The sequence below is a fragment of the Malurus melanocephalus genome, unplaced genomic scaffold (assembly GCF_030028575.1).
Source record: "Malurus melanocephalus ecotype Western Australia unplaced genomic scaffold, MMel_1.1 scaffold_99, whole genome shotgun sequence".
NCBI lineage: Eukaryota > Metazoa > Chordata > Aves > Passeriformes > Maluridae > Malurus > Malurus melanocephalus.
Window position 1 is genome coordinate 1848591 of NW_026623331.1, and position 72089 is coordinate 1920679.

The following is a 72089-nucleotide window of genomic DNA, read 5'->3' on the forward strand; positions in this document are numbered from 1 at the left end:
ACACTATTAAAAGGCTTACAGTAATATATAAAAAGGTTATCATTGATAATATATTGAAAGCAATTACATTGTATTTTAAGAATATGTAAAAAGTTATTACATTCTTATATTGATAATAAAAAGATTATAGAAAGTTTTCAATTAATAGGCCTCATAAGCACCTTGTCACTTTGATACAAACCACGTGTATCAGTAACACACCTTGTTCCTGCACAGGAAGGCGAGGAGGGTGCACCATTGCTCCTGCTTGCCGCCACCGCCGCCGATGACCGGGGCTCTCTCGTGGCCCAGGACGCTGACAAAGCGCGCTGCCTGCCTGGGCGTGTCCAGCAGCCGCCCCGCCCGAAGGGGCCTCACGTAGGAACACACCGGGCGGTTCACCCCGTTTTCATCCTGAACACRGAAAATGGGGTTATTTGCCAGTTTGTCCTAGGTTAGCTGAGTATTGTATTCCTATCATCTGCTTATGTTAGAAGAAAGTTAAACAACCCTTCTGTAACTATACATTAGTCGAGACTGCTCTAGTTTGTTTAGTGATGTTCCTCCCTTCAAGGACAATGAAAAAGAAAGAGACAAGACACACACTTTTTTTTTCCCCCTCAAGAGGCTCTCTATCGGGATCAGCAGTAAAAAAGAAGCTGCCTGCTCTCTCTGAGACTGCTCCTTTTCCTACCTTTCTTTAGACTTATTTTTCCTCGATTTTTTTTTTCTCTTCGTCATCTGAGAATTAGAAGATTCTCGTAACACGACAGAGAAAAAAATCCTTCAGTGAACTATCAGAAAAAAACTATGTCCAACCCCTCTGAGAGCCCCAGAGGAGAAGCTACTCCCAGGAAAAAAGAGAAAAGCTTTGAGATCTAACAGCTGATTCCACAAGTTTTTCTTTTTGTTTTTATAATTTTTAAATAAATAGGTTTTTTTCCCCCTTTCTTTTCACTTTCCTCTCTGTAAAAAAAAGTTGTCTCTAAGACCCGAGTAGAGAAAAGAAAGGAAGAGAATTTGCTGAAGCTTAAGAGTGTTTTGTTCCCATTAAATTCATTCAAACCACTACACAGTTGCACAAGTGTCACGCATTGTTAATCTTACCCTAGACTATCTTTTTTTCCTATGGGATATATCCTTCCTGGAACAAGCTACATTCAAAAGCAGTAAGACAAAAAAATACCCCCAGAATAAAGGCACAAGACCATTAAGGAAACTCATTTAAAGACATCACAGTTAGATTTTATTCTGTTTATGTCAGTAGACTAAATGTTCAAACACCTGGAACAGCACAGGCTGCAATTAATTTTCTTGAATGGGTGAAGAACTGYTMATGCTCTAYCCAATACCAAYTTCCACATTATCATCAAGCATAATAACAAGCCAGAACAAATCTCACATACCGAATTCCACCACAACCCAAAAAATAMCTTCCCCCAAAAGTATTACTCAGCAAATGATTTGAGAGTTAAAAAGCAAAAATTATTTGCTTCTGAATTTGAACACTCTTCCTCTTTTCATAACAGCAAACAATAAAAAAATTACTCAAAATGAAGTAACTARACCTATGTAAATGAAACATTAATACTAAGAATTTTTAAGCTCTTGGAAAAATGAAAAAATAAGATGTCTTYAAAAGGTCTGTTTTATCACATGCAGCAGGCAAATATTATGGTTATCAACTATTAAAATGATTCAAGTAGTACAGAGGTCTTCTGTTCCTCACTGGGCTAAATTGGTACTTTCATGCTCATATATTTCACAAAGGGATCAAAGCCTTTGAAATCTCTGCAMCTTCAGGAAATTATGGTCTCATATTTTTACTGTAATCACATACTGTCCCTCTTAAGGTTTTGTCATGCTTTTCCAGCAAGCTGATGGAAAAAAGCCGTATTTATTTGAAACTGACTGGAATCCTGTTGAAAACTATTTCACAGCTCAAGAGCAATAAAAAACCCCTCCAGGCAAGATTTATTTTTTAATATAGCCTCATATAGATGATGCCTGTTTCTTCATTACTCATCTGAAGCTGGATGGTAAATAAATTATCAAACTAATCTAATAAACTCATTTCTGTTCCCAGAAAGGTTTACTAAGATTTGATACGGCCAGTGAGAGACTCATGATAAGCTTTCTATAGGTACTGAACTAACAGGGTCTAGCTCCCATCCTTCTTAACTACAGCTTTGTTTCTCTTGATGCCTGGCCTTGAAACTCTTAAACCTTTGTACTGCATCTGTTTGGAAGGGAGTTTGTTTTCTTCACAGCAGCCTTCCACGTGCTGCATTTTAGATGTGTGACCAAAACAGTGCTGGGAACACACTGGTGTTTTAGCTGCTGCTGACCAGGGCTTGCACAGCWTCAMRGCCTTCTCTGTTTCTCATTCGGCCACACAGTTGTAGGCTCAGCATGGCAGTTGTAGGCTCAGGGTGGACAAGAAGCTGGGAGAGGACACAGCCAGGACAGCTGACCCCAACTGACCAAAGGGATATTCYATGCCATRTAGTGTCATGCTCAGCAATAAAACTGGTGGGGTGGGGAACGCACTTTTCCTAAACTTGCCCCCGCTTGGAGACTTATCTGGGCATCTGTCTGCTCTGGGAGGTGGTGAGTGACTGTCTTTGCATTCCWGTTTTCCCATTGTTCCTTTCTTTCTTTCCTTCATTTATTAAACCACCTTTATCTCAACCCATGAACTTTTCCTTGKTTTTGTCCTCTTTGATTCTTGTCCCCATTGCACTGGGGTGGAGTGAGAGAGTGACTGGATGGTGGCACAGCTGCTGGCTGGGATTTGGAAGTTCACATCATTCCTGCACACTCATGGCACAGACAGAAGGGAACTGCTGCCTCACCAAAGAGAAAGAGGAGGCACAGATTGCTTCAGGAGACTACTTTGAGATAAGAAGTTACTGTGCCGGGAAAATAGCTATTACACAAGATGAATTCTTAGCATGAAAAATGCAAGGATCATACCACTCTTTTTACACAGGAACAGTAGCTGAGAAGCAACACACAGAGTAATTTTTTAGACTCCAATAATTATGACTGTAGCTGTTGTGACATTAACCAGACAGACTGCACTGCACACCACACAGAGTTCAGCTATGGTGTGGATCTATTCTAATAGATCTAGGCAGTCAATTTTTTGTAAATGTTTTATCTGGTACAAAATTTATCTGAAATARTTTGTACAAATCACCTAAGTCTGCCATTTGTGAATGTTCAAGGAAAAGACTAAACAGGYTTTTTCACTTTGTACATCAGAGGTAGTCAGAGCAACCCTGCTGTCTRCATCATGCTATTAAACTCACTGAACTGAAGTTCAATCCTTACTAAAAAAATCTAATTTTTTGCATAACACACCCCATGTAGCCCTGACCTGAACATAACCACCATAAATCTACACAGATTCCACRTACACATAAAGTTCAAAATAAAATAAAATAAAAAGGTAACTTAAAAAAAGGACTAGTCTATTTGTAAAATTTACAAACCTGTGCAAAGATCTTTACCAGCCTTGCATTGTGGGTAGGCCTGATCTGCAGGTATTCTCTCCACCACTGTTTGGCATACACAAGAAATAAACGTTCTTTTTCTGCTGTTCTCTGACGTTCCAAAGAGAACTGTAGGTAGGAAAAACAAACCCAGTCTACACACACTAATCCCAAACACGAGAAAAAACCCCATGATCACTAAGTACATTAATAGCACATCCTGGCATATGTAAAATAAAGCTTARTATTTTCAGTGCATCATGCAAATCCATAGTCTTTTTAAATGGAAATTCAATTAAGAAAAAAATCAAGTTGTATTTCTTGTTTGTAGGTTCATATATCAAGCTTGACCAAAGTACTGTTCATTTTAAGTAATGCATTTCTATACAGAAGGATTGCTTGGATTTTAATGTGCAGAAGAGTATCTGCATGCACCTTCAGGTCAACATTTACTGGCTTTCCAAACAGAATAACTGATTTGAAATTACTATTTCACATGGAAAAGAGAGTAAGAAAAYATATATACTACTGGAAGAAAAACAGGTATATTGCATCTTTCTTTTTTCTTCAGGGGTTTTGACACAAGTAATTAGAAAAACCTATGAAAGTAATATTTTTGAGTAATGTTCAGCATAGACAAAGTAGTTTTAAAAAGGTAATTAAATTTAATAGAAAAAAAAAAGAAGTGTGAAACATTCAAAAACCCCACAGCCCTCAACAACTGCAATTCTATACTGACCTTCCCCACTACCACCGACAAAAGAGTAAGTTAGCCCTCCCAGAAATTACTTACTTGAGTACTAGTTATTTCTGAAGAAAGTGTCTTATTAAGCTGTGGATACATTTCCAGTCTGATGTTTAAAATACCAACRGAAACCTTTGACTCTGTACCTTTGAAACAAAATAAATTTTCATCAGTTCTTTCATATTCAATTTCCTTGGATTATTTCAKCCAGGCAGGGGCAAACAATTAAAATATGTAGGTTAGCCTTACATATAATCACAAAAAGTAACTAAACTTCTTTAAATAYAGGCAAAGTAAGAATCTTTATTTAAATTTCAAATTCAAATGAGGCTGTAAGAAAGCATACGGCAAATAAAGCACAGGTGTCTAGATCCAAGACAATCATGCAAGGCCCTATTTGCAGCCAGGGAATGTGGAATCCACAGGAGATGTATGGTATCCCAGAAATGTCTAGTAGGGGCATCTAAAACCAAGTCAGAGAATCACACACTATAAATGTGCCTATTCCTACTGATTACACAAATAGCTCGAACTGAAATAGTAGGAAATAAGTGAAGCTCATCTTCCCCAAGACACTGTTCATTATGAAGGATCCTGGCTGTCATACAAAGAGATTAATCAACTTAAAAAACTTCCCAAAACAACAAACAAATGAAACAACACCTCCCCAACTTAATATTGTTGCCTAATGCTGAAAATTTTGAGTTACATGAACAACAAAACAGATTAAGATGGAACTATAAGGAATAAAAGCAATGGAAGCCTTGCAAACCAGTTTATCCAAGGTGGCAGCCTGCCTTGATGTTCTTGATGTATTTTRTACAATGACAAGATTTTGAAGAGGAGAAAAAGTACTGGATTTACTGGATTGATACTTTACTACTTGAAAAAAAGCTAATGAGAATTAAATTTAACTTGCTCCATCACCTACCTGATATTAAACTCAACTTATTTGCTATGCATTCCCGAGTCATTATAGAAAAGAAAAATCAGAATGGCCTGGGTTGGATGGATCTTAAAGAGCATCTAGCTCCAATCCCCCTGCCATGAGCWGGGACACCATCCACCAAATTACGCTGCTCAGAGCTCCATCCAAGCTGCCCTTGAAAACTTCTTGGAATGTGGCATCCACAGCTTCTCTGGGCAACCTGTTCCAGYGCCTTACCATCCTCASAGGAAAGAATTTCTTCTAATATCTAATCTAAATCAACTCTCATTCAGCTTGAATCCATTCCCCTTTGTAATGTCTTAAGCTTTTGACAAAAGTCTTGTAGAAAGTCATGAGAGATCCAGTCTTTATTCACTGAACCATAGTATCCTAAAAACTTAGGTTGGAATTCCAGAGGACAGGACTGGGGACACGTGATAAACAGCAATAAATATATGTATAACTGCTAAGCACCTAAACAAAGCCATTCAGAAAACAAGCTTCCAGCTACTGGGATAAATGGGAGCAGAGCAGAGATKCCTTTCTCTAGCAGTTGTTAGTTCACTATGAAAGGCACACAAGTGGGATTTTACTCCTCAGTGCACTGATCAGATATACTCCTGGAGATTACCTACTGGATTTTTGTTTGGTTGGCCTGTTTCTGATAAAGTAACCAGATTTTGCAGATGATCAATAGTGAGAATTCCCAGACATGAGGACCATTATAACAGGGGATCTGGAATACTCATTTTTAGCAGCTTGGTAACAGAAAAATCTGACTATTAAGTCTTCTAGGCACTTTCTAKGGATATTTTACAGTTATTTCTGAATTGAACGAAAAATGAACTCGATCAAAAATACTGCTTTAAGCTTGTAAACAAGTATCCTATATTTTAAGCCACCATCAAATGTTTATTGTTTTTCCTTACCCACACCCAGGAGCTCCACAGCAACATTTGTTATGCCGTTCTCTGCAGCCAAGACAGACCTCCACTCCAAGAAATAGGAAGCCACTAGTGTGGTCTCACCAAATGTGTCTGTTTTGATCAGAACCATATGCACTGGGTCACATATGGATAACATAGTGGTTGCATCCACCATCTTACTTCCGTCACCTGCCATTATTAAACCAAAATAAGACAGCAAGAATATTATCATCCCAAGTTCTCCTCAGAATCTAAMAAAAAGTATGCAACAAAATGCAATGTATGCAATGAGTATAAAARAAAATCTTGAGTTCAGAAGCATAAGCAATTGTCCCATCTCTAAAAACAAATTCAGTTTAGGACAGAGCAATAGAAAGATTATTAATTTACAGAGAAAATAAAAAGATTCTTGTAGTTGAGTACTGCAACACAATTGGTTCAGATACACAAAAAAGTAAAATATAATTAACATTTAAGAATGGATAAAGTTGGTCAATTTCAAGTTAGTTTAGAGTGAAAAAGAAGGAAAAGAGGCAAGAGCAGAGAAAGATCTGCAAGTGGCATAACCCAATACAGTAATCTGTTTCCTTAGAAAAACATGGCAAAAAACAGGAAAGAAATCCACTAAATAATATCAAACATATTTCACAGTTAACTCTTATGTCAGAAAAAAATCCCAACACCATCAGCTTAAAACAATATTCCCTACCTAGGCTATCCTTGTGTACTTCAAGTAGAAAACCATCCTGAAAATCTGGTTCACAGGCACAGGGTACAGGTTTGGAACGGTAGCGCTGGTTTCGAAAATGTAAACACAGAGTGAAGGTAGAGCAGATTTGGCCAGGCAGAGGCTCTGGTTCCTGAAGATGTTCCAGAAAAGCTTTTCCACCCAAAACCTGAAGGTAAAGATACCTCCGTGTTGGGTCAATGTTAGCTGTAAAGCGTAGCAATAAAAATGAAGAGACTACAAACGGATCTTAAAAAGCTTAAATTGTTAAATATCAGCTAACTAACAGGAGACTAGAAAAAAAAAATAAATCTTTTTTGAAACAAGTGCTTAGGAGAAAATGGTTTTAAAATATATGGAAGCTATCTTATTGTAAAATAAATAAAATAATAAGTAATATTTAATGCAACACTGATTGCTGCTGCTAACATGAGTTTACTCCCTGTGGATAAGCAAACATCCACCTTTATGCCAGTTCATACTGGATTACTAATTCAGAGTGCAAAAATCACATACTTCAAATCTGTTTCAAAACTATGATCCAAACATTTAAACAAGAAACATACTTTTTTTCAAAACTGGTGGTTCCCTGTCAACAAAATGTGTTGATGGTTTTGGAGCCGAAGTCCTCTCCTTTTCGTTCACATCCTGGAATTACAATTAAGAGTTTTTAAGGAGTCAAGGGATGCAAAAGTGCTCTTACCACAGTCTTCTAAAAATCAAAGAATCCTCCATTTAATCTGAATGACATTCCTTAGGTATGCTGCCTTCTAAAACWGAACAAATAYTTTCAGTGCAGTATTATCACCAAACCAATTTCAGCATGGTACTGTAATTGATAATACTGTAATTAMAAATCAGTAATGCCTCACAAACYTTCAGAAGCAGCAYACTTTCACTTGGTCAAAACACCACATCAGTAAGAGGAATAAGCAAAAATATTTCCCCTCTTCAAAAGCTACTTACAGTTACAAATTTGAGTTCCTTCATTACATCATCAATGATTCCTCGCTGTCTTAGGGCTTTTATCAGATCTTCTGTGGATAACTGCTGATGCTCGGGTGCCAACTCTTCTCGTATAGTCTCAGCAAGAACTTCTCGTATCCTCCCATGGACATCCATCTGAAAGAAAATTCATTATATGTTACAAACATCAGCTSTTTGTATGGCAGCAGCTACAACTTAACAGTTAAGTCTGTAASGCTAAGGGTRTTTTCSTARGAACACAGAAATAACTRCACCAAAATACTGAGCCTTTCAGARCTAAACAAATGAGCCACTATCTCACAAAAGGAGCTCTCCCAATGAAAAAATTACAAGCATACCAAACGTAGGCATTTTCAGTGCTCTTTAACAGYAACCCATCTTGAACTTCCCTCCTAGCGAAAGGTCTGCAAAGCCATCAGTAACAAAACAGTCACTGTTCTAGTTTCCCAACTCTCTCAAACTTCAAGCTTAATATATAGCTTCTTATATTTTAAGGGAAAATATATGCTTTTATATACTTGCAGGTAAGGCACAAAAGTAGCAGATCTCCCTCGCAAGGTTGTCCTAAGCTCAAACGGAAGTCTAAGAATGCCTMCCCATCATCTGAGCTGTGAAAGCGGATGGATTTACAAAGCTGTCTCACACTGGAAGGATGTTAAGGACACAGCCACTGGGACCTGAAATAGAATCACTGAAAGGCCCGGGCTGGAAAGTACCTTAMAGATCATCTCATTCCAGGGCCCTGGCCATGGGCACCTTCCACTAGATCAGGTTGCTCAGAGCCCCACCCAGCCTGGCCTTGAACACTTSCAGGRATGGAAGACTTCACAACTYTTCTARGCAACCTATTCCAGYGCCTCACCACCCATCCCAGTGAAAACTTCTTCCTAATATCTAACCTAGACCTGCTCTCTTTCATCTTGAATCCATCCTCCCTTGTCCTGTCACWAAGTGCTCTGGTAAAAAGTCTCTCTCCACTTTTCTTGCAGGCTCCCTTCAGTTACAAGAAGGCTGCTATAAACTCCCCACTGAGCCTTCYCTTTTCCMGGCTGAACAATCCCAATTTTCTCAGCTTTTCCTCGCAGAAGAGGTGCTCCTTCCCTGTGATCATCTTGGTGGCCTCCTCTGGATCGATCCAAGATCCCCATTCAGGTGTGACAGGTGGGAACACTCACCACCGCACCAAGCCATATAGGAGTTACAGTCTCCGTACCTATTTCCCCGCCAGTTCAAGGTCCTCGCTCAAAAAGCAACAAGAAAACGACAAAACAGYGCCTGGACACCACCTGAAGCGACCCAAGTTGGCAAAACAAAGCCAGGCGGTGCAGACACCGCCTCAGCGAGCGCTGCCGCCACCCGCGGCGRGGTGACACCGGCGGGGACCCGGCAYAACCCGCCCCCCCAGGGCCCGGGGAAGTCTCTCCAGCGCCGGACCGCGGCGCCARTCCCACCTTGAGCAGCTGCTGGTGGATGATCTGCTTCAGCTCCGAGGCTTTCCCCGGCGGCAGCGACATGGCGGAGGCGGGAGSGAACGCGCCCCAACCGCCTCACAGCGAGCGCGGGCAGCGCCGCCACCGCCCCCTGGCGGGAGCACGCAGGTACGGCGTCCGCGCCCTGCTTCCTTCCTTCCTTCCCTCCTCCTTTTCTTCCTTCCTTCCTTCCTTCCTTTCTTCACTGCCTCCTTCCCTCCTCCTTTCCCGGCCGGCATGTTCATTCCGTGCGACCGCGGCGGGGGCTCCGCCGCCCCCGACTTTAAAGGCTTCACTCTGCTCATGGTGAGTCGCGCTTCTGTTTCCCCCTTCCCCCGCTCTCGGTGCTTTTGAGGGGTCGCTTTCCCGGATCCAGCGCTGAGGGCGGGACACGGGGGCTCTGGTGTCTCTCGCTGCCCTGCTCTGCTTGTCCCTGGGTAGGCGGAGGAGGTGAAGGGCAGGCGGTGTGTATGGAATCTGTGGCGTGTTCTGCCGAGGAAAAGAGGATTTGGAGGGCTCTGTCTGCAGCAGAGCTTAGCGCGGTCTCTTCCTCTTCCTTCGTTTCTGTCAGCTTCTCTCTCTCCTCAGAACCTCGGGTTTGTCTCTGTCAAGATGATCCGTGCCGAGCTGCAATCGCTGTATTTTATTTTAGAGCATTAGCTCTATGCTATTTCAGAGCTATAGCCGTATGTTATTTCTGTAAAAATTAATGCGCTTTAAGGGCTTTTACAAGATCTGCAGCACTCACGGGTTGCCTCTGCTATAAAAGTTTGGGATTTTTTTTTTTTTTTTCATTTAGATGCGATAAATTAATGTTTCCAATGTAAAACCCCCTCATTTCTGCTACATTGAGATCTCGGATTAGGATTGCATTAGGAAGTATTTTTCACACATGGTGTGACATCAGTGTCAGGTCATGCGCCCGAGGTGACGATGTCAGTGCGGGACGAGAGCTCCAGCTCAGGCTGCGATGGGGGGGCAAAACGCATCATTTCTGTCTTTGCTGGGTTAGCTGTAGGTGACCATCGCTCCCCAGGCAGGGCTGCCGAGCCCGGGATGACTGTGCAGGCTGCGGAGGAAGTCATTCCCGGTCAGCTGACGAGCAGCAGGAAGCGCATCACTGCCGTGCTCCTGGCGTGGGGCTAGCGGGGAGCTGGGTACCAGCCACCGGGCCGTGGGGACACTCACAGCGCTGCCGCGTCCTCCTGCAGCTTCTGTCAGCCTCAAATCCGCTGTCCTTCAGCAATGGGCAGCAGCAGCATTTCGTAGATTGGGTTATAAATTAGAGGAAAGCAACCGAACGTTTTATTGTTGTCTTCCTGTAATAGTTTCTTTGGAAGGACACAGACTCTTGACTTTCTCTTTCCGTGCCATCATATTAGGTCAGTATATTAGGTCAGTGTCTGCCCCKATTGGTGGTAACCCGCAGCAATTCTTAGGAAATTATTTGAAGGGTACCCTTATAATTTTCATCCTTAAAAAATTAAAAACAACCTACATACASCCTATGGGTCAGTCGGAGATTTTGAGGCTTGATATGTAATACCAGCGACGCCTTTGGGCATCATGCGAAGATTGCCAGTCTCACATCATTTGCTTGAGTGGCTTTTATCTACTCTCTATACAAAAACAACGGGGAGGAGTTAAGTTTCCAAACAGTTCTTTCAATTTAAAATGAGACAAGATTATTCACAGAAGTGGCCAAGATGTTTTTGTGGGACAGAAACAAAAATCTGTATTTTCTAATTCTTCTGTCAAGAAACAGTTACCTTTGCCAGAGGATGAACAGCCACTTTTAGAAATCACGTTTGACCAGAAATTAAGTACTTTAAGCTTTCGTTATTTGAAGAGCACCTTATGTCATCCATAAAGCACCCTGTAATTCGGTACATTCTGTCACTTCAGCCGGCAGTGTCCGTGGGAAATGTTGGTCAGCTGGCAATAGATCTGGTGATTTCCACACTTGACATGACTAAAGTTGGTTACTTCTACACCGATTGCCTGGTGCCAATGGTTGGAAATAACCCATATGCAACAGCAGAGGAAAACTCAACTGAGCTGAGTATAAATGCTGAAGGTGGGTATTGAATKCTGAARSTRTTTGCTAGGTTARRGTGCAAGAACATCACATTTACCTTTTTTTTTGTTGTTGTTACATTTTCCTGATGTGGTTAAATTAAGGTCAGTAATAACTGCAGAAGCCTACAGATAGGAATGTATTTACACTTCACAGAGGAAACTGTTCCTGTTGTTATTTTGGGAAACCAACTTGACATTTGGAACCAGTAAGAAATGTTGCATCTCAAGCATATTGCAGTGCAGCCAAAACTCTCTGCAGTGTTAATCCAAAGCAACATCAAGTGGGCACATGCTTAAAATAAATTACTGGAATACAAGGTGAACTTCTGATTTCGAAGGATATTTATCTGCTCTTCTTCCTTCTTATATACTTTTGCCTTTTCCCTATGTAATATTTCTCTCACTYCCCTACAAATTCTTAGTTTATTTTCCTGCATTGATCATTGCATTCCATTCTAATTTTTTACTCTCTTAAATCACAGAAATCTCAGTATAATCTGCCAATCTTTGCAAAGCTGCATCAATTGTCTGAATCATTACAGGAGGCAAATCTTGATATATTTTTCTTCATTCAATCTTTTGAATTTAGTAGAACTGAAATTACATCTGATGAAAATACAATGCACAGAAATACATGTTTTTAACACAGTGGATGTTGTCAGGCTTTCCCGGATGAATTGATAGCTGAAAGGTTTACTATTCTGAAGTTTGTAAATGGGACGTTCCTGATATTTTTAAGCCCAGATCACTTTCTCAGTTTTTTTCTTAACAAGACTTAATGATTTCTTCTTGTAGTGTACTCCTTACCTTCAAAGAAACTTGTAGTTCTGCAGATCCGATCACCTTTTATAAAGGTATGTATGTTCATTGATTGTTCTTACTTCACTTTTTGGTTTGAATAGTTCTGTTGGCAAATAGTTTAAGTGGCCYAGCAAAATTATTTTTCTACTTCATACTGTAACACCTTCTAGATTTGGTACAGTTTTACTGATTTCTGTATTCATCAAGGGTTCAGGTTTTGCTTTTGCTCTTCCAAGCTCCACAACAGCTGCCTGTGTTGGTAGATTTTAGTGTWAATATCTCCATAGGTATTAAGAAACTATTAGAAACGCAAAATGGTCTGGGGTTGTCTGTGTATTTTTTTCCTGTACATATATTGTTTTTCTGTGTTCTTTGTAATAGCTTTATTTTTTTTGTGTGTGTCATGCCAATTTAATTATTTCTGTAGTATTTTATATTCATTTAAACTGCATTCATTACATAAAAACAAAGAATTTAGTATTACTCATAAAYTGGGCAGTGGCTGTAACTRAAAATAAGCAGAATGCCATGCCAGRAAAAAAAAATRCSGTGCAGTATTTTAGCAGTTCAAAGTGTGGAAAAATACTGTGTGATCCTGCCATTGCATCTTGCTCTAAAGCTTTTCCACTTGGTTTTAATAGCACACAAAACAGGTGGTATTGTTGTTGATGTAGTCCTAATGATAATTCTTACAATTCTATGTGTAGCTTTGATTAAGTAAACAACTGGGGCAGTTCTCTGCCTTTCTAAAAATATGTCTGGGGGTGAAGACTAAGTGGATATGAAGAATAATTTACATTACTGCTAAACTTTATATATAACACCTCGAATTGTTAAGGACACATTAAATTTTTCACTTTTTTTCTGTGTCTTTTCATAAAGAACAAGTACAGGCCATTCTGTGAAACCCTGCTTTCTTGGGTGAAAAGCAGCAAATGTGCCAGGGTTGTCCTTCTGTCCAGCAGCCACGCGTACCAGCGTGATGATGAGCAGCTTCTGGGGTATGTTTGTGTCCTTAAAAGACCTAATTGATGTTTCTGGGTTTTTTTTTGACTGGCATATTTCCCTCTACTTCCAGGTATTGAGTACTTTTGGCAGGGTGCTTTTGCTTGGCTGTGTACATAGGTCATAAAATGCTTAGTATACTATAAAAATACMATGTTGTACAGGATTAAGCTCTGAATTTTCTAGGTTACTACTATCAAAAGTACTGATCAAATGAAAAGCTGTAAGCAAATTGCACTTGGCCCACAATGCCAGGCAGCAGAGCCTCAGTTTTAACTTCTTGTGGTTGCAAGCAGTGTCAGGGGTTCACTACTGGTGTACAGGTCACAAATTAGATTTTTAACAGTGGATTACAATATTGGTTCCTTTCTTACCTCTTTGTCATTATTACGCATTTGGAAGGTTTTCTTTAATATAGTAAGTTGTCAGGCTTTTTTTTTTAATAGAAAGTTATYAGTTATTATTTGTTGGGAAGCAACTGCACGGTGGCAACTGCAAGGTATTTTTACTAGATATTTAAAAAGCAAGCATTTCTTGCTGATTGAGGGCATTGTAATTGGTGATTTAACAAAAAATAAATAAAATCAGTATTTMTGCAAATAAAATCAGTATTTCTGYAGTTGTTATCCCAAGACTTTATAAATATGTAGAGCCTCAAAGCAGGTTTAGGTCTGTTGACCTCCCAGATACAGTGGTAGATCCATACAATTGCAGGATGGCCAGCTAACATGGAATGAAATGAGAGTGACTGATGGTTATTTGATGAGGTCTRAATCATAAATTGTGGTGATTTAATCCCCCAGCTCTGTCAGCACCACAGAACTCCCTTATAGCAGATTTTATAGCACTAGACTGAGAGTAGAGCATTCAGAAAACACTTTTAACTTGACTGAAGTTTGCATGTATTAGTAGTGTGACCTTATTAAAAATACTCTTATCATACTGAAGTCCAAGATCACCCTAACTGACTTTGAATTAATCACCTCCTATCTGAAGGAAGAAAAAGCACATTTTATTTGAAAAATTATTGTTAACAACCATAAGCAGTCCCCTGTTTATGTATTTGGCACTCGTTGGTTATTTGAGCCCCTAAAAAGCAGGTACCTTAGTTCTATTTGTGGCAGAAAGTTGAGTAGTTTGTACTGTCTTGAGGCCACAAACTTACTTTTTAACTTTGATTTGAAGAGGGAGAGAATGTCAGAGCAGTTCTTTGCTGCAGGTGTGAGGTCCTCAATGCTTGCATCTTCYGTCTGCCACTAGTGATAACTGGAGTAGTGTCTTTCCTTGTCAGACTGAATGTATCCTTGATTCATTTCTAGGACACCACTGCGCTACCTACTCACACCTGATCTGGAGAAAGCAGTTGGAGGCCGTATGCAGGAGTTAAACTGGAAAGAAATGGAAAAAGTAGCAGCTTACCCTGGAATAAGTGATACAGACAAAGTTCTGCATATACCTGGAGGTGGCATCACAAAACTRTTGTTTACTGAGAGGTGGGTTGCCTAGAGATAAACACAGAACGATATCAGAAGTCTTGTTTCTAGTACTTGGGGAAAATTATCTTATAAACTGCTATKTTACAAGAATAGGAAACTCCTTTTTATAGAACAGGGCTTTATAGTAATAGAATTTCTTTCAGGTCAGGCCCATAATTAAGAGGAAGAAAAGTAGGAAATTCTGTGTCATAAAGTTAGAATAAGATAAAAATATAAGGGAATGGGCTAAAGGAAAATAATAAAGCCTTTACAGTATGATCACAATCAGTCCGGTGTCTGATATTATGGAAACCACAGCTTGTAAACTGTAGAATTCCTGTACCTGTGTTAATTTAACTAAAACTGTTTCCTGAGGCAAATGTTTCCAACATCAGTTATAGAAAAAAAACCCAAAACCCAAAAACAATTCTGAGCACTAAGAATGAGTTACGATTTCAGGGCTAGCAAAAAAAATTAGTAGTGGGTGTTTTATTAAAAGGTGTGTGCATCAGAAGTTGGGCTGAAAGCATGCCTGAGTGTCTAAATTTTGAATACTAATACATATTTATAGCACAACTGTAGTTCTGCAAAAATGTGTTGTAGGTGTCAGGTGAAAAATTGAGTTTTAGTTTTTAACTATTACTTTTGAGACATGACCACACTTGCATTCAACAGCAGCAAAGTTACTAATGCCATGCTTAACTTTATACTGACTTCAGTATGGAAACAATATGCAAAGGCAAAAGACCTGCCAGGACTTGGAAAAAAAATTTAAAATAACCACCTTAATGTCTAAGTGAAAAAATGAGCATATTCTGAGTAAAGCAGTGATACACAGACTGCTAAGCTGCTGGTTTCAAATACAAAGATAAGGAGTGATTGTATCAAAGGATGTGTATAATGCCTCACCAGCACAAAAATGCAAACTAAGTATGTAAAAGGCCTGAATACTCTTGCAAGATGGGATTCCTGCCTTGCAAAGTAAAGAAAAAATTCAAGACTAGCAAAAGAACATGAAGTGTGAAACTGTGATTAAGGAAATCTGGAAAGGAAAAAAAATATACATATGCATACATTTTTACTTTTTGGCTTTGGCTTTTCACAAGGTATATGCATATTGTTGCTACTCAATACATAAACGTAATAGTTGTGGATCTCAGAATGAAATATAAATGCATGCTTATTTTTGTTGCAGCTGTTCAAAGGGAATCCAAATGGCAGTGCTTCTGAAATTTTGCTCAGAAGGAGACAACATCCCTGATGCATTTGTTCTTGTTAACTATCTTAATGAATGGCTCCAGCTAATAAAAAGTGAAGTAAGTAYTGTTTGATCTAAAGTTCTTGCTTTCATATTTTATATCCATTATTGTCATTTCAGTCTAGATGGGTCCATTTTGCCTCTTGGTCATCAARAATACACAAAATTAAATATATATATTTTTGATCAAAATCTCACTGGGAGTTTCCCCACCTGAAGAAAYAATCCCYCYTCCAGTGGCCTTCTTGAAAGCAACCCACTGTGGCACTGACACTTTTACTGCTGATCATTATTTTAATACCCTTGCCAGAGACAGGTTTACATCATTACTACTTAAAACTTAATTCTGTTTTTTTTGCAGAGCAACAGTTCCACAGATCTTTCTTCACAGTGGAAGATACCAAGTTCTTGGCGCTTACTTTTTGGCAATGGTCTCCCACCTGCTCTCTTCTGATGGGCTCTGAACTCACTRTGAGTTACGTGTGCAGTCACGGATGTCCCTTGAGGTGGTGATTACACAGTAATTGCCAAGGAGCAGCAGCTTGYTTTGGTGTCTACATAAATGCTTTATTTAAGAAAAATTTCTTTCATGTATGTGGGTAGCTAAAGAAATTAASGTAACTTTTGCAAACTCACCAAAGAAATAGGTTTTGTACAGTTGTTTATTGAGTAACTTCGGTTGAAAATTTTTCTAATAAAATATTTTTTAATAAACCTTTTTCCCTGGTTAAGAGTTATTGCTGTGGACAAGCTTATGATGTTCTTTCTTAATGCAGTTGAGAACTGAGAGCAATGTGTAGGCATGGATTTTCTTAGGAAGATRAAACCCTCCTCTTCCATGTCAACTGTGGACCATAACTTTTTTTCARAACTTCCTGGTGAGGTAAGTGAAGGTCAGAAATTATCTGGTTTTGCCTTTTCCCAATGCTGTTGTGGTAGCTTTAACTGGGGAGACTGGAAGCAGTGTAACAGCCTGTTCTGTCTTTTCTGTCTACATAGAATCATAGAATGGTTTGGGTTGGAAGGGATCCTGAAGATCCTCTAGTTCCAACCCCACTGCTGTAGGCAGTAGACACCCTCCACTGGACCAGGTTGCTCAGATCTCCAGCCAAYCTGGTCTTAAATACTTTGAGGGATGAGGCATCCATGATCCTCACAGTAAAAATTTTCTTCCTTAATACCCAACCTAAACCTACTCTCAGTTTGAAACCGTTTTCCTTTTTCCTGTCACTACATACCCGTGTAAAAAGTCCCTCTCCACTCTCTTGTAGCTCTCTATGGGAACTGGGAGGCCACACTTAGGTTACCGAGCCTTCTCTTTTCTAGGCGTCCATTCCATTTTCAGAGGCTGCTAAGATGCTGAAACTAAAGCTTTCTAGGTCAATGAGCTTCTTAGACTGAMCACGAATACAGTGCAACAAAATGACTAAGAGGTATATAGAGAGCGGGAGGGCAGATTAAGTCTTGCAGGACTGAAGGACCRGACAGAAGTAGTGAAGGGAGTGTTACTGGGAGTGCTTTCTGAAAGAGAAAATCCTTAAGGCTTTCCTGTTCCCCGTGGAGAAGGTAGAGGGCAGTCGGATCCTTAGGAGGAGGAACACGGACGCAGCTTCTCCAGGACCGGCAGTTCCACGGGCGGGCAGCAGCTGCCCTTGGTCCCGAGCCGCTCCTGCCTCCAGTGCCCAGGACAGGTGAGCGCAGCCCCTCCACAAACCAAAACCTTCCTGTAGGACAAGGCCGCACCTTTGTGCTGCTGTTCAGATGACTAGCAAAAATAAAAACAGCTCTGCAACATTGCTCTTGAACATGGAGAAAAAAAAAACGGCAGTCAGTAAAACACAGCCTTTTCATGGAGAAAATGCCACCTGCAAGTCTGATCATTTTTCAAGGCTGTACCTAGACACTAGTCCTTTTTCTCCAAAGGCAGTTTCTCCCCTTTCTTCACCTTTTTAAATACACTTTCCCAGCAATAAAGAATTGGGGCCTGTGTAGAAYAACCAAGCAATAGCACAGATCAGAAAGGTCCTGGATGAGAAAACCAAGAATTTTGTCCCAAGGCAGCCCTCAATGAAACCCGAAACAGTTTTGGAAGTACTAAATTTTGATCTCCTTTGCCAGTTCATCAAGTTGGCTGACATTCAACTTCAGTCCAACAGCTCAGTAGCTGAACACCATTTAAATACTAAGGGCAGGCAGCATTTTGATTAGCATATTAAGCTGTTGATGCCCCACAAGATAAACTAGTTGCATATGTGATAGCAGCAGAGAGARTAATTCCAGTAGTCATGCATTGCATGCTTACTCACAACTCCAGGAGGGAAAAACAATGAAAACCTGAACTACAGCTAAAGGTAAAAGGCATGACCAGCTGAAAGCCTTATCCAAAGATGTTCTAGCTGGCATAAAACATGCTCTGTTCCTGGTAATCAACAATAGCAGGGTTTATTGCAATGGCTTTGGCACAGCTTGATCTCTTCCTGTAAACACTCCTGGTTTCACAGCTGTACCAACTTGATTCAGTTTTCAAGTCATGATGTTGTCTTTTTCCCCCAGCATAGACTCAGAACAATGCCAATCATCTACAGAAGAAAAAAATTTGGACAAACCACACTAGCAAATTCAGGGTGGTGTCAAGTGTGTCTTTAGCTCAGTAATAGCATTAAGTACTCTCCTGATTCAGCTTCCCCTTCAAGTTCAACACAACTCTGAGTATGACTGCTTTCATGAATGGGCCTCRCACCAAGTTCTGCTAAGGTTTCAGGGCGCTGCCTTTTTTAGCAAAAATTGCCTGAGTTTGCCTAGATTTCCCCCTTCTTCCACACTTTACTTTCATATGGGTTTTCACAACAACCTGTTATAAAAATATGCAAAGCACAAGCTCCRTGTAAAACCCCACCATAAGCCAGTTTAGACAGTCATAGTAAATATATAGGGGTTTTGTGAGTTAAGGTTTATCTGAAACCATCAGAGAACAAGTGCAGAACTGAGATCAGCTCTGTTATAGAAGGCACAGGGCTGAAAACGCTGCTGACCCCGTTGGAGGAACTCGTTTAAGCAGTACTCTGGGTTACCCATTTCCAATCCATCCTGACTATGTCAAGGACAACACTGACAGAAGGTGGGAGATGTGAAGGAAAATACCGTAAATACAACACACAGCGATGGCACAATCCAAAACCTGTTTAATTATAGGCACCATTAACTTTTGTGCGCTTTGTTTTTGTTCCTCAGCTCCCGTTAACTACACAGGACTGTGGGTCAAGACAGGTCAGGTTTTCCATTTTCTCTCCTTTAAAGCATCACCAACAGAACACTTCCCCATCACAAAGTTACTCTGAAAGTTTTGTGCATATTTTATAGCAAACATAAAAAGGATTACCAAACCAACTGGTCAGATTAATAAAATAATATTCTTAGTGGTGTATWACAAAAGAAATGTGCAAGAGTTCCTCCTAAATCAAACTACAATACTTAGCATTAATGAGAATACTTGCATAAAGCACATTCTAATAAAATTGCCATTTTTCCAGTTAAGACAGTGTCAGGAAACCTTAAAGCAAAACCCTTCTTTTTCCACAACACACTCTTAATAGGTTCTCCCTAACATAACGCGCACACAACAGCACATCATCAATTTAAAAAAATATTTAATGCTGCCAAAAAGTATAAAAATACAATAAGAATGGCAGTACAAAACAAAATATTTCCTAATTTATTTCTTTTACATCTTTCTACATTAATACAGGCATTATAAAAACACAAGATGGCAAATTATTTCGTTTTGCAAAGTAGCACACGCTGCTGGTGGTCTTCATCCCCTCGGTGTAGTTTACGCTGTAAACAGATAACTGAGGTCTTCTTGGTACTTAACAGACCTCATTTTTTGTTCCCGAAGAGGGGGGTCATGTCTCGCTTTGCATGTCAATAATTTGCAGTTTATAGCTGCAGAATATTCACAAGTCTCGAAGGCTTAGGTGTCAGTCAGTCTGGGCCTGCGACATACAACCAAAAGAAAGTCACCGATTCAGTACAGAGTACGGAAAAAAACCAACAAAAAAAAGGAACTAAGAACTGACAGCAGGTTTGCAGCTCACTGTCAACACCAAACAGCTTCTCATGCGTTCCCTGGAGCAACTACTGAGCAAGCCTCTGAGCAAGTACTCTTGGAAAGCCGCTGCTTTTCCAGAAGGTATTTCCATGTAACAGTAAAAGGCAAATCCTTGCTGGACAGTGTCAGGTACAGGTCTCAGTCCAGCAAACCACTTCCTCACACATTTAACAAGCACTGCAGAAGTCTCCTTGGGCTGCAGTGGGACTATGGCAGGCTGCATCTCCAAACACATCACCTCTCACAGCTCTGTAGGCCAATCCTGCTACAGTGGCACAAAAGTTAACTGTTTCTAGGCAAAGATTTCCTGTCRTGAGAAAGACATACCAGCACTGGACATGTGGTTCTTGGGCAAGGTGGTGTTCACAGCACCATGACCCAAGCTACTACAGGTAAAATGCATCTGAGTTCTGCAAGCACTACACTGATGCATAATGCAGCTTTCCTCCGCCAATTAGGACACATTGAAAGAGAGCTTCCAAGTATTTATCCTTCCAATTTAAATAAAGACTCAGACAGAGATGCAATTTTGAACACGTTTATTTTTTGTACATAAAAATGAAAGACTGGCTTAAAACTTTGGGGGCAAACAAAAAGGCCCAGGAAGACTACTGTGTGTCACATMACCTTGCAAATACCATCCTCTGGCTTAGGCCACTTGGCCCTGCAGAAGACTTCCTCTTTTGTCATTGTTAATTTAGTTTCTCGTGCAGTCCTCAAGTGTCTCAGGTTTTACTATAATGCCAAACAGCAAACTAAATAATTTGGTTTACATTCATTAAACATAAAGCTAACCAGGCTTTTTCTTCGCCTGCATGATCCAGTCACACATACATGCATACACATTTACGCCTCTTCCCTTTTCAGGAGGACATAAACTGATGTCAGTAAACCCTATTACTCAAGGTTTAACAGAACAAGCTACGTTTCACTGGCAACATCTCACTTCCATGACATATATCCAGAGGTTTTTTCCCCCAATTGCTATTTCACACTGAATTAAATTATTAATACATTTCAAAGAAAATACAGATGTACCGTCACTGAGTGGACTGTCCCTGCACCAAGAACATAAAGAGCAAACCTAAAGGATTAATTCCAGCATTGCAAACTCCTTGCAGTGGAGGTCCAAATGTTTGCTAGGTATTCTTTTTAATAAATTGTGCATGATTTGTAAATGGGTGTTCATCTGAGAATCAAACATTGTTTAATCAGAGATGCCCACTGTGCATCAAATATTTCAACTGATGCATTTCCAGAACACAGAGAGAGAAAAAAAACAACATAGTAACACTTTGAATTGAGCCCAACAACATTATAGAAGTAGCATGGGACCAGCCAGCAGCTTGMCAGAAACTAGGGAGGAGGAGAGGCAGATGTCAGAAGGCAAGTCATTCAATTTCACCCTTTAAGCATATCCTATGATAGAGGTAACTGGGATTGACAGTTCTTCATTTTGGCCCATATTTKTTCCTATTTAACATCCACCTGTACAAAACTGCTGCGAATTTAAATCCCTCAGAATAACATAGTATCACAAGGGCTTAGTGTGCAGCAAGTAAAACRGTCCTCCTCCAGATTTTGGGTTTTAAGGATTAGTGATGGACCAGAAAGAAGATTTTTATCCAAATTATTTCCTGGAATGTACAAAGAGACCAATCATTTGATTTTCCTTACTATTCTCATACTGTCATGARCAATTCACCGTTCAAAATAGTTTTGTCCAAGACTTGTACTGGTTCATCCTCCTTAAATTATTAACAGTTAAGACTCCCAAGGTAATTGCAATCACAGAACCAAACTTTTACAGAACAACTGCTGAATGTGCAAGTCCTGCTTTATTGCATCAAGAAGGTAACAGAGTGTGAGATGATACAAATTGGCTGCCCCCTGCCCTGCCCCACCCTGCAATGAGGAATGCTTACTCAGGTTCAAGAAAACTGAAAAGCTAGAATTTAGAAGATAGAATCAGGAAAAACAATCAAGTGACAACTTGACAAGCTGCAGTTAGAGCTCAATGCCTGTAGGACACTGGTRGCCCAGGAAATCCTTCTCATGCCAAAAAAAGGGCAATAAATGACAGTGTGGTATCAGTCAAAGTTTTGCCTGCACTTTTTCCTTAGCTGCTTTTAAGTATTTAGAATAAAATCTGGAATACTTCTGTTACAAAAGCATTTAAATTACATTCCRTGTATTTTTCCATAACCAAAATATCTTTATAAGGCACATACATTTACACCTACTATCAGTTACAGCTGATACTGAAAAATCTGTCTTCTCAATTTAATGGAGAAAAAAAAAATCYTTTGACAATCTTCTTGCTGGCTAAAAGTTACTGTGGCTGTAAAAATTGTGAAATGTCTTACACTACATGAGCTACCTGCTATGTCTGTGTATGCTGCTATGTCACAGCAGTTAACAAGTCATTTTGCTATTTGAGCTACATGGTTGATCAGCAATGCCATGGAACAAATTATCTTGTTCTACTGACGCACAACTTCCCAAATCCAGTACTCTATGAAACGACACTTGTTTTCCTCATCTGGACYCTCCAGCATTTGTTTATTATACAAACAGTGTAGTCCAGAATAGTATCGGCTATTGCAAAATGAGAATTTTAAAGAGTAAGCTGTACTTAGCTTTGTGTAGTAAACGTCAGAGTAACTGGTCCCCGTGCCTCATGTTACCACCAAGCCTGAACACACTGAAAAACTTTGAAGTTAATTCCTTTGAGTAAGGAACAAAGTAATCATCCAGCTCTTTTAGTATTTTTYAGCAGTAAATCCCAAGTGCTTTACGAAATGGGGGAGGGGGATGGAAGAAAACCCCCAAGACCCCACACCCAACAGAAAACAACTAAGCTTAGAACACAGAAGGAGAAAAGATAACTTCTCTGAAGTTGCCCAACAAGGCCATGCTTGAATAAATAAAATTCACATTTCAAAGTAGAATCCAATCCTACAAATTACTAGATCCCAATTTGAACAACAAGCTACATTCAGCCACACACCATCTCTGTATTCAAAGGAAATTTAAAGGGTAGAAAGTGGTTTGTGTAGAATACTAYTGAGATAGTGTTATTGCCCAAGTAATGGAAAGGAAGTGCTCAGTAATTTTAAAGGGGCTGTAGCACAGATATTCCCAAAACATTAGTCAAGTGTTTTACTAGCGTGTCTCTAATACAGTGCTGGGGAACCTGAAAAGCAGTTCTAGACCTTGTGAAGTAACCAGAGTGGTTCATACAGCTGAAAATACTGGGTATGGCAGAACACTACTAACATTTCTTTTCTATTAGAGCCACTCCTGGAAGTCCAACTAGTTTCCTTTGATGTGCTTTCTACACCTATTACTGATGAATTAATGTTATTCTTTCTAGCAATTAAAATCTATAGACACACAAAACATTATGTTTCATATTTAATGGAATGTCAGAACTTGAACAATGTTGACCTTTAAACAGTAGCTGAAGTCTGATTACATTAATGAACAGTATGATTTTCAGTGGGGGCTAAGTTCTCAAAAGCCTTTAAAAAAATCAAATTTCTGCTTCTTACTTAAATAATGAAAACTACAAAAAATAAATAAGGAATGAAAATTAACAGAGTAGAAATTGGCAAGTGCTTCAWCAGACCCCTAGCTGCTCATTTCAAACTGGAAAGTCAAATATGAGGAATGGTTGCACTGTTCTTTTCATGAACAAATTATAATTACATTTAGTTTCAAAATGAAATTCTTTTGGTCAGAAATTTGTACAAACTGAGCTTTTAAAAGTACAGTGAACTACAAAAAGATTAAATATGCAATTATAAAATATATTTATCCTAGGTCGTAAGAATATAAAATGTTTATGTTCATGTCACTAGTACATTACACATTACACATATTTAAGGATAACTTCTTTGCATTAATAATGTAAATGATACAACACTGTTTATTGCTTATGTCAGGCATGTAAATTTAAATCCAGACAGCCTTCAGTAGCTAAACCTACATGGTTCAGCATTTGCTTAAGATCTGGTAGAACACCATTTTAAAAAGTATATAAACAGTTATGGCAAGTTTGTACCTGCTCATATAAACAAAAACCATCAGCACTGGGGGAGGGCAGCAATTCATTTTTCTAAGTACCTGCAGTGGAAAATCCTGAGATGTCGACACAAGATCAAGTTTACATCACTTCTCTATTGTATGTAACAGTCTGTACCCATTCCAGGAATAAGGGGTTTATGCTTAAAGTCACATCCCTACTCATTACCTTCCAGCAAAATTAGCTGTTGGAGCAGTCACACTTACTGTTTACTTACAGGAAATATTCTTGAAAATACATTTTCCAGCAAGAATAAGCACCAACTAATATCATTGTACCAAACCCAATCTTAGTGAGAATAGGTTTCCAGTATAACCACCTTTTTCTTTTTCTTTCAGTCTCATTTAGCTTCTGCTTCATCTGCTGCAGCTTCTGTGCTGTGTTGGCTCTTCTATCCTCCCGCAGCCGTTTTCGGGCAGAACTTAAAGAGAAAAAGAAAAAAAAGGTAAATCTTACAAAGAAGAACAGGAAAAAAGGCCATTACAATATTAAAACAAACCTTTTCCCAACACACTCCCACTTGTTAACCCACCAGTAGCATACAGTAGCAGTATATAAAATCCAAACCAAGCAGTCTTTTCTTATATTCTAACCACCCTGAGGTGGAGTTTCAGATAGTAAAGCCCCATGAATAAGTAAATGACAGATGTAAAGATGTAAATGGTGCTTCACTTCCAAGTTTGACAGAGAACAGAATTAGTTAAATTACCTGAGCCGAATCTTTCACCCCTGCCTGTGCCTCATTTGGTGGCTGAGATGTTTTGCATGGAGGCTGCTTTTATACACAACGCCAGGTACGATGTGCAAGTGTTCCAGTACTCACAGGCGTGCATCCACTGCAGAGTTCATCCCAGCCTCAATGATATACTGACCTCAACCCCTACTCAGAGCTGCATGCAGGTTTAATAGTACTCATCTCAGGATGTAAACCAGATCTTGATAAAGGACACAGAATAAATCCCAGTTCTGTGTGTTACACTATCAGGACCACCTTGTAATTCTTGTCTCCAAAAATTCCCTCACAATCTCTAAGACAGCACAATTCTGACACAAAATCCAACTTTGATTGATTTGTAACATAGAGCCACCACTCACACCTACACCCTCACTCCTGCTTGTGAAGGGTTCCTCCAAACATCTGCACAATTGTAGTCATTCTCTCTCAAAACATTCATGAAGACAAGGAAAGAAACTCTTTGGGACATTTGTTAAGTCAGCTGTTACTTCAGAATTGCAGCCTATCTACATTGAATTGCTRTGTTTCATCTCTGGCTGCAGCTCTTTGGGACAGACACTGCCTCCCACTGTGCACCACACAGCTCAGCTTTGCACAGYCCTGGCCCAGTTTCTGGATCTCTGGCTGTGGATCAACATTTGGTGACCCACGTGTGGGAAGGCCTAAGTGACAAAGTGCCTCCCAGCTGAGGCATCAGCACACCTGAGAGAAAGGCAAATTCTCCTGACACAGCTAAACCACAGGAACCGACCCAGAGCAGGCAGGTTTAACATGAACAGGGATAATACACAGTTGTGTAGTGGTTGAAATCCAATTTCAACCACTACAGAGAAAGTGGTCTGTGATAAAACTTCTGCGTTTCTGAGGAACCATGCATTTTTTGAAACAGAAGTTAGCACTGTATTTGACAATCAGTATCAAATTATGCTGAACAGTTTTTGGACCTCATTCACACTCCACAACAGAGCTCACTGAAGGTCTAAGAAAAAGCTTTCAAAGTGTGAGGTCTAACTCCTCCAATTAAARACATTTGCTTTTCTTCTCTTGACCTCTGAACAGTAAAACTGTATCACAAGGAATCATTGAGGTTGTGTTTTTAAAACGATTAAATAAGACAATCAAATACCATGTGTCCACCCTTGCTACTGCAGAAAGACCTTGAAGTTTTCTTACAATATGAAAAGCAGCAATGATTCAGCCTTTTGAGACAATGTATTTGCCTTTTAGAAGTTTCTTTATCTTGCTTACCTTTCGATGTTCCCATCTATGATATCTTGAACTTTAGTGGACAGGTCAGTGTTTATTTTCTCCATCTGATCTTTGCTCTCCAGGCTTATGCTGTTCCCATTGTACTTCTCTGTGGTTAGTTTGGCTGGGTGGGGAGGAGACTGCTCAGAACTTGGCGCTTGGTCCTCCTTAGAAAGCTCCTTCCACCGTTTCTGAAAACAAGGAGAACACATTTCAAACATTTCCCTAACACWAAAGAGCCCCCTTGCCAAGATGTCTTCCAAAGGAACAGTCACACAAGCAGATAAAAGGAACTACCAGATCAAGAAAAAATAATTGCTAGATGAAGAAAAATTAGGTCACGATGTGTCTCCTCCAACAACCATCAAYGATTCTTTTATCTGTTTTTCTGGGATGGTGCTGCTGCAAAGGCATGTGACCATTACCTACAGTGTTTGTACTGTCCATGGCAGCTCCACTATGAGGAAGCATCCTGTCTTATAAAATCCTGCACTGTCCAGCAATTTTCATCTCCCTTTACTTGCTACAAGCTTTTGCTATGCTCTTACTTTTCACAGCTCCAAAATACAACAGGACCTCATATGCAAGAACTGCCTAAAAAGAGAGAACTGGGAAAATTTAACTGGAGTTACCTGTGCCAGAGTCACGGCCTACTATTTCAGATAGGGCCCATTGGCCCAGAGATCTGCATCATAAAACATTTATTCATCTCATTTTGAGAAGTAATCTGAAATGAGATGGAAGAAACGAAGAAATTGGAAGTAAACCTGGTTTGCTAGATTTCTGTCCTAATGGGTAACTGTCCTAATGATGAATAGTCTGAAGGACTTGCTGCAACAAAACTTCATGCAGAAGAAGACCCTAGAAAGTGCACAGGAAGGAAAAGAATCAGCTCTAAAAATCCATCACYTCTTTTCCCACACAAATCAGCCAGTGCCTATAAAGACAGAATACCTTCTAGGAAAAAAATCAATTACTTTTAAAAGTCAGTAACTAGGCAGATGAACCAAAAACTGACTCTTCTCTAAACAAGTGATAGATCCTTATCCATGGAATGATCTCAAGACTACTGGTCAAAACCAAATATCAAACTCAGARAGTGAAGTAAAAAACCCCAGCTATTTATAAATGGACTGCTGGCAAAATGAGTTTTAACAATGAACTAACTCCTCCACTCCAAAGGAGCTTGCAGAATACATCTGAAATTCACAAAGGGACTAGTCTTCACCGAGAAGACACCTCATTCTCAGAGGTCTTCTTTTGTCTTAAACAAACAAATAACAAGAAGCAGCACTAACAAATGGAAATCCACTTAGCATTTCCCTCTTATTTCACATAAAATGGCCTTTTGGAATACATGGTTGTGTCCATAACAGACTTGCTGGCTAAAACAAATACTGACTACATCTGGAGCGATAAACCACACAGAAAGAACTGAAATGAGAYACAACTTTGCTACTCTTGTCAAACTGAAGTAATTTCTTACCAAGAATTCTATTTTCAATATCCAATAACAATTGCTGAAATGGCTGGTAATTCTAACTTTAAATATCTAGGAGAAGAGGATGTGAATGGCAGGACTGAGAAAATAATGTACAACCTGAAGAAGACAAACAGACTGCACATACATTGCACTTGAAGCCACTGGCTGGAAACAARTGGAAGTCATGTTTGCACAGTTTACTGACTTCCAAAATCCGTGGAGATGTCAGAGATAAACATTTGGCTAATGTTAAATTCAAGAGGCATTCAGTAACTACAGGCCCTCTCCATCACTAGCAGAGAGAAGTGAATACCTCTCACACTCTGAAGACTACAACCATTCCGTATGGAATAAAAATGACCTAGGTGACCTTGAAAGGAGAAATACACTTTTTAAGTACTGCCAATTGATTTTCAGTACATAATCCTCAGGCCTAAACGAAGTAGCAGCAGGATAAATGCCTACACTGCAGGAAACACTGGTTTAAAAAAGATCATCTGAACAAACATAACAGGGGAAGGAGAACAAATGAGAAGTGTGCCTTCCTAGGCATTCTCTTAGTATGAAGAAATGACACACTTGAACCCAACAAGCAGTTTTCTGAGTTGACACTGCTCCCCTGTATCCAGAAGAAATCCGGTCAYCTAGATGGGTAAGTGTGGGAACCAGAGCTGCTTAGTTTGGAGCATGGCTTTTAAAAAAAGCAAAGCAAAAAAATGTTACTGGAGACAATACTCATATCACCAKAAAAAGCCTCCAGAAAATGAGAAAGTTAAACTGCAGTTAGTATCAGGATGAATCATGAAGTCTCCTGGGCATATGGCACAGGTCTCAGACCAGCAGCACTTGATGATTAGCAGTTGTGCAAAATTACTAAATCAAGAAAAATTTGTTAAAGATAAGCATCAGACCACTATTGGTACCACAAAGAGGAAATGTGTTTTATCTTATCTGCTCTATTTGTGATTTTAATAAATCAACAAAATAAAAAAGCCCTAGCATATGAAAGCAGAATTAAATGTGTTTCACAGCCTCTCCTACCAGTCCTCCCTTCCACCTAGCCCCAGCCACTTAACAYAGCTGTAAGCTGTTATGTCTGCAAGCCACACTGCTAAGACTGTGAGATTTGGTAATCTCTTAGTGCCCAAAATAATTATTTTTGGTTAGACTGTACTAATTGGAACACAAAATTTTAAAGCTATGAAGAAAGAAGGCAACTTTACTAATAAACATTAACTGTMGTATCAGGCAATTTATCTGCTAGGAAAATACATAGCAAAGATGAAGAAATTCTAACAAAGATCCTTGTTATCTTCAAAGTGACATTGAGCATTACTTTTTCTTTTAGTATTGAATATATCAGTTGAATCTTTTTTTTCAATATTTGGACAGACAAATTATTTTTATATTTCATCTAAGAGGGGACATATACAAAAGTTCAGTTTGGTAGAAGGCACTGAATAGATACCCTATGATACCTCCTAGGCATCTACTAAAAAGGGTTAATTATTTAAATCCCAGAAAATTACATGTTCTAAAATAATCTGGAGCTTCTTTTTTACTACTGCAATCTGCTGTTCAAATACATGGAGCTAAATATTTACCTGTATAGTTGAATCCCCCATTATAAACTTTGCTCCTTCTATTACAGCCATATATGAAAATCTTAGTTGATCAGGAGTCTGAATAAGTCCCATTCGATATCTTCTCATATCCAGTAATACCTTCTTAATATCTACAGAAAATGGGTCTGTTTTCTCCATCTGTAAAGCAAGTTACATTGAAAGTGTCAATGGKATATAAAAAACAACTACAAGTAAAAATTAGTCAAAAAATTCAATCTAAAATTTTTTTTTCTACATTATGCTTCTACTATTTATATGGAAGATTAATATCTCAAATAATTTTAAATTTGTTTTTAAARGTAAAATGCAAACCATCTAACGAAAACTTACTATGAACAAGTCAAGGRTCATGTATTAAACAAATAAATTAGTACTCTAATATTAAGTCTTCTAATTAAGAAATTTAGATATCCTTAATTTTATTCAGGCTTGTATTTGGACTTTGAAATAAGACTATAAGAATCAGAGCTGTGAAGTAATATTTCCTACAGCTTGTGAACCAAACAGCAATTCAGACTGACTGACTGTGGCAGAAGCTTCCTTACTTAAAGAAGAATTCCTAATCCAAGCAATGCACACATTTGTCCCCACATYACATTCACACACATTCTATGTTTTTCAAAATGCATAAAAACAATGAAAAAGTGAAGGAAAAAACACAACAGAAACTAAGTTCAGAGGATCTAACCAAATCAGAAAATGTGTCTCTTGTAATTTAAATAAAATCCTAATTTCACTTAAGCTTATGCTTCCTCTTCACTATTACTAAGGACAATTAAAAAAACTCTGTGCCTGGACTTYTAAGTCCAACAGAAATTTAAACTGTTTTTAGATCTTATTTAATATTCAAGATTCACTTGTATCACGAGYAATTATAGATGATGCAGTTCACTAAGTAAGCAAAAAATCTTTACATCCATGCGGCACATGTRGTAGCGACTGGCTACCAAGCCCCACTGCCCAGAGGGCTGCACAGCAAAGGAAATTCTGCACCACACTCCATTAGACACTGCACAAGAACCAGCAGCATGTCTGAGTTTTCATCCTAGTTCAGACAACAATTTTTCTGCATCCTTAAGAAAATGGCTCTGTCAGACCTGCAAGAGATCCCATGTTTGGAGAGAAAGGCTTAAAAACCTCAAGGTTTTGTAAGCATCTCTTATGTAAAAGAAAAAGAATGTTTAAATTTACTTTCCAGGAAGCTTTGAAAATACATAATGTACTTCAAGATAGATTTGTAAATGCATTTCAAGAGCTGTGTTTTTGCCATCAAAGTATGTGAGGAAAAAAAMCCCATGATGTCTTAAATTAAGTTTCCACCAGCACGTCATTAACTTCAATGCTTTTAAAGCCTTCTTACCAAAAAGCCCATATTGAGAACATTGGCAGGGTGTCAGGAGAAGGAAAGGAGTGACAGAAAATGAGCAAACACTTACCAGAACAAGACAAGTATCTACTAATGAAAACGTGCCGGAACGTCCTATTCCTGCACTGCAGTGAACTACTGCAGGTCCATGTTCGGGACTCAGTGAACCAGATTCTCTGACTTTAAACAGGAAGTTCAGGAATGAAGCTGGGGATTCAGGAACTCCAAAGTCTGGCCATGTAGTATAATGAAAATGAGAGATCATCCTGGACTCACCACTCTAGAAGTGAAAACAAATAAACAACAGAACTAGAAAGCATTCCTCTTTGGCTCAGTTAGCACACATTTGTCCAATCTAAATCAATAGCTATTTTCTATTTTAAACCTACCATTCAGACAAACAACCCAATAACTTGCTTCAAGTTGGATGACAACCAACAGTGCAACCTGAAGCAATTTTATCTGAGTTAGTAGTTCTCTTCTTTGCTATTATTACCACATGCATTTTCTTCTTCAAGTTCCAATATTATGTTTGGTTTCCTTTACTACTTCCAAATATCCTTCTTTTTCTACCAATAATGCAGTTCGATGGCTGACARCAATTACTAATTCTAGACAGCTAGAATTAACATGATTAAAAAAACCATGTCAGCATTGTAACCATGCTGCACTCTTACTCAGAGCAAGTTTTAATGCCAAAATTACATCTCCTTTACTCTAACCACATTACTGAGAGGAGCAGGAAGCGTTCCTTCCTGAAAAAGACCTATAAGGCTTATAAAAACCCATACAGCAGATGTCCAGCAAGACTTCTTCTGGACATACTCTGTCTTTTTTAAATAAAAAAGAAGAATTCCAAAATCATACATCTGCTTTAGAACCACTCCAACAGCTGCTTTAGAACCACTCCAACAAAATTCCTCTGCTAACATGACCAGCTAACCAGGAGTACTGAAATGACAGCAAGAGAACATGTATATAAAATTTGGGTCATATATTTATGGAACTCACTTCAGACCTGGTGTTAAATGCTACTCCTTGTCGTGGTGATTCTGAGACAAAATGATCACTGATTTTAGCTCAGGAATTTTAGAAATGTTCAGTTATTTTTACCCTCCCTCCATTACATCCAATTTTCCACATAGACATAAACCTTGACAAATTTTGAACACAAAAGGATTAAAAATAYCAATGTATTCCAGAAAAGGTATTTTTCTTCAACAACAGTAAAATATAGCCATGAAATTAAAATAAATTCTACTGTTCTTCATCTGCTCAGTCTATTTCAACTTCTTATGAGAGACAACTTACGAAACTCCTTTGTGAAAGTAAAATAATCCAGCCCACAGTTTCCACAGTAACAAAAMTACTCTCCCAATTTGTCTTTTGTCTTCAATGCCTGATACTGCAACACTGCCAATATTTTCACAGAAAACAGCGGATATTAACATGACTYCAGTCACTTTCAGATGCACAGTTATGTTCCAGAATTATTCTGTCTTTTGGCTAGAAGCTCAACAAGGACCACAAAGTGTAATCTATGATATTGGGAAAATGAGYTCACATTAAGATTCCATAGGGAAAAAAAAAACAGTATCAGGGCCTAAATTGCATACATATACTGGGGTTTCCCTTTGTCTGAAGGAAAGCATTAAAAGAATTTTCATTTTCTCCCACTGCTCTTCTGTGCCTCGTTTTTCCAGTAGCAACCAAATCAACTGAAATGACTGGTTTGATAAAAACTCGTGAAGGAGATTTTTCGTAAGAAATCTGGGAATAACACTTAAACAATTTCCTCAAAGAAAAAGAACTCATGACTTTAGAAACAAAATTARGAAAAATTGAGAGGTGAGCTAAATGCAGATGCTAAGTAAAGGTTAAAGTTTCTTCTTGTGAATCTAGACGGTCTTTGTAAGTGGTAATAGATACTCCCTCCTTCAGGATTCCTGAAGAGCATTCCAGATGAAAGCACCCCTTACACCTCAAAAAGGCAAAAACGCCCTTTCTTATCATTTAATTTTTGTCACCTCAAAAAAGGTGGCCTGTGGCGTTTGTTTGTGTGGGATTTTGTTTTGTGGGGGGCGGGGGGGATTGTGCATTTTTTCCCCCCAATCCCATCCTGTAACAAGCACTGGCATCCTCTTCCTGAAGAAAAAAGAAAAAAAAAAATTGCCATCTGAAATAGTTATTTCTGAAAGAGAGATGAAACAGTGCTGTTGTATATGTCACTCTGAACTAACCCACAGAACTACATTTTTCTTTCCTTACTTGTAAGAAGGATTTATCCATCCTATGATTTTCCTTCCTTTCAGCTCATTATAAAAATACCTAGTCTCTTCATCTCTACAAGAGTCCCAYTGCAATGCACTGGAACCAGCTGGTCATCTTTGAATTTGCAGTCTCTAATCCTACAGCCAAATCCCATTTGAATATTTCAAACCTCCCACATCGCTCTCTTAAACAGAATGACTCTTTCAAGTGGTGCTTGGCAGTCAAGCTGTACAGCTGAAACACTGCCTTTGTGTGGATCTGTACCACTCTTTCTTAAACAACTCCCAGTCACTGAGCCATGCGGCACTTACGTGAAATGATGTGGGACTGTTACGAGAAGTGGTTTGGCTTTTGATTCACAACTGTTGATGGACAAAAATTCAAATTTAACAATTATTTAATTTAAAGTGTTACCACAAAACTARCTCATCTTTTAAAATAAAAATTCCTGGATTTCAAGACTCAGGCAGTAATATAAAATTTTRTATGTTAGACATGGAACGGACTTCTGCACATTAACTGAAAACCAGCTTGTTCTATGGTTACAACGCAATCTTCAGAGATTTGTTCCATAAGACTAACTAAGAACAAAAATGCTTGAATAATCGTGGGACAACATTTAAACAACTATTTTTCAAAAAATTACTCAAACTGTACTAGTGAAAGTTTTAGGAAATACTGGACAARCTTCCAGTAAATAACCAAGATAGCTAAAACTAAGGAACTCAAATTTATCACCGCACTGCACAATTCTGCACTGACTGCTGGAAACACTAACAGCATAGTCAAAGGAAGATCAAACATGAAGCTCCAGTTTATGAGCAAGATCCACATGAGGACTTGAGCAGAAAAGCAATATGCCATTAGATTAACTTCCAGCAAAAGACRCCTTGCCATAACCTTTTTACAGTAACTATCCAATCACTCAAAAAGATAAAAAAATCTCAGAGTAACTTCAAGTTGTTCAGTCACCTGAGTGTAAACATGAATAAAACACTACCAAAAAGATCAAAGGTTAAGTTAGTGTCCTCAGTGTCAAGCAAAAGAGGTGAAGACAAACAAATGCTGATTTGTCAAGTTTCACACACTCCTTATACAAGCGTTCACTCCATAATTTAAGTGCTACAGAAATGGTCAAATGTATGAAGACATAACACACCTACAACTCCACTGCAGTCCCATATTTAATCAACATGCCTTAAGCTCATTAACAACTAATTTAATAATATAAAAATGAGAAGGCACACTGAAATTCAAAATCATAAATCAACTTCTACCAGAGCCTCCACTACTTGTTCATTTATGCTTGACAAAATGTTTTTCAAAACTTTAAATTAAAATGGCTATGTGCATACGGGGACAAAATAATTATCACAAATGTTCTGGTTCATCCACAGGATCGGCCAATGAGGACCACTAAGCAGTTTTGCATTACCTTAATCTGACAGTCACAGGCACACATAAGCTTGGTATTAAGTTGAGAATCCATTTTACTAACCCAAATATTTGCTATTCGTGGAGGACTCAAGATTCCACTTGGGGTTTCTTAATGAAACTTACTCTGAAGTATCACACCACCAGTGTCACATCAAATTTAGTTTGTTTCTCTTAGTCCTTTATCCCCCAACAAGCATTTTCTTTACAAATCCCCTTCAACTTCTGTATTCCAGGAACATGGTCTGAGATATATTCAGAAATGTTCCTTTTGCAATTTCATATTCTACTACTCCATCTCTTCACCCAAACAATCTCTGGTTTCCCTGAAGATCTGATGGTTATTTGCCCTCCCACAGCTTGTCCAAATTCCCCAGCACCTACATAGTTTTGCTTATAAGCATTCATTATGGATCACACACTACATCCTTCTCAGGATATCTGGGTTGCCACACCAGAAAAAAAAAAAAAAAAAAAAAAAAAAAAAAGTTAAAGGCAACAACAAAGAATAATATCAAAATACATATTCAACACAAGGTGGAGTCTTTCACAAATTAGCCCTCAAGATCTAACAATTTTCCTGCAACATTGTCACAAAATTTAACAATCCAATCCARCAGAAGGTTACTTTATAGATCTAACAAAAGGCTCTCATACACCTGACCAWCACTTCKCTAATAAGCTGAGAGACTTTGCTTCAAATCACAGACATGCAATACCTTCACACACAATAGATTACAAAATTTTGACCCTTCTACCCTTATTTTCCAACAGAGGCACTGGCTGGTGGAAGCCTTCACAGTAAGTCTGTATTAAGGTAGAGTTCTGAACCTGAGTTATTACAGTAGAAAGCAGCACTCAACTTTCAGAAGAGCTGACCAATAAAACCAGGGAGGATACACAATGTATGGTGGAAAAGCAGCATCAAAACACCTGTATTCTAAAATGCAGACTGGGTCACCAAAATATAAGGAAATTCGAAAATAATCACCAGCAAAACAAAGAATATTAGGAATCTTTTCAACACTTTTGGAAAGATACCAATAAACACCATTTTCTCTCCAAAGCTTTACTGGACTATGCTAGCCTCAAGAGCAAAAACAATTTTTTTCCTAGAACAGAAAATCAAACCAGTAACTGCCTTGATCCAATCCTAAAGAAGAACRGCCCCCCACCCACCCCACCTGTATTTCTAAGTAACCTTTAACAAAAGCAACAACAAAACCAAACATTTAGAGGTTGCTTCATTGGCAACAACATAAATAAACACTTCACTCTTCATACACACGTATTTTGTTTATGTCTTAAAGAGATTTGCTGCAGWAAGACAAATTTACTTCAGTTCAGAATGGCTGTGTTGTGAATACAATCTTGGTTCTCTGTGTTTTCAAGGAAATACTGAAATTTGAGTATTCTTGGCATTCGGAGTATATTTTGTTCATGAGTCATCCTATATTCCAGGCATTGAGTGGCTAAATGTCCTACACTCTGCCTCCAAAGGCCCCTTTAGAATAACTTGCATAAACACAGTTAAGCTCACATTTCAAGTTACTGTGAATACTCAGTTCCCACAAGTGTTATGGTATAATTATCAAATCCTTACAAAAGGCTGCATTTAATATTGACAGTGTTAGTTGAGAAACTATGCAGCTTTTTTTGCTTGAGTAACAATGTATGTTCTGCTTCTTCTAGCTGTTTTATATAAAAATTATTCTTTAGAGTTAACATTCATGGAGCCTTACAAGAGTGCTAGAGTATTAAAACAAAAATTCATTACAAGAAGACTGGTAAGTATTTGTGAAACTGATTTACATGGCATAAAAGAAACGCTGTAAAGTGCTGACAGGCCTGCATTGCTGGTCCAAAACAAACCCAGAAATTTAAGGGCTCAATAGCTCCAACCTGAAAGTCTACTATAGCATACATTGTGCTGTTCTTTCGAGGCATTTCTGCATTTTTCTGTTAATGTTACGTTCAAACATACACATGTAATGAAAATTACATCCTTTGAAAATAGGAAGTTTAAGAGTAAGGGCCAACATCAGCCAAACAATTCCACAAAGAAGCCTTTTTGGTAGCTGGGAAAACTTGCATCAGCTTTCCAGAAGGAAGAGTTGTTCTTTTTCAAGCTTGCCAGCACTACTCCTTTCTTCTTTGCGTTTGCAGTCAATAAACAAACCACTCAACAGTAATTTTTCAGGTCAGCAGGGCAGTATTTCATAAAGCTCTTCTTACAGGGAGAAGACCAAGAAACAGCATGCCAGGTTTTATCATGCTGATCTCATGAGGGAGGTTCTGAATTAACAAGTATCTCAAAATACAATCAACAATAGCTATAAATTCAATTATTTGGGAATAAATAAAGCAATAGTTGTATTAAACAACATGCAAAAGAACATCTTCAAGCTTTCCTTTCCCAAATCCTCTGAAAGGACAACCTTGAAAACTTGCCATACTAGCACTTTCAATAATTATAAGGCAAGATTTATAGGGAGAGACAATATCTTACAACAAAGAGCTGGAACAAACAGACAAGCTCTTCAATCYTGTCTTCCGCTCTTAAACAGAAGCAGCAAATTCCAACTCAAGCTCAGGCCAGGAAGAATTTTTTTGAGCTTAACTTGCTTGAATTGTCAAAGTGCTTAATTTTTTAAAAGAAAAGGATGGTTGGTCCTGTGGAGCAAAAGGGGAGGGAAGCAGGAGGAGATGAAGTTACCGATCTACAGCTGGTAATCACCCCTTCCCCCGATAACTTAAGATAGCTGGACTAAATTACATGGAAAACCCAAGTTCCACTAAAAAAAAAAAAAAAAAATCAGTAATTACTTAGTCGGGTCTCTAATATTCAAAGGAAATCAGAATTTTCCACTCCTGTGCTCCTCCCTTTGGGTTAACTCTTACAATTCCTCTTAGAATCACTACTACCATCATTTACAAGTCAACATGTTACGGTACTGCCAAATGGAAAATAGAAGTATAAAGATGTCAAAGATGTTATCTCTTTTAATGTATAGACTGAGGTCTAACTTGCTCATTTCCACACAAACATCCTCAACATTCTCAGAAGYAAAGTGCATTAAAATTTCCAGTGTAAAAGCTCAATCAAACCTGAAGTGACATCATGCTAAGTGGTTCTCATGATACACTTAAGCCCATGAATAGGAGCTGTACAGACTGAGAAAAGCTTACGTTGATATTTTCTAATTGCAGTAGATGTACTGTGTAATAGGATTTGACATCTTCAGACACTAGCCTCACACGGAAACCTGTTTCACTGAATGTCATAACATCCTCTTCTTTTGTTGGCCAGTATTGTGCACACTTCACCTAAAGAATTAAAAAAAGAGAAAAACAAAGGAGGAAAAAAATAAAAACCTTGTTAAATATCCTAGTATCTTGGGCTTCACATGTGCAGATTCTGAGACCCCATTGTTCAATACTCAGTACTCAAGTACTACAACTGTTTCAATGGCTATTTTGCATTCCAGCATTACGTGTTTATGCTTTCTTTCATCAAATAGCTAACAAATTTTGARATCCATCTTAAGCCTTCTCCCTCTCCCCCCTCTAGTTCTCTACAGGGAACTGAGATCTCTGCTCAGCTATTTCAGCATTTCCTCCCTTCGTTTCTGACTTGTACACCTGCATATTTACAGAAGTCATCTATCACACACAGTTCTCCCCAGGCTTGCTGAACACTGGAAGGTTCTAGTTAAACAAAAGAATGAACTAACAAACCAATGCGAAACTATTCTTTGTCTTGTATTCCTCTTGCACTGCACTCAAACTTTCTGCAGGAAAATTTTGCACWTTTCAACAGACCAGTAAAATTTGTTTCACTAACTAATCTACTCTGAATGAAAAACATAAACCTCAAATGACATGTATTTGTAACTAAAATCCATAAGGCCTTTAGGCACAATAGCAGAACTACACCATAACAGAAAATTTGTGCATTCTGCACATATGCCACCAGTTTTAAGAATCAACAATAACCAGATCAGTTCTCTTGGGTAGCAGTTTGTCTTCATTGTAACAGCTAACATCCTATATAACAAACACACTACTCTGTTACATTTAGAATTAATCTAAAGATATTTGTTTTCCCACCTTCTATTTTGTCCTAAGAACACCTTACACTGCCTGTACTCCACACTATTCCTCTGTACACCCTCCTTTCTCAGAACATTACTTTAATCTTTCTTGATGTACATTTGTTAGATGCTACCAAACTAAACTGTATGTCTTAGCTCCTCATTTCATTGTTATATTAAACACACATTATGCTGCACACCAGTGAGAAYGTTTGTTAGTTCTTCTAACATAACAATCAAACATTGCTCAACTCGGATAAAATTGTGTGGCTTATTTTACAACTTCAGGCCTAATAGCACTTACCGAATCTTTTTCAACAATCCTGTTCAGCATGACAACAGCTTTGGTTTGTTGTTGCCATACCATGAGCCAAAAATGACAACACGTATTAGGTAGTGGACCCTGTGTAGTAAAGAATACAAAAACAGGCATGAGAATGTATAGGGAAAGCAGTGTTTGAATACAGTTAATAGTTCACTGTAGGAAACAGGAAAATATCTTCCTTTAACATTTAAACAAATTATGAAAAGAATGATAGAAATGGCAGGCAAGAAAGTAGTCACACTGCACAGATCATCCCAAGACTTAAAAGGGCTTTTTTTTAAGAAAAAAAATCTAACAAAACCAAACAACAAAGCAGTAAGAACGTGGGCGAAGGATACTTTGGTTAAGCATCAATACTATTGTGCTGTTAGAAGAGAAGCTACTGTAGGCATGCTCCAAAGTTACAAGATGGATTAAGGGGTGAAAATATTGTAGATTATTTACAAAAGAACTGAAGAAGTATTTGAGAATCTTCATATGCAGTAAATTACTCATACTTCAATATCCCCTTTAGCTTTTCTTAAAACATAAAATAATCTTTTCACAACTACATCACACCAGCAGTTAATATGAGATACCTGTAATTCATACGGACAAGGAACCATCCAAATACAAATTACAACTGTCCAAATCCCCCCCCCCCCATGATTCTCAATCCCTGTAATCCACTATTTGTACAACTTACCTGTGTTAAAATATAGTATCTCTCRGCTTCTTCTATGACCACTAGGCTGGCATTGATATAGTCATTATCAGTGTTCTGCAGTTTTACACGACTATGATCATCTAAAATTCAAAGAAAATTAAGAATTAATGATGCATCCATCTTGATGAATACTCTCTAAAAAGCAAGTCTAGGCCTGAAAGCAACGAGAAGTAAATTCTGTAGTACTACCCAAACAGAAAACTACAAATATAAATGAAACTAACTTCTCACGTAACTTTGATAACCGCCAATCCCATTCTCCCCTCAGCATTCCATCAGAGTAATTTCAGGCAGCTATTAATAGAAGCTGCTCAGAAGACTGGAATACCTGTTTTTCTTAAAAAATCCCCAAACAAACAAAACAACACTCCCACACATGTCAAAAGGTCCTCACAGCCATCCCTCAACATTTGAATTTCCTTAATGCAACAGCACTACAACACACACCAGGCAACACTGTTCTACCACACCAGACCACTCCACCATATGGTTTCCTAAGTTCAAAATTCCAAGATCTTTGGTGAACTGAAGTTTCATAGGTTGAGGTCGAACCATAAAGYTAGGCTCACACAGATTAAAAAAAAAAACAACAAAACCTACTTGTGGTAATTCAAACCAGGCTTTGATCAATTTAATTCCCTGTAAGTTATTGGCTAGTATTATACAACACAAAAATACCAAAAAGATGTATGTAAAATCAAATATATTTAAAAAATCATCCAATTAAATGAAGTCTAATCTAATTACATGGTTTCGTCTCTCAAAGTTACACAAGCAAGACAGACTATTTCCCTATTTATAGAAGAGGCAAGCAAAGGACTCCATTTAAAATTTTACCACTAATATAAGAAAGATTATGACACTGCCGAACTAAAACACTGCATAATAAAAAGTTATTGTGGCTGTTCCTGAAACCTTTTAGTATCTGATTTATGAACCTCTAGGAGACRTTTAGGTAATCAGACTTCTTCACAGTAAGTAATCCTTCAGCCATTTATCAGCCACCATAKTAAATAAACACCATTTTCAGTTTAAAAATCATACACAACTACATGCCAGAAAATGAGATTCAACTGACTGTAAACCTCCTGAAGCTCAACAGCCTAGCAGACTGTTTGAGAACAGTAAATAAAAAATAGCAAGCTAAAATGAATTTAAGAAACTTCAACATATTTGAGGAAGATATGGAAGAGATTCCATAAGGAAACCAACAGAATGAATTATGATGCAATRCCAGTTTTTAAAACTAAATTCACCTGGTCTAACCCACAAAACTCAAGACTGCAGTTAAAATGCCAGTCCACCCATCCTTGCACCAAAAGGCTCACTTCTTTTTGACAAACAGCYTGGGAAATACAAATGTCAAAGTTATGAGCTCTGACATGAGCAACTATCTAGTATCAAACTCAGTACAGCTACAGCAGCTGAACTCACAGCCAGCCTAGACAGCACAAGGTTTATCTCAGAAATGCATAAATATAAACCTGGATAGGCAAAAAGCTGATGACAATCAAAAAGCAGTTACTGAATCAGACTCTTATTCTACAGACTACTCATATGATTTAATACAAATACTTTCCATGTGTTTGGAAACCTGCAAAAAGTACATTTACTAGGTAGGGCTTGATCTGCTACTGCATTCTCCCTCATGTATCTGCTATTGGCAACTGCAACAGTAAGCATGATCTTGCTGGATTTGAGCACAGAAGTCAKCAGTAAAGTAGTTGTTGTCCTACCTCCTTTAGCTCCTAGCTTTTATATGCAGTCACAYATGAACATGCAGAAAACAGAAATACACTGAATATTTTTTTCAATATCAAAGTATGAGAAATATACTGTGTTAGTCTGTTTTCATTAGCATTCCAGTTGGCAACACCATCTTGACTTTCAGGAGTCTTAAAAAAATATATGACACCTCTGTGTGAAGAAAAAATACATTATCAAAGCCAAAGCACAGCAAAATTAAGACACATGTGCATTTTAAAGTAAAATATATCTCTCTGTATTATTTTGCTGGGATAGGAAAGCATTACTTCTTCATGTATCACTTTATCTGAAATGTTTCTACTGGAAAGAAACCAAGACCTCTGTAAATATTACATGTCATTTGCCAACAGGAAAAACTTAAGATCTTGTTATAGTAAATCACACATACCGGTACCAGTGTTCTCGGAAAGGTGACGCAAGCAAGCACTGTTAACAGTTTAATCACCCAGCGGCAGCTGCTGTACTGCTGCCAGGRGCAGATAGCTGCAGCCTCTAAGGAGGTTTCCTACTTTAATCCTTATATTCTCAGCTTCATTTTTTCCCTTCATATAAATTCTGCTTTGTAAATATGACAAAGTTCTGAAAATTTTTTTGTTAAGTCCTGTTAACAAATCATTCCATGTACAGACAGCCTCCCTCTCCCTCCCCAGCTAGAACAGAGGAGATCCTGCAAGTACTCTGACATAAGAGTCCACAGGACAAAGAAAGCCGCTAGAATATATYGATTTCCCTTCTTTCAAGGGATGAGGTTCTTAAAGGACACAATGACCTAGAAACCTCAAACCCTGGCTWGCTCTTCTGAATTAAGCGAAGCAAGCCAACTTTTGACAGTGAGTTAGCTGTAACGTATTTCCCGTACATATATAATTTCCAGTTACAAAGTATTYAAGATTTATATGAATGATAAACCCATTTGAAGATAAGATTTATCTTATGTGTTACCATGCCCATAGCAACTAAAATGCAGTACTCATTTTTTGAAGTGCTAATTCCCCTATTTCAACAAACTATGCAGCCTGAAAAGGAAGTAGAAACCTTAAAAATTATTCTCATTCAGCCTCCTGCACTGAGAAAAAACACTCCCCAAACAACCCTGTCTGAGATAATCAAACTCTGATTACCCATTTCCAGTGAAACCCTGTCCCCCTGACAATACTTTCATTGCCTCAAATAAGGCCAAGACTTTATCCTGCTCATCAATCTGCTCACTCCCTGTTTAACAGAAAATGACAGATCCAGTTAAAACTGAGATAGAAAATGTTTGGCATTTTACATCATGCAGGTCTTGCAGTTATTTAATGAAAGATTTTCATTAGAAAACAACTGTGTTTCTAGAACTTCAAAATTATTTTTTATCCAATRAATGTCTCTGGTCCCCCAAATATAGAGCTATTAACAATAGAGAAGGGAGAAATGCTACTTAATGGATTAAAGAAAGTCATAAATAAAACATGCAGCCGTAAGCCATCCCAGTGACCCTGCCTGATCCTTTCCCACCAACAAATCCCCTCCGTTTCACTAATCTAAATCGAGTCTATCTGAGCTTCTAAATTATTCAAATTGCAATCCTCTGTCCCTGGACTTACAGTCTCACGTTTCAAAGGTAGCCTAAGGCAAATKAAAGGCAAAGTGACTTTTCCTCATCACCCTGTCGCTGGCTGTACACAATGAATGGCATCATATCAGTCATGGCCTAGCTCATGACTGATACGCATTCATACTGCAATGCATCTATCACTACTGCACGTGATACTTACACTTGYAAGCAGGACTGTGGAAAGAAAAATCTTAAAGTTTAGATCAGCATGTAATATAAAATTCCCCTCCTCCCCAACCCTAAAGAAACAAGTATCTCCAAAAGAAGTATGTTGAGTTTATTTTATAATGTTTCAGGTGGTACGACATTTTAGAGAATAATTAGATAATGTCATAAAAATCATCAATGTTAGCTTCTAATATGGACAATGACAAATGCAGCAGGCTTATTTTGGGCTAAACATCTCCCWGTCCTCAGCACATACACTCAAAACACAGGATAGAAAGGGAACATTCCGGCAGTGACAATWAATTGGCACCATGAGCAAAACCATTCAAGCCAGCTCCAACTCTGTTCTCTGTAAAGMACAATATTCTTCGTGTTCCTCTCCCATACTCTATGCCAACTGTACGCCTATGGTTGAAAGGTCTGACAGAAAGTCTACTCAAGGCCACAGGAAGAAAACATGAGGAATCACTACCTTGCAAGATCTTTCAACAGCAACATGATTTATCAGGCAAAAATGCTCAGATGACCCARGTTCTTGAGCCACACAGCATATTACAAACGAAGGCTGAAGAGAAAACTGTGTAAAGCCCCATCTACCCTCCAAAAACAAAAGGGGAAAAAAATCCTGCCAATTTTTCTGAGGGAATTCCCTTCTTGCCTGTAAACCTRAGCACAGTAAACAGCTCTCTAAAGGTGTTTTCAGTCAATCTGAGACACTAGACTCCTCTGATAACAACTAAGGATAAGATTTAGAAGKAAAGTAATTACAGAAATCTTCAGAGTTTCATTAAAATTATTAAAAAAGAATAACAACCTCACAAGTTACTTTGCTCTTTTAACAACRTTTTCTGAGAAATGGTTTCATCTGTCCGGAAATGACTGGCTGTCAAACCAAACCTATTTCAGATTAACTTCCTGTTTCAATAGCACTGTGAAGTCAAAATACTCCTCCCCCTATTCTACAGTAATATCAAACTGTTAGACTGCTATTCTTTTTCAGCTATGCAGTACCTCTTAAGGGCTTTTTCCAAACCAAACTCATATATGCTATAGCTCTTTAGCCAATAAAAATGGACATTAACAAAAATACTTAGGAAACTGGAAACACTGTGAAACTCAGCTGTAATGGGCAGAGATGATGAGCCTTTCCCAGCAAACAGAAATCAATTTTTACCTAGAAATGTATGTMACAGACACAAGTTTGTTTCAGTGTACTTGTCTCAGGTGTCACARTTGAAATGGGGCAAACCAACCTGTGGTATTTATTCTTGTAATTGATATATTTTCAGTAAGTTAGAACAATCTTTGCACTTCCTCTTGCAGACACACCACCTCAGATTTTAGACTGGCTTGGCTGCTATCGCAGTTAACAAACCATTTTCTCACTGCTTCTGGAGAAATAAAACTCTTTCTTTAAATTATGTCTTATAGTATGATTAAGCAGCTAGATCTTACAAGTCCAACAACTGGTCCTGAAGGCCATTGACCATTAGAGAATATTAGCATCACCCATTTTTCATCTAAACACTGTTAAAAAGCAGTAAAATMTGCAAAGTGAAGGACAGAGACATAAAGATTGTGTGAGACTGAGTCATCCACATTTCTGCAACACCAGGTCCTTGCATACATACACCACGATTAGATGTGTTCACCACAGTGACCAAACCAGGCAGCTTTTATCCCAGCTGCTTTGAAATTTAGGTACAGCTATCTTCAAATCTTATTTATCATATAATCCCTTCCAGGTCCYTTTCTCCTCCTGACTCTTATCATTGTTACTGAAGCAATTATGAGTCATATTTGAAAACACAAAAGTAAAATTCAGGAGGATTGGCTAGTTCAAATACAGCGTTATGCTCTGTTCTCCTCACACAGTTTTGTTCCTAGTACTCCATTCTGCAAGCCATCTAGGTGGACCAATTTGAAGTTTCTTTCTTCTATAAATACTAAAAACTGATAACATTTCTCATAAGCTTCACTATCCTAGCTCATTCATCATGTTCTAATTTCTGTCAGTGTAATGGTTCTAGACCTTTTCTGAGCCCAACTGCTACTTCAATACTAGATTTTTTTCTATCCCTCTGTTTTGCACTGAATTCAGGAATGAATACTTTTTTTTTTTTTCTCCTGGCTAAACATGCATTTTAGAAACAGGTTTTGCCATGACTAAGGTAGAGGCACCTGATGCTCTTTACTATTGTGAAAGGCATGCCATGATAAAGGAAAATGCTGAGCTTCAAATAACTGCAGGAGATGAATACAWGTCATATCTGTAGGGTATTACTGGGGCATTATTAGGTGCTACTTAAGTAGTACAATGTATCTTTATTTTAAAAGCACTATTTTAAAAAAAGAAACAAAAAGGCATAAATATGTTGAAAGCAAAATTTCATTCGCTTTGCATAAATGAAATCCATGTAAAAAGAACATGTACAGAGACAGCTTCTGACATGGAAGCTGTAAAAGGACGTTAGACCCAAGACTAGAACCTGGGACTTATGGGTTGAAATCTGATTTCCTGCCTTCTCATCTTACAGTCCCCATCCCAATTTAGGCATGAAACAAAAAGTGAATAAAACATCATCTACTTGAGCATGGGTGAGATGTTAATACCATGTTGTAACAAGACAGCAAAGCTGGGACACCAGAGTGCCTCTGCACGGACCAACACGTGTCCACCGGAAGCCAGTTTTTGTTTCCTGAGCATACAGTGAAAGTCAGTGAGCCTTGCCTCATCTGARGTATCTTCCTCAGCGCTGGACACTTCTCCAGTGGAATGCCATGCAGACACAGCAAAGAGGCCACAAACTGAACTCCTAACCAGTGTGCAGCACAGGGGTTCAGCACCATGCCAGACTGGACCCACTTGGTGTAAATTCACTGTGCCAGTGGAGCATCCCAGCAGCAGCCTAAGGAGTAGCATGCAGCGCTGCATCTGACCTGTGTGACTCAAYCCAAGACCCTTTCCATGTCATTTTGAGAAGTGCTATGCACATGCTGTTACCACAAGTTTCAACTAGAAACAAGGAGCTCAGCACTTCTCCAAATCTTACAATAGGTATTCAGACCAGGTTCTGAAACAAAAAGCCCCAAAATACCAGCAACACTTGAAAAACTCTAGGTCCAGTAACAAGGTGTATTTTAAGACACTTAGTATTCTGGGAAACTCACAGACATTTTATCTGTTCCAACTTCAATATACTGCAGAAAAATTAAGGCTATACGACTTCTTTCCCCTACGTGTAGGTCACAYACCCTTTTGCAATAATTTCAGATTACCATTTCTATAGTAAAATGCTGTTGAAAGGGAGGGAAGGGGACCAGCAGGGAAGCTGGTCTAAAAAGAAGTTTTTGTCATAATGATCTTACATTTCTTATGTGAAAAGAAGACCATTTAATGGTGATTAGTAGTAGTAGAGTACAAAGCACTCCATATATTATTTACCATATAGATAAAAACACCAAAATCTGGAGCATTTTTAAAGCAACAGCAGAAATCGAGCAGCATTTATCCACACCACTGTATAGATGAGCAGAATCACTCAGCCCAAGAAGAAAATGTTTCTGTTAGTCAAGGCTTATTAACCTAACTTCTAKGCTCACTTTTTACAACAGATGAAGCACTATTAAACAAATCTTTTCCCTATGACAAAAATATCTCTAAAAAATTAGTTTGCAGCTCACAAACATTTACCTATACACTAACATCTACGATTTGCAGCCATATCTCATTCACTATGCAGCACAATGAGTTTCATCTGCAGACTTTTCTCCTTCCTGTTAAACACATTTGTGTAYGTGTTACCAAAATGCCCACTTTTATCACAGGATACATGCCTACAGTAATAAACAAAATGCAAAATTTGCAATGACCACGATTTATTATCTCCAGTGTTTAAAGTCATTAGGGTAAGAGAAAGTCTAGTAATTTTACTGCAATGATTACAAAAAGATACTCACATGGACTAACATCTCTGTATCTGTTTCGATTTCTGTTCTCCGGATATTTTGCGACTCTGTGAGGGAAGTCACTGGATTTGTGTCGGATTTCCTATAAAAGACAAAAAAAATAATTATAGTCAGCAACCTGATTAAGATTAGTATTCTAAATATGCTATTAATTAAGCAACTTTATTAATACGCAGCTTTTTTAAACCAACTTTTACTACTTCTAGYGTCATTTTCACTCAGAAGACCTCTCATTCATGGCCAAACTGTTACCATTTAGATCTTCCTACACTTSGCTAACACCACCAAACAATTTGATAGGAACTGGTGCATTAGGATCAAAGGGTAAAAAGACCCACCAGATATTTATTATGCTTACATTTTACCACAGTTACACATTATCTCTCAAAGCAGTAAGGGACTCAAATGAAACAGTAGTATTCTGCTGGCTCCTTTACAGTGACTGGCAATGTAAAACCCCACAAAGGTAAGTGAACTAGTTAATGATTTTATGGCTGCTATTAAGAGCCATAGGATTATTCATGGTGGTTTGATGGATAATCCCACACAGYTGTAGTTAAACATGAATCAATATGAAGAATTCTAGTGTCACAAATATCAATGTGAAATCAAAGCCTGCTTCTCCCCACATTCATACAAACCTTTCAMTGATTTGTGAGATATTCAAACAGRCTCACACACTATTTTAAGGACTCTACTGTTCACATGTTCTGAATATTCCACTTTATTAATTTCTTGCCTGAGCGCATCTTTTCTGCAACTTCACTACTAAGATACACAGAATTACCTTATACAGACAACTGGAAATGGCCTTCATTGTACTCTGTATATCTCTGTACTGATGCCATCTTGGCAGAGATGTTGTACAGTACAGAACTGACAATATTTCACTKTGAATTCTCCTTCTGTTTTTAGATTATATTGCTACATTTGATCATTATGTCCCAAAGGGCATTYAAACTTCTTATTACAACTGAGCATTCTTTGGTCTTCTCAATGTTCCCACTATCTTTGTCTTCGAACTTCCTAAATAGTCTAGTCTGTTCCCAGACAATGAACACAGCCAAAAAGGGAATCAGCGGAAATGTAAAATATGGAAAGCTCCAATTTTTAGCATTGGTCATGTGACCTTTCTTTAAAATGCAGTGCTAGCCTATAAAGAACATAAACCACAATATGGAGTAGCAACTGCCAAACACCAGTACTCCACATACTTGTATAAAAATCTCATCTATTAGATTTTTCATTTTGATACTGGAACTTCTCTAGTTTACATGGCTAATGAGCTTTAGGAGCTTGCACATGGACCACACGGATCTGGCAGGCATTCACACCCAAGTTCCCACGAAACGTAAATTCTTTATTGCTCAGTAATAAGATGCAACATGYTTTGTTTTTAAACACAGCTGCATCATCTGTGCATAGAAAGAGACCTATACATCAGTAAAGAATCATTAAAATAACTAGAAATACTACTACAGTGGTAGGGTGGGAAGGTAGGCCTGATAAAAAGTATTAAACTTAAGGAAGTTTAATGAGTAGTTCTAAAATCAGTTTTCCTAGCCATCCAACCATCACACAGAATCACAGCATGTCCTGAGCTGGAAGGAATCCACAAAAATCATCAAGTCCAACTCCTGACCCTGCACAGAATAACCCAAAGAACCACATAATGTGCCTTGAGAGCACTGTCCAAACACTTCTGAACTCTGACAGGCTTGGTGCTAGRTGCTACTTACTTGTAATACAGATAAATTCAAAACTGTAACATCTGAAATACTTGCAGCAGACATAATGTATTTAAATCACTTATAAATCCAATAAATTGTTAATTTATTAAAGAGAGAAAAAAACATAATTTGAAGTCAGTAAAGAAAACCTTGGGGTCTGGTTCTTTTTCTTCAGTTGTGAAAGAGTGGTATAAAATATATGGCGGTGGCTTAAGTATAAAATATAGTGGCGGTGGCTTAAGTAACTGCTCTAGTGATACCAGCTGATACATAATGTCTGTTTTGTGGAACTAACTGTTCGWGGAAGTTCTTAATCTCGTTAACAGAAAAAGTGCAAATAATGTGTTTTATTAAGAGGCATTCGCGCAGGGCTCCCTCAGCAGTCGCCGAGCTGGCCAAGGCAGAGAGAACGGGCGCTAAGGAGAGAGCACGAGTGCCTGAAGAGCCGCACGAACCCGCGGGGGAAGGGGCCAAGCCTTGGCGGAATCCTTACGATCGGGCACATTTTCCCACACCGCCMGCAAGCCGTGGGAGTCCCACAGCGCCTGCCCCATCCGGGCCCGGGCCCCGCTCGGYTGAGCCCCTGAGGCACCGCGGACCCGCGGCCGCCGCCAAGCCCGCGCACGCGCCCCGCGCCTGCGCGCCGCCGGCACCCTCCCGSGGCTGCCCCGTGCGCGCATGCGCAGCCCGTGCCCACGGCTCTGCCGCACGCACCTGAGGCGAGAGTCGTATTGGCCCAGCGACTTCCGCTGTTCCCGCTGCTGTGGCGGGCTACGGGCGCTGCCGGCCCGCGGCTCTCTCTTCCCCGCCCTTCCTCCCTCTCTCCCTCCCTGCTGCTCTCCGGCTGCAGCCGACCACGCCGCTCGGCTCACCAGATAGCGCGCCTGCCAGTCGTTCGTGGCGTCGATCTCCTGGAACTCCTGCTCGATGGCGGCGGACATGATGGCGGTGGCCGCAGCGGCCGCCAGGGCGCGCGAGCCTGTCCGCAGGAGGCCGAGCGGCGAGCTCGCGACCGCTCGCGCGCAGCCCCCCGCCTCACGGGAGCGGCGGGCGCGCACATACGCTCGCGACCGGGTGTCCCGCCGCCGGCGCCGGGCGCATGCGCAGCCCTCGCCCCGCCCACCGAGGGCAGTGGCGATCACGCCTCCCCGGGAGGAGGAGGCGGGAAGCACCTGGGGTGACGTCACTGGCGCGGGGCGGGGCCGCACTCAGGTGTCGCGATGGCTCGGCATGGCCGGGGGCTCCGTCGCCAAACGGCCACCAAGTTCTTGTCACAGAATCACGGACTCAKTTCGGTTRGAAAAGATCTCCGARATCATMGAGTCCAAGCTGTGGCCGGACATCACCRCTTCRAGTAGACCAYGGCACTAAGTACCAYATCCAATCCTTCTCTAAACGCCTCCAGGGACGGTAACTCCACCGCCTCCCTGGGCAGTCCATCCCAATATTTAATCACCYTTTCTGTGAGGAATTTCTTCCTTATGTCCAACCTGAACCTCTCCTGRCACAGCATGAAGCTATGTCCTSTCGTCCTATTGCTGGTARCCTGCGAGATCARCCCACAGCTGGCCAAACCCTCCTTTCTGTCAGTTGTAGGGAGCAATAAGGTTGATTGATCCCCTGAGCCGCCTGTTCTCCAGGCTAAGCACCCACAGCTCCCTCAGGTGCTCCCCACAGGACATGTCATCCAGACCTTTCCACCAGCATCGTTGCCTTTCTCTGGACACACTCCAGCACCTCAATGTCCTTCTAAACTGAGAGGCCCAGAACTGACCATCATTGAGGTGCAGCCTCATCTAAGTGTGTTCAGGGAGAAAATAACTGCCCTAGTCCTGCTGGCCACACTATTGCTGATACAAGCTAGGATGTCATTGGCCTTCTTGGCYACCTGCATACACTGCTTGCTCGTGTTCAGCTGCTGTTGACCAGTGGTCTTTTTCCACTGGGCCGCTTTCCAGCCACTCTTCCCCCCGCCTGTAGGGCTCCATAGCTGTCCCGATGTCACTGAAAGGACACAGCCCCCGGAGGGTGCATGACCGCTTCCAGGAGGGTGCATGAGCTCTTCCAGCCACCAGCGAACTCCCAGCTCGGCTCAGTGTCGCGCCCCCCACGCTGTGCCCCGCCGGCAGYCGCTGGCTCCGAAAAGCAGAAGTGCGGAGACACAGACGTGTCGGTCAAAAAATCACGGCGRGCCTCGCCCTCCCGAAAGCAGAAGCGCCGTGTCCCATAGCGATTGCCTCACTGGGACAGAGTCCCTTAGGGGGCGGATCGGCAGATGCCCGGCAAAGCCAAGGGCCGGGCGCGGTCAGCGAGCGCTGCGCTGCGCGGGCTGCTGGGGAGCAGCGCCTGTGGCYCCCGGGCAAGCGGGCGACGCCTCGTGGTTCAGCACAGGCCACCGGGTAACGCCTGGCGCCTTGACAGTGTGTGACTTAGTGCCACAAAGGGGGACTGTGYACCATCAGTGTGTGTTAGCGTCTGAAGGGAGGGTGCCAAGGGGATGTATGCAGGCTCTTCTCGGTGGTACCGAGCACTAGGACAAGAGCCCACGGGCAGAAACTGATGCACAGGAAGCTCCATTTGAATATGAGGAAGAACTTTATTGTGCGGGTGCCCTCACACTGGAACAGATTTCCCAGAGAGGTTGYGGAGTTTTCCTCASKGGAGATACTCAAGAACTGGACGCAATTCYRTGCAACGTGTTCTARGGTGAYCCTGCTTGAGCRGGGAGGCTGGATCAGATGATCCTTTCCAATCATCCCCATTTTGTGAGAGGTTACAGTGCCCCCCCGCACCGCGGTGACAGTCCTGCCCTCGGGCCCGCCGCCRCCTCCTCTTCCGCGGGTTCCTGTACCGAACCTTAACTCCTGGCACACCCTTTCCCTGCCGCAGGCTCTCCCCCACCCTCAGCACGGCCCCTTGCGGACTGTCAGGTTTCACTAGAAACGTTTGTATCTTTTTTCTCTCACGCCCGAGGGGCCTCCGCCCTGCACTGCGCCCCAGCCGCTCTCCTCGGCTTCCCTGCTCTGGCACCGCCGGCCCCCTCATTGCGCTGGGCACCAGACACGTACACATGGGCAGGGGCTGAGAGTGTCGACTGTGGTGTGACCGACGCAGCTGAAGGACACAGTACCATCCAGAGGGATGGCATGGACCCGGACAAGCTCAAGAAGTGGGCCCATGGGAACTCCATGAGTTTTAACAAGACCCAGTGGTCAGGTCAAACCCCAGTTTCAATACAGTCTGGGGGATGAACAGGCGGGGAACAGCCCTGGAGGTGCTGGGGATGACAGGCTGGACATGAGCCRGYGGTGTGTGCTTGCAGCCCAGAARGCAATCACATCCCTCCATTCCATCCCTCTACTCTGCTCTTGTGAGACCYCCACTTGCAGTGCTGCATCCAGCTCTGGTATCCCTCGCATGGGAAGGACATTGACCTGTTGGACCAAGCCCAGAGGAGRCCACCAAGTTGATCAGATGGATGCAGGACCTCTCTTACAAGGAAAGGCTAGGAGAAAAACAGAAGGCTCAGAGGTGACTTAATTGTGGCTTTCCCATATCTGAAGGAARCCCACAAGAAAGATGGAATGACATTTTTCACTAGGGCATGTAGTGATAGCACAAGGATRAATGGCCTCAAACTGAAAGAGAATARGTTTAGATTAGGTATTAGTAGGAAGTTCTTTGCTGTGAGGGTAGTGAGACACTGGGACAGGTTGCCCASACAAGCTGTGGATGMCCCATCMCTGGAAGTGCTCAAAGCCAGGTTGGATGGAGCTTTGATTAGSCTAATCTAGTGGAAGRTGTCCCTGCCCAATGCAGAGGGATTCYAACTAGAGGATCTTTAAGATCCCCTTCCAGATCATGCGATTCTCTGATCTACATCGCCCGTGATAACCAACTGCACAATTCTGAGTGTGCCTGTGCCATCACTGTGGTTCCCCACATGCTGTCACCCGTGTGCAGTCCCCTGCYGCCCATGGGTCTCASCTGAYGTTTAAGCGCAACAACAACAACTARTGTTTTTGAAACAGACRTTTGRTTTTGACRTCCAGCTATTTATCAYTGAATGCTGTTGCACTTCCTTTCTGTCATACAGTGCTCCAGGTCCCCAGGCTCATGTGCTCCCTCAAGTCCCAGAAGAAAAGTTGGCGTCATGGGCACCATGGGACTGCATGRTGCCTCTGAAGCACAGCTGGTGGGACAGTGTGAATCTGTAAATTCATAACAAGTTTTTCCAACTAACTCAATGAAACRTTGCACAAGATTTCCTTTAATTATGGGTTCAAGCTTTGAAATCAATATAGGGAATGGGTTTCTTGGATTTTTCTGCCTGCAAGACTGAGGCACAGTTCATGTCTGTAGYTCTGCAGGTGCTCTCTAGTTAGTCAGTGTTCTCTGTGTGATTAGTTACAAAACAACTGAAACAACATTTTTGACTTATGTTTGTGATTTAGRAGTACAGAGAAGGATCCAAATGCCCATCCTCAAGGTAATGACTGATTTTCATTTTAAATAGATTTATTTTAATTCACGTTTCAATTAATAAAATTGTTCTTTACTTCAGAAAACTTAACTTGCACGAACTGGGTGTAAGAAAGTAGACAGATACATAGAAAYTGTCTGCCAAATAACAAATTTTAATAAAGTAATTAAAATAGACACCTTCCGCACTGATTTTAGTTTTTGGTAGGCTTTTCTTTGTATATGAGCTTGGTGACTGATCAGTATTTATAGCATGTATGACATGAGAAGCTTGTGCTTTTCACTGCTTGTGATATCTGGGGATGTAGTTCCTCCTGAGACAGCAATGTAATTATGTTAAGAAAGGGAGTTTCATGGTAGCACCTACGTTTAGAATCTCTAACACAAATCAGTGCCCAGAGACATCTCGTGGAAAGCTAAAAGTATTTGTTAATTGTGATTTAGAGCTGGCTTAGAAAAGCAAAAGCTTGTAAACCAGGAATTTCTAAAGAAATTTCCATTGTCCAGTTTTTGGGGTTTTTTTGTGGGTTTTTTTTATGTTGTTGTTTTTGTTTGGTGTTTTTTTTAACAGAAAATATGCTGAAAATGTAGCACCAGTTCTCTGGTTTTTAGATTCTGAGCCCGGGATAGGCCCAAGACTTCATTTCTAATGGTCTGTGAAGGAGACTGCTTATACAACATAAACCAGTACTCATTAGAAATCTTTATTCTGTTGCCAATAGTATACTYCCATTCTGTATTAGCTATGCAGCCAAACCCAGATGAACTACTACATAAACTCTTAAGCCCTTCAGACTGCATGAGATGTATGCAAAGCAGGATAACATAGTTGATGGAAAGTCTAGTATATTGTTAATGTTTTCTATCYTAGTATAAACACAAACAAGCAATGTTTTCATGTTAAAATCTCTGATAATTTGAGAAGCCCCTTGCTGTGCTGACAAAACAGACACCCCAAGGTAGTTGGTATCCATAGCAGTTCTGATTTCACAATTCATTTTGATGCCCATGAAGACCAATCAAGTTAATTTTAAATGTTTTTTGTCCAGTGACCTTGGCTGAACAGTTATTCTAGTACCAGTCTGGAACTGACTAAATGTTTGTTCCTTCATGTGAACTTTTCTGGGTCATTCACTGGAACTRCTTAAGCACCATTTATTGGAAATTATCTGGTGCTGCTTTTCTGAGAACCATTTTAGATATTGGTAGATGAAGAACAAATTCTTCCCTGAGGTGGTTTTATTCACAAATACACTCCACATCAATTTTAGCTGTTAAGGAAGAGAGCTGTAATGTGCTTAAGCTTGCCACAATGTGAAAGGAGAATATATAATTCCTGATTGAAGTCTTACAGCCTAAGGCCTAAAGGAAARGAGGATCCATCCTTCCCTGATGAACTGGATAGGACTTGAAACCCAGAAGGGCTGATCACTCTTCTGGCATCTGGTAGGGAGTAGGAAAAGCTGAATGAAAAGGTCCAGTGGTTAGGATAARAAATGAGTTTTAATTTATTGTGTGCATTTGCAATGTAGTCTTTGTATTTCAGATTTTGGAAGCTGTATTCCTCATTCAAATGAACGTTAAAATTTCCATTACTGAAAGTGGGTGTCAGTGCAAACACCTTTTCTCAACTRTATTGCTTTCCTTCCCCAGCCCAAAATTGTAGCCTGATATACAACAAGAGGAAAAAAGAAAAAAAAATATCCAAAACTCCATAGCAAGCCCTTTAAAATGTATGTAGCAAAATTCAAATCCTTGGAGCAGCAACAAGAACAGAAGTATAATGGGCTCAAACAGATTTTCTTTCAGCTAAGAAAGTCTTTCACATCAGTCAGAGATCCACAACAGCAGGGTCCTAGTGTCCAATGCCTGATAAAAACTGGCTCTGCAGTAAAGGTGATGGGATTATGGAAGAGAAGTACAACACAACTGTGCCCAAACTCTACAATTGCCCAAAGTGTTGTCTGGAGTTCTGTGAAGAAGAAATTCTTGACCAAGGAAGAAAGGAAATATTAAGGACTATTAAGGAAGTCTGTTTCATAGTGTAGAGATTTGTACCAGTCTGCATGGCACAGGACTCCCATGGTGAAACTGAAATAATTGTGAAGTATGAAAAGTGTAATGGGCAGAAGTGCAGTCACAAGTGAATGGACACATAAGCTGGCAGAAAAGGCAGCTGGCCAGGATGTCTGAGGGATAGAAAAACCTTAGCCTCTGCTGTGGCTTTGTGAAACAGCCCTTCCAGCAACCTAAGCTGGGATGTGCAGTCAGCCACAAAGCCTAATGTCTATGAGTCAATGCAGGGGGTGCTGGGTATGCCTACGGGAAGAAGAAAAGAGTCAGTTACCCAGAAAAAGATGACTCCAAGTTATTCTTTTTCTTGTTTGTAGAGAGGATCTTGCTTGCTGTGGATGGTTTGTGTATGTTACTTGACCTTCTGTCCCTCTTTCCTTTTCATCCCTAGCTAGAGTGACATTTATTGAAATCATCGTTTGCAAGTGAGAATCTCAATTCAATGAGTGTCCAGAGTGGCTTGGTGTCATTCTATGGGCCTGGTTAAAAGGTCATTTTTTACTAGAAATGGGATCTATTGAACTGTCTKTAGCTGACACATAGTTTTCACATTGAAAATTTGTTGAATATCATGGGGTTATTAGACCTCAAAATTGCCTTACAGAYTGGGGAGAGCTGTTCCATGCTTAGACTGTTTACAATCTCACTGTTATTATTTCCAAGCATTACTTTACAAAATGGCATAATGGTTAAGAAGCATTTCTGGAAACACCTTCATGCTGGCCAGTGAGTCTTTCATTCAAGTTGTCTTACAATTTTGAAACCATAGTATCAYGATCTTGTAGCTCATGTGTAGCATAGATTCTGTGTTTTGGTGGTTTACCATGGAAACCATGATTGATTTTATGCATCTTCATCTATATTCCAGCTTATCTCCAAATTACAAAATTAAGGGCATTCTCTGAATTACAGCTGGGAAGACTGTGATGCATGAGACCACTGTTATTTGCTAGGAGAAGTTCTGGGAAGAAAATACTGTTTTAGTGAAAGAAGACTTTCTCCTGAGGAGTAACAGTAAATGTTTCTATTATAAATTTGTATTATCAGTTTTATATTCCAGTCTTTCTTTGGGTTTCCCAGCATCTGAACAAAGGAATTAYGACTATTTTCATGGGTGTAACAATCTCCAAATTGTTTCTGCCTTTTTTGTTTTGGCCCCAATAGTTCAAAATAAAAGTCTTCAGATTGTAATCCATGTTTGTAGTTCATGCTTCTGCATAAGACAGCCTGAAGTGCCAATAACAGGAAAGGATTTTCTTGTACTACTCTCTGTAATACTGATTAAAAAAATCTCATTGTTACCAGCTTCATAGATACTTAAATTTACCAYATGGTGGTGAGCCTTCAACATATATTACAATAATTACTTGTGTCTTTCCAGTGATAGCAGAGGTGGGTCTGTGCAAGATTTGTGATATCTTTGCCTGTTTTTAAGTTGACATTAATATATCRAATTTCATACAATTTCCCGGAGAAGCTTGTCCTGTTGAGATAATGAGCAGCCCTGTAGGAGCCACATTCTCTGAGTCACTGTTTTGATGGCAGAGTTCCATGAATGTGCGGCTCATTGTGCCTGCTGAGATGTCCTTCAGTATGTTATATAGAACAAGGTGCTCACATTTGTGTCACTGTGGAAAGGCACTGGACCTTGTAAGGGCCATRGAACACTAGATCACCATTTGCATTGCTGCACTTACTTGGCAAGGCAGGGCTGTGATAATCAATGCATCTCTCTCTTTTTGTCTTCAAAGTACATCAAAAAGCAAGGAGGAAAATAGAGTTTGCCTGTAGGTGGCAAAGAGCCATGAAGAAATCATTAATTTTTCAGGCAGAATGATTTCCTAACAAAAACAGAGTAGTGGTGCACATAAAATTTATCTCTCCCTTTTTAATTTGGTAATGTTTCTTATAGAAATGTCTTTGAAACTAATCTACTAAAGTAAGAATTCTTAAAAATCTGTTTTGCATAACAAGTATAATAGAGATTTTGAATGTATGCTATGTTTCCTTTASTCCAGACATTTCAAACCTCTAATTCATACCCTTGTGGCATACAAATGGATTGTAACTGCTAAGCCAATTTGTTTTCTCATAGAAAAGAAAAACTGAATTTAATGTACTGAAAGAAGGCTCCATAACACACGTTTTTCAATTGGAATGTTGTCAAGGTCTTTAACATCTTATTTTAGCCAGTGGAACAGTTCCAGCAGTTCAAGTCATGACACGACCACTTACTGGAATTARCAGCCCTGGGAGAAAAGTGCCCTTGTGCACAGCATGTCCAGTATGAAAAYGGGTGTATGAAACTCTCTGGATCTTTTGAATTTTATACTTTTTTTTTTTCTTGTTTTTCTCCTACTTTCCTATTGTGTGCAAAGAGACATCACTAAAAGACAGTTTTCGTTTTAAAAGCTTTATGGCACCATTCCTCAAGCAGATCCCTGCAGGTTCTTTAGTGACTGACTTTCTAACACAGATTTGCAGTAATGGAACAATGTTACAAAGAGATAAAGAAACAAATTATGTTATTAGGGTTGTATTTTCAAGAAATGTCCTACAGGGTCTCACTTCAGCATCTCAGTGGGCTTTCAGTTTCCATTCTCTCACACCCATTTTGGAAGCTCTATTCACCTGAAATTAATTTTCATTGCCCAAGATGGCTGTTTTCTTYGTAACAGCCCCCTTTTAAGCACTGAGTAAGAAAGGTAAGGTGCAGAGCAAAAGCAAAGGTGTTTGGGTTTTGTTTTTGTTTCATGCTCAAGAAAGATCAYGTTTGTTTTGCCCCTTGTTTTTCCYGATTAAGAAAGAACATTTAATTGAATCTGGTGAGTTAATTCCTGAAAGTGATAGTGTAAGGAGGGGATTAGGAGATACAACTGCCAGAAGCCYGTACCTGCTCCCTAAGAAGTTGTTACATTAACATTTATATTGTAATCAAAATGGTCCAGATTCTTAATTGTTTCTCAACATATTGGTAATACCTCATACATACTGTTACTAGAAGTTATAAATGCACAATCTAATTTCTAGATTCAGAATATACTTTGGCTGGTAAATCCCATACGAGGAATATATGCCAGCAGCAGTGGTGAATGAGAAATGGGATGTTTTATTTGTGAAACTCTGCCACGTGCACTCTGCATGTCTTAGAGTTTTCTCTGGGGAACATCACAAATCCTGTGATGGCAGTATTTCTTTGTCCCTTAAAAAGTGGTAAGGAGAACTCTCACCTAATTTCCAGAGTATCAGCAACCTTGGAAAGCAGGATGAGGCAGACAACTGAAGAAGGTAACTGCATCAGTCATTACAGCTAATTCTTCTGTCAGATGGGCATCGACAGTGTGCAGCATAACTATAGATTTTACACACCTCTGTCACAGCAAGTGGAATAAATCCTGAATATATTTGGATATGAGGTTCCAATGCATAATGCAAGGATTATGATTCTAAAACATAAAAATATATGCCTTCCAGGGTGGCATTAAAACTTTCTGTTCTCTTTCTTTCCTCTCTCACTTTTCTGAGAGAGGAAGTAGTTGGGGGGTGTTTTTTTCACACAGAGGAGTGACTCATTRACAGGTTTGATAATTAATCAGATTAATTAAATCTATGCTGCAAGTTACCATCCTCTGGTTACTCTAACTGGAAACTTATATGCACAATATTTTATACAATGGTTTTTCTAATGGGAATTTCAGAGAGGTAAACCTTTAAATCTACCATTCTAAACAATGTGATAGAAATTAAATTAGCTAGAATTACCAAGTGCTGAATTATTTTTCTGATAATTTAAAAATATTTCTGTAGAAAGTAAGGGAGATACTTTTAATGATCATGCAGATAACTGCATTATTAACTCTTGGAAACTTACCTCTTTCAATWTCAGAATATAGCYTTTTTGGGGGAAAAATGGAAATAACATTTTTGCTTTCACTAATCTGTGCAAGTCAGCAGATGGTGGTTAATTAGTCTCTGTGCACTATTCAGTGTTCCATTTGTGTGCTTATACTTTTTGCATGGTACTTGTGTATATAAATATCATCTGCTTCTGCTGTCCTCCCACAGAGCACTTCAGTGTACTGCATATTTTCTTTGTATTTCAGATATCTCAAGGGCAGGGGCTCAAAAGAGACACTCAGCACATAGGGATGGTACTAAGCCACTCACCAAATATACACACATCTGAAATAATTGTATTTCAGCTTGTTYAAAAGCATAATGGTTGGGGAAATGTTGAATAAGCTGCGTGGGTAGAAATTATGTCTTTTAGGCATACATTGTTTCCTCCACAACATAACAATGGGTTACCTTGGGCAGAAAGCCATTGCTGGCTATTAGTGACACTTACCTGACCTTTGTTGAAAGGAGCATCCCTGCACAGCAGCTGCTAATAAGCCTCCACAATAAAGCTGCGTGGGAATGTTCAAAGTGCCRTTAATCCTAAGGCACGATGTGAACATGTCTTAAAATACTCAAGTGTTCTTTTCAGTGTGCTGGTATGGTGGATTCTCTCTCATGTTCGGGCTGTGTTTGCTTTGGAATGTGCCTTGAGTTTTCAGTTTAAGTATCAGTCACAACACAAACATCTCATTTCTGTAAGGCCAACTAACCATGCTAATTTGGAAAAGTTGTAGAAAAGAGACTTAAYAACATGCAGACCTGATTCTTCACTTGCAACTCTAATATTTTAACATTTAGAAATAATTAAATTGAAAATATTTTCACATAAACTATGACTATACAGTTTACACAATAACAATTTAAAATTATGYAAATTCTTTGCCTCATCCAATGTTTCCCTTGAGTAATCTGTCCTAATAGCAGTTCCTGTTGGAAATTTCTCCTTGTTATGATTCTGATCTAAAAGCATTGCAGAGYTGAGACATAAGATGAATAAAGTGGCTGGTGAATAGTATGAAGTCACAGTACATTTTCTCTTTGAAGGGAGTGCTCCCTCACATCTGACGGTAAGGCAGCATTTTTGTTAGYGAGAATTTCACTGGCAGAGGAGAAGCCTTAAGTGAACACAACAAAATATTTTCATAATTTCCAGTGAATGGGAAATTAGCTTTTGTAGTCATGTGTTTTCCAGAAATTCAAGCATGCTTCCCCTGGAATCTTGTCTGGGATTTCATTACATGTTCTTAATCCAGATGTTTCAAATGCTTTGGAAACAAAGAACAATTATTGTTGTCAGAATAAATTCATCACATTTCCTTTTAGAAATGTCGGAGGGAGGAGGAATGCTTAGCAGATCTCTAGGGAGCCTTTTGGTGTTCTCTCTGCTCGAGTCTGAAACCTTCCTAGACTGATGTGTTTAGCTTCTAATGGTGGTCGCAGTAGAAAATTACTCTGGCACTGCCCTTTTAAATTTGCTGATTTATATTATCTGAACTATATGCCCAGACTGTTCCTTASTTAAATTTACTCCATCTTGTTATACCTCACAATGATTATGTATAAGCTATTTATAGCATATGACATCCTTTAATAGGTGAYTCCAAATCTATAATATAGTCTCCCCATACACCTTGTGGAAATTTAATTTGAAATCTGAGATATAGGGACAGGGTCTATTCTCCATAAGAAGATATTGAAGTGTCATTTAACAGTCTGAAAATGTTGGCTATGCCCTTTTAGAAATATTCCTTGAAGTCTGAAGCTGCCTGTAAGTACAGCACTTGCCCTAGCTGAGGTTCCTGTTAGCCCCAAAGCACATAATAAGTCCTTATTCTTTATGCAGCTACTTTTAGACACATGAAAATGGCTCCAAGGATTATTATTTTCTGGAAGACTGAAGTATAAGTCTGGTTTTGGGATGGTCCCTGAGTTTGTATGCTGTGCTTGTAGGTGCAAAGACATATTAATGTCCCTGTACAGCTGCTTAAGTCAACTTTTTAGAATGGGTAACCCTGTTGTGTATGGGGAATATGTGGTTTTCCTAAAACACTAATTTCAAAAGCTCTTTAGCCTGTTATAGCTTAATAGCAYTTTAATGAAGCATGTTTGTTACACTTACAGACAACAAAAGTATTGATCATGAGTAATAAGCAAGTTAGTTCCATGGTAAATACTTCACCGTGTTGTCATCCTTCAAACTGTCTTGTACCAGCCCTGCTGCACTGTAAGTTCAGATTTGTATCAGACAAATATTTGATATTATGCCCTAATATAAATAATTATTCCCCGCTTTCCAAATGAAAAAAAGAAATCTTAAGACATTTATTTCTACTGATAGGCTATGCCGCRGTTTGCATTTTAAGTTTAGAGTTTTTATTTCATTTGAACAGACAACAGCAGGGCCAGCTGCAGGTGTAGGCAATGTAGACAGATTGCCTATGGATACAGATGTTCAGGGTGGCACAATGGGCCCAATAAAGAGCAGCTGAGTTCTGCTCTTTCCTCTGCCAAGGTCTTTCTCCTGTGGATACGAACACYATGCATTTGAGCTGTTCAAATCATGTGATCTCTGCCGTCTGAGAGCAAACTCTCTCAGCCTAATTTATACTTTTATACTGTAAGGATGTATGTATTACACTGCATATGTGTATGCTTTATACACTAAGACCGTGTATGCATCAGCAACAGTAGCAAACATGAAGTTCTGCCTCAGTCCTATTTCTGTCCCTTCCTTTGCCAGAGCAGCTGAGCCTGGGCAGCAGTGGAGGAGGTGTAAATGATGAGATGTTTGCTGCTTGAGGGGTAAGGAGTGTGGGCAAGGAGAGGAACAATCTCCTGAAACTAGAGACTGGAGGGCTGGGATCCAGTGACGGATGAAGTAGGCGTCTTAATTCTGCTCCARGTCATCCCAGACTGCACTGAGTGGTCTTGACAATGGATCTGCCTGCACCTCCCTCTCCTCTTTCCTCCACAYTCTCCTTCATGCACACCCACCTTCTACAATCTCCATGTTCTTTTGTACACAGATTCTAGTACTGCTGCAAAATTCAAATTTTCCTGTACATGAAGAAACCTCGAGTCAGTTCCAGAAACAAACAAAACCACTTGAAATTTTCCAATCTATATAGCAGATCACCTCAAGTTGTATGCTCTCTTCAAATACATGAGAAAGAAAAACTTCAAATAAAGGAAAAATAATCTAAAGATATACCCGTGGTAAATGAAATTAAGTGACATTCAGAATGGATGGCATCATGATGTGTATCCGGCATCAAGCTGTGTGTGCCATGGCCCKGCCCTGCTTTCCCTGGCCCACCACGGCTGTGCCTCTGCTCTGTCCCCACAGAGCAGCAGGACTGCCATCCTGCAGCTCCATCCGTGGGGGAGAGGCTGAAGAGGAAAGGCTGCAGGACATGCTGCTTTCCTCACAACTGCTCTCCCCCTTCATGAGCAAACTGCTGAAGGAAAWGGGAGTTAGTTCAGCTGTGAGGTCACTGAAAGTCTATGGAATCTAGAGGSCAGAAGTCCTTCTTCTAACAGATTTCACCAAACCTGCCTGACTCCAGTGTCCAAATGACCAAATACTACAGTGGCAACTGGTGGTGCTGTGAAATCTTTTTATAGGATAGTGAAAGGTTCGTGTTACCACCCACCAGTAAAGGCATTAAAGGCTTCCTTAGCTTATAACCAAGCATGCACAACCATTCTRTAAGTAACAGCTATAACAATGAATTTAATATTCAATCATAATTGTAGTCTGCAAAAATGATTTAAATGTTAATCTTGTCAGCATTTATATGCTGTCATCTACTTCTGATGTTTCTTTCCACACTCCAAAACAGATGGAGGAAAGCCGCCACTCCTAAGTTTAGACTTTTCTGTCTGTTCTTACTGTGAAAACTCTCAGGGCCATCTATTTTCTACTTTTTCTCCTACAAGCTATTTCCATTTCCCAGCTTAAGATCACTAGTTTAAAGATAGCTCTGATGCAATTATACCATCTGAGATCAACCTTCATATTCATCTGTTGTGAAGCCATCAGTATTCCCTTCATGTCAGTTATGTTGCTTGTCAACCTGTCATTCCAATTTTCCCTTACATTTCTTTACACGTTCATATGACTCACAACAGTTTCCCATCCCTAAGCCACTTACTTATATATAATATCACTTCTGTTTCTCCTTAACTCATTTTTTATGTGCTGCCACAGCTATACTTGATCATGACTGGGTAACTGATTTGTTCAACTGTCATTTCTAATAATTATTATTTTGCCTACTTTGTCTTCTTGTACTCTTTTTTTACATTATGTGTAAAACATAATTTTGCGGAGTTGGAGCTTATCTTTTTATCTTGCATCTTTGTAACAGTCCCTTTTTTAAGATTAAACAGTAAGTTTTAAGTCCAGTTTGGGATATTCTATAGAGTCTAGCAAAATAAATAATAACAGGTTGTAAGTGGAACTTTGATTGCAGCAGCAACAAAGCAGGGTSACACATAAAGGTTCACTGTTATGCTTTCTTTAAGCATCTGTTTTACTCTCAGGTTGCTCACATAAAGGCTTGGAGACTTTACCCTCATTTTTTGCCCATAAAATACAATTTTGCWATTATCTGCCAGTCATGCCTGGTGAATGATCCCCTTAATTTGTCTTACTCTTCATAACAGTAATTGCTGSTATTCTTTCTCCTGAACAGGAATTCATCCCACATCTTTCACACATTGCCATGATTATGCATTCTTCCCTCTGAAACATCCACCTTATATTTCCAGTTGGTGTGACACTGTATGTTACACATACAAGACCACTTGTTAACTTTTTCTAACTCCTTACCAGTTTTAAGCCTCAAATTCTCAAAGCTAAGCAACYTCCTAAATGACTGGGTTTACCAGAATTTTTTCCCCCTGAATCTWATTGCTCAATAATACCACTTCATATTTCTGTGGTGCTTTAATCCAGGAATCTCAAAACAACAGATACAATTTTACTCCCTGTGAAATATTATGCATTGTTGTGAATACAGTTTTTAAGTTAASGAAAACATGGTACAGAAAATTGTCTGGATTTCACAGGGTCAGGTAGGTATTCCTTGCCAACAATAATATTTTTAAAAAGCTGTCAGGTATAGTACCTTTAACTCTGCTGTGAGCTGTTTGCTGGTGGCATGATAATCCATGACCGTCTGTAACAGACCAGCCTCTAGTGCAGACATGACTGAAGCGTGTGACAGTGGTAGCCATTTTAATCAGGCTTCCTCCCCCTCTATCCCATGCCAGTACAAACATTTTTATGAGTACAGTTCATTATTTACTTTCTTTTTAATRGGCTTTTGCATTTTATAAAACTTCCTCTAGAGACAAAATCGTCTCTTACCTGAAGAAGGTAGTCAAAAGGGAGAATAGGAAAGTACTAAYCATATTTTCTTTCATTTCAAAGCAATGCCAGTTACAGTCATTTTCAATGAGAATATTTCTGCCAATGCTAATACACTTACACTGGACTACCAGMAGAAATAAATCAAGTTACCTGGTTTTATACAGTCAATTTGAGAACAAAATTGGCCTACTGTGTCAAAAGTGAAAAACTAACCTTATTATAGATGCTTTTACTTCTTTTCCAATGCTGTGGTTCAATTTCATTCAATCAAGACATAATACTGAATCAAAATGTTAAAAAATATGTATCAGGATTGTCATAGTTCTTCCTCTGCACATGATTATGCAACTACTAATGTTAAAATATAACTTTTTTTTACCTCATGCACACCACAAATGGAACGTTTTCGCTTACTATTTGGCTGTGAGAGGAAGTCTCCAAGGTTAGCAAGTTGTTGAATCCTAATTCACAGCTCGGTTAACTGGAAACTGCAAACTTCCTGTGGTTTCCATGAGTTCCAGCATGCTTCCCGTTATCTTGCTACGTGGCACAGCATGTGCTGGTTACCATCAGCAGCAGATGCTTGTGCCCCCTGACCGTGGCCATGGTGGCTGCCAGCCACTGCTGGGCTGCATGGATTGTTGTGCACTGACTTTGCTACTCTCTGGAGACTCGGGAAATGCAGCAGGGAGCTGTGGCACCTTTCAGCACTCAGTGTCTTGCTTTTTGGATTTGTTACACCATTCAAAGGGGAATGTTTCACGAGGCAGTAGTCTTGAATTTGTTATTAATTTCACCTAGATTTAGATAAAAAGAGATTGAAGTATTTATTCGTAACAATGGTTTATATTAGACTTAGGTGGGGAAGCAAAAGGAAAGCGCTTACATACTATTCATATTATTTTCATCTGATTTACCACACTACCCCAGATGTCAAGACTTCTGTGGTCTTAGATAYCTTGTGTTCATGTTACATCACTGGAAAATCCCTCTTTTGATGTAGCATGTTAGCTTTTATAGCCAATTTTTTGGTAATTTTTTTTTAAGATTTGAAATCTTCCTGAAGAGGTCCACAGAGATTTGATCTTATTCAACAAATTTTGTCTCACTTTTAATGCAAGAGATACTCTGGCCATTTAAAAGAATTTAAACAAGTGGTGCTTAATTTCCCAGAAAATRTGACTGCCTCTTCATTAGACTGGATGCCTTCCATCCTAATTGGCTGTTCATTTAATGACTGCTTGCCTTTAGAAAGGCTGTATCTTGTCCTTTCAAACACTTGCTAATTCTGATGTTTCACTATAAAGTGTTTCCCCTATTGAACCTTCATTCTGTGTCAGTCTTTCTAACAAAAAACACCTGATACAAATATCTACATGAGGTAAATGTATTTATCTCATTCGTGGGTACTGATTGAACAGTTAGCTATGAGACACAACAGTTAACTAAGATTCTGGGAGGGCAATCACCCACACGTTTCCTGGCTTTTTAAAATAAGATTTTAATAAAGATAAATAAGATTTTGGACTCAGTCTCTAAATAAATCAAACTGACTTAACCTGCTTTGAATCYACAGAATGAGGTCAGAGGTTGGCTGTGTTGTCCATTTAAAAATGGACAAATAATTGTGTATGTGTACATATATATTAAAAAAAAATGTAGCTGTTTGGCGGTTTTTTTCTTACTCACCAAATGAAAATGTTAGAAATAAAGTCTAATCTTGAAGTGTACAATTTTTGTGTCTTAGTGGAAAAAACAGACATTTTAGGTCAAACAAAAATGCACAYTTGTGATACATTTGCATATTTATACATTGTTCAAATGAAACTGATTGATGCCAATTATTTGTGAATCTGACAGCTTTGCCCTGCTTCAGCTATACTGATATTACTGGCTGACAAAATAAACTAAATTTAGCAGGTGAAAAATATTTATTCAGTAGTTGTAACAGACCCAAGTCTCAAAAAAATCATTACAATAATAAAGAATTGGGTTTTGACAGCTGAATCACTGACTGGAAACAATTGTTTGGAAAAAAAAGAGCAATTTTTTATAAACATAGTCAGTGGTTTACAGTAAAAGGCATTTCCCCAGAATAGCTTAAAAAATCAACCATTCAGATGCACTGCCACAAACTAAAGAACTTAGAAGTTAATGTTTTTACTTAATGTTTTGATTAGGCACTGTCTCTCCAGCTGTTTGAATGAAGCAATAACAAGTTTCAAAGTACACATGTCTCTAATTATGCTGAATGATTTTTAAAAAAAMCAACTTCCTTCTTAGTAATCTAAATATATGCATTACTGTTATTCCTTAGAGTTTTTTTCCTTTTGTTTGTTTGTTTGTTTTTCTTACATATGAGAATAGCATGCAAAACTTACTACCTCTCTAATTTACAGCACTGGAACAGTCATGAACAATCACATTTGCTTACTTCTTCTACTGTAATACTGAAATTTTAGCTATTATTTAGTAAATCCCGAAATTCCAACTTCCAAAATGATTGCATGTGATTGCAGGGGGAAAAGAAGGGCACTTGTATTGTAGTCCTACAGCCCACAGTGAGGTTCCCTCTAGGAGAAGAATTGTGCAATACAAGTTCATCTTTGGAAATAAGAAAATGTTAACCTCTTCCTTTTATTATCTCCTCATTTTTAAAAATGTGTTGCAAATTTTCTATTATTTACAAATGCCAACTTAATTTCTCCACTCATATAAATGGGTAAAGCTTAGATATCCAAATTATCTTGACAACTTGCGACGTCCTCTTTTTGGCTCCAGCTGTTGCTCTCCATTAAGATTTAGCTCTGTTGCATTTAAAAAATTATAATTTTAAAACTATCAATGGCCAACTTGGACAAGAATGTAAAACCAGCTGGTGATTTTTCTTCTAAATTCTTCCACATTTTCCATCCTCTCTAATTGAAAACATTTTTTATCTTATTTGCTGTACTTGGGCAAAAAATATTTTTCAACATGTTAAATTTTCCTTACCCAGTATCACTAAAATAATTGAATTATAGCATTTTAAAGCCACGGTGTCCCTGCAAGTCCAAGTTTGTTGTAATTTATCTTAATCTATTTTTATTTATCTATTGTAATTCCTTATAACATTTTGGTACCACCATATCTACTCTTAATATAAGGCCTGCCAATGAAACACATGCATTAGGGGGCTAAACACTTGCATGTTATGAATGCAGATTTTGCAGAAAGAGTGAAGGGATCCCTCTGGCATGTGATAACAGCACCTCCATCAGTCTCTATCGGATGTAGTCTGCACTTTGCARAAATAAATGCACTAAACATCAAACTGTCAGGCTTTTATTCCACAAGCAGGTAACGGATTCTTTACACTTCTGTGAGGAATTTGGGCATCCCTGAACAAATTCTGTTCACCAAGTTAATTGCCATGAACATGAAAATTTTAAATGAAGTGRTGAGAAGCAAAAGTCTTTTTGAAAGTGTTAAAACTAATCTTCTGTTAAAAATGCAAATACAAAAAATCTTCTAGGAAGGTCTGACTCTGACTTGAATCCAGAGAATTTGAATATATCTGATTTCAGGGAACTTAATTCTTTTTCCTTTTTGCTTAATATATATTGGAAAACTGGATCATAGGTAAAGTGTTCTGATGACTTCAGTACTGTTTTGGACCTGAAATATAAACCAGTTAAATACAAATTTATTTGCTTTTGCTGTTTATTACCATAATTCATAATTTTATTATTCTTTTTTTCTTAGTTCTACTGACTGCATTATTGCTATTTAAACACATTGAATGAATTATTTTCTCTTTGTTAATAYTTATCAGCTATTGTAGCTGTCTTCAGAATAGTTAGTAAATAACACAGCYTACAGATGAAACATTCCTTAAAAACAAGATGCTGTACCCTCTTGTGCTCAGCGATACAACTAATTAATGTTATTTAAAAATATTGGCAATATGAGTTGCATGATCCAGCTTGTGAGCTGATGCTGCAGGATACAAAGTGGAAGAAAGTTCTTCTAGTGAGTGGCTCCCTGGAAGTTGGTAGATCAGGGGTGAGAGTGTTAAGTCCTCAAGAGTCTCCAGCTGCTGTTGTTAATTTATTTTGCACAGCCCTCTGACTACAGACGAGTCATTASTGGTCTACAGCTCCTGCCCAGGGCTTAGTTACTCGTATATGTTTTCTACCACATGCCAGGGTCTATTCTGCTGCTTCTCCTTCGTAGTCTGGATCTCATCCAACACCCACCTTGTATCATGTAGAATCACTGGATAGCCTGGGTTGGAAAGGACTCTAAARATCATCTAGTTCCAACCCCCCTGCCATGGACAGGGATGTCTTTCCTAGACCAGGTTGCTCAAAGCCCCATCCAGCCTAGTCTTGAACACTTCCAGTATTGGGGCATTTATAGCTTCCATGGGCAACCTGTTCCAGTGCCTGACCACCCTCACAGTAAAAAAATTATTCCTAATATCTAATCTAAACCTATTATCAGTTAGAATCCATCCCCCCTCTTCTGTCACTACACATTCTTGTAGAAAGTGTCTCTCCATCGTTCTTGTAAGCTCCCTTCAGGTACTGGAAGGCCACAATTAGATCACCCCTAAGCCATCTCTTTTCCGGGCTAAACAATCCCATCTCTCTCAGCCTYGCCTCATAGGAGTTTCCAACAGGTCTCACATTCTTTCGCACCACTGGGCTCACCTGACAGCGCTCATTAATACCGTAAATCATTAACGAAACAAATGCAGTACATCACGCACTGCGGCGTTGAGTATTTGTTTATTGATCTGCATTATCGCAGCGAGCTCCGCAGCTTTTCAGATCCGCTGTGGATCCGATTTCGGCTCGCTCCCAGGGCACAGCCCGAGAGTAAAGAGAGCGATCCGCACGGCCCGGGCTGGGCTGGCAACCACACAGGATCCCAGAACCAGTCAGAACCAGTGGAAAAGACCTCCGAGACCATCGAGTMCAACCTGTGACCCAACACCACCACGTCACCCAGACCATGGCACTGAGTGCCACATCCAGTCCTTCCTCAAACACTTGCAAGGACGGTGACTTCACATTCCCCTGGGCAGCCCATTTCAGTATCTAATCACYTTTCCCGAGAAGAAATTCCTCCTAACGTCCAACCTAAACCTCCCCTGGCGCAGCTTGGGGTTATATCCTCTCGTCCAGTCGCAACGGGAGGGGACATGCCGCGGTCGGGCGCGGCGGCGCGGTAACTTCCCGCGGAGGGACGCACCCACCCCGGCGACTGACTCGGGAATGACTCTACATGTCCCTAAACCTGTACCGGTACGTGCAGGTCCATCTCCCGCCTCCATCCCCCGTCCCCGTCCCGTCCCCGCCCCGGCCGTGTCCGCGTTTCCGGGCGGCGAGCAGCAGTGCGCAGGCGCGGAGCAGTCCTGACCGCGGCCCCGCCCCCGGCCCCCGGCCCGCCGCGTGTGGCGCGCGCGCGTGGCGGCCGCGGCGGGATGTTTGTGGCGCGCAGCATTGCCGCGGATCACCGCGACCTCATCCACGATGTGTCCTTCGACTTCCACGGGCGCCGCATGGCCACCTGCTCCAGCGACCAGAGCGTCAAGGTGAGCGGGGAGTCGCCGGGCCTGGTGCTGGGGCAGTGYCGCGCCACCGGCCCTGCGCGGCCTATCGCGCTGCGGGCGCGGCCCGGCCGGGCCAGGGCACAACCGAGGGCTCGGTCCGCGGGAGATCCTGGAGCGGTGTCGGGACGTGCGGGTAGATCCTGGAGTGGTGTCGGGAGGCGTTCGGACACAATGTACGTTGTGTTTGTGTGCGAGCGAACGCGTGTAAACACGGGAGCTCCGCTTTCGACCCATTCCCTAAAACTATCCCGACTGCTGTGGCTGCTGYCGTGCCGCTTTTATTATTTATTCAGCTGAAAAAATATATACTTATTAAAGAATATTAAAGAAAGAAACTACTACTTCGTAAAGTATAAATAGTCTATATTTGTTATGGGGAGAAGGTGCCGTTGAAGTGCCAATAACCAAAAAGCTAGAATGTTCCGTCTGTGCCCTGGCAGATTAGGGAAAGTGTAAAATAGTAGAAGGCTTAATTTTAACGTTCCTTTAGAGATAATAAAGTAGTGCTTTATATTTACTTAAATGAAAAAAATGAGTGCTTTTTCCGTTTATTGTTCTTMGTGAGAAGATGGACAAAAAGTTAGGAGTCACGTAGATAGATTTAAGGGATGTAATTAGCAGAGAGCAGTAATGTTTTTTGTTAAGTCCAGATAAATGGTTGAGAAAGTAGTTTTTTGGTAGAAAGCTGTGTCTTATGTAGGCCAGGCTTAAAAACAAGGGAGCACCCCTTTCTCCCTGACCACAGACTACAAAGCAAATAACCAACCACAACATTAAAACGGTCCTCCAAAAAGTAATCCAAAAATATGTGGATCTTTGGTTTGGACTGATTACTCAGTTTGCAATTTTTAAGAAAGATGCCAAGAGGTAGGTTGAACACAGAAACTATATTCTTTAGCAGTGTAATGTTACTTTCCAGTCGTAACTGAATYCTTTATGAGACTATTTAGAAGTTTTCCTCCAACCACAGGGTCAGCGTGACCCAGGCTGTTTTAGAGGTCCAGAGTGGTAGAAGTGTGGTGACTTTCAGTGAAGCTTTTAAAGTGAATGAGTTACAAACGGAAATGGATATCAGGCAATGTCTTTCGTTTCGTTACATTTGTGACTTTCAACATAGTTTTTCAGTGAAGAAGTTCATAAATATAAAGATGTATGGGAAATCAGGAAAGCAGAAGGTTCAGTGACTTGCATGTGTTTGTAAATCAAGGCAGAAATCTTACAAAGAGAAACAAGATCTGTTCCCTGACTGCTCTGACACCTGTTTTGCTGTACTGCTCTGCTTTCGGGACGAGTGCTGGGAGCTGCATTAGGATTTTCCAACCAGAGCTGAGCACGTGAGGATACTCAGGGCTCTAGAATTAAACAGAATAGCGTAGTTGGGGAACAGAGTGAATGAAGTATTGAGAATGGTGATAATTTTGCTTCTATGTATGTTATTGTTTAAAAAAAGATGGAAGTCATGCTGTAGTGGATTTTGCAGGTGGTGCCTTTTCTCCCTACTTGTAGTAGGGATATTTTCAAGGCTGAGTAAAATGCAGTTGTGTACTGAACCAGGTACTGTTTTTTTGATGAAAATGTTTAGTGCAGGGAAGTGTGTGTATATTTTTATTTTTATTATATATGTGTTTATGTATTATATATATATGAATGGCTGTGTCTTTAAACTGCTAGTCAGTACACTTTATTTACAGATTGTATATTGTATTTTGATTTCTCAATAGGTCTGGGACAAAAGTGAAAATGGAGATTGGCATTGCACCGCCAGCTGGAAGGTTTGTAATTGTAAAAATTACACAGACATAACCATCATTTCTCTTTCATTTTTGARGAAACATGCTTCATTTCTGCTGAGTTTTAAAGTAGAAATGCTTTTGGCTTGCTGTAGATTCCATATACCTTGTGTAAAATACTCTTTCCTTGCTTTTGTGAAACATCTCTAGTGCCTCTCACTTAAAGCAGAGGCTAACATGCAGTCTGTTCTTGTTAGTACTTAGTTGTGTTGGCAGACTYTGGTATCAGGAAACATAGCAGTGACTGGTGTTTAGGGAGTTGAAAACAATGCCTWCAT

General features: G+C 39.6%; 4 protein-coding genes across 5 annotated transcripts in view; 2 read left to right on the forward strand and 2 right to left on the reverse strand.

The window, feature by feature from the left end:
• Positions 1-9378, reverse strand: part of CEP76 (centrosomal protein 76) — a 15862-nt gene extending 6484 nt beyond the window's left edge. Inside the window, exons 1-8 of the mRNA XM_057368956.1 lie at positions 9241-9378; positions 7769-7924; positions 7369-7450; positions 6785-7009; positions 6079-6264; positions 4270-4367; positions 3477-3605; positions 202-393 (exon numbers count right to left, since the gene is read on the reverse strand). Coding sequence (XP_057224939.1) covers positions 202-393; positions 3477-3605; positions 4270-4367; positions 6079-6264; positions 6785-7009; positions 7369-7450; positions 7769-7924; positions 9241-9303 — 1131 coding nt within the window. The 5' untranslated portion in view covers positions 9304-9378. The remainder of the gene's footprint in view (positions 1-201; positions 394-3476; positions 3606-4269; positions 4368-6078; positions 6265-6784; positions 7010-7368; positions 7451-7768; positions 7925-9240) is intronic.
• Positions 9379-9431: 53 nt separating this feature from the next.
• Positions 9432-16590, forward strand: PSMG2 (proteasome assembly chaperone 2). Its single transcript, XM_057368957.1, has 7 exons — positions 9432-9564; positions 11164-11335; positions 12133-12191; positions 13021-13139; positions 14463-14636; positions 15814-15934; positions 16238-16590. The coding sequence occupies exons 1-7, from the start codon at positions 9496-9498 to the stop codon at positions 16328-16330; spliced, it is 807 nt and encodes a 268-aa protein (XP_057224940.1). The 5' UTR covers positions 9432-9495; the 3' UTR covers positions 16331-16590.
• Positions 16591-19031: 2441 nt separating this feature from the next.
• On the reverse strand, positions 19032-49685 carry PTPN2 (protein tyrosine phosphatase non-receptor type 2). Of its 2 annotated transcripts, XM_057368959.1 has the most exons (10): positions 49463-49684; positions 46852-46942; positions 39339-39439; positions 38633-38731; positions 37424-37561; positions 30600-30809; positions 29143-29301; positions 26056-26246; positions 24391-24492; positions 19032-19868 (listed from the first exon to the last, which is right to left on the reverse strand). In XM_057368959.1, exons 1-10 carry the CDS (start codon positions 49529-49531, stop codon positions 19847-19849), a joined length of 1182 nt encoding a protein of 393 aa, XP_057224942.1. In that variant the 5' UTR covers positions 49532-49684; the 3' UTR covers positions 19032-19846. The 2 variants fall into 2 exon arrangements, with proteins under 2 accessions (XP_057224942.1, XP_057224941.1); XM_057368958.1 differs by lacking the exon at positions 19032-19868 and having other exon boundaries at positions 20509-24492; positions 49463-49685.
• Positions 49686-69836: 20151 nt separating this feature from the next.
• The window catches only part of CEP192 (centrosomal protein 192), a 70880-nt gene continuing 68627 nt past the window's right edge, over positions 69837-72089 (forward strand). The window contains exons 1-2 of the mRNA XM_057368969.1: positions 69837-70003; positions 71743-71793. Coding sequence (XP_057224952.1) covers positions 69893-70003; positions 71743-71793 — 162 coding nt within the window. The 5' untranslated portion in view covers positions 69837-69892. The remainder of the gene's footprint in view (positions 70004-71742; positions 71794-72089) is intronic.